We start from the raw sequence: 59,590 nt of genomic DNA, 5'->3' as shown, positions 1-59,590 counted from the left end.
CAGGTCTTTGCTGGTTGAGAGAATGGATAAAATTAGAGAATAGTCAGCTATTAGATTTAGAAGGTTTTGACAACAGATTCGGGTGGCACGCGTACTTATGGTGTGAAAAGAGGAAAATTCATAAAGGTTTTGGGAATCATATATTTAGGGGTTCATTATTGGAAATATGGGACAGGTACAAAAATCTCTTAGAGCCAAAAGTTCCACATCGGTTGTCACCACTAGAGGTAATGACTGTAAAGAAAATAAATATGAGAGGTAATTGGATTACATATGGTGAATTGATAATTAAGGAAGGAGGAAAATGGAAATTAAGGCCATATGAACAAGTTAAGGAACATGTTTATGATTGGTTGCACTATTTTCAAGTTAATGAGATGTTTAAAAAAGATGTCAAAGAAAGGGGCTATGCAGAAAAAGATTCAAGGTTTCATATAGAGGTGATAAATAATGAGTGCAAAATTTTATCGAAAATGTATAAAATTTTGTTAGAATGGAATTTGAAAGATGAAGAAGTCAAATCAGTGATGATACAATGGGCCAGGGATTTTGGGTACAATATACAGTTTGAAGATTGGGAAAAACTGTGGAATCAGAGCTTAAAATTTACCGCATGTACAGTACTAAAAGAAAATGTAATGAAAATGTTTTACAGATGGTACATCACTCCGGTAAAACTTGCAAAAATGTATAAGACGTGCAATAAGTGTTGGAAGTGCAAAGAAAAAGAAGGCACGTTCTATCACATGTGGTGGGAATGTAGGAAAGTGAAGGGTTTTTGGGAGATGATTTACAACGAAATGAAAAAGATGTTAAAATATACATTTGTTAAAAAACCAGAGACCTTCCTTTTAGGAATTACAGAAAATGAAATAAGAAGGAAAGACTGTAAACTTTTTCAATATGCGGTCACAGCAGCAAGAACTCTACTGGCCCAGAAATGGAAACAAGAAGAAATTCCGACGTTAGAAGAATGGAGACTGAAGTTGACAGACTATTCAGAATTGGACAGATTAACTGGAAAAATTAGATACTTTAAAGACCAAAAATTTATCGAGGATTGGGGGAAATTTGTTGAATATCTGAAAAGAATATGTGATGTGCAAACAACGCTGGCGGGGTTTCAAGAAGCACTGTAAAAGTTGAGATATATTGTTAAAAAGCAATAGAGGTGGGAGGGAAGATTAATGGCAATATAAATAGAGAAATGCGTATCTGAGATGTAAATACGGATGATTATCAGAGAAGTTGAAGGAAGTCAAAAAAGGAATCAAATGTATGGAAATTTGTGCAATTTGTATTATTGTTTTGGAAAATGAATAAAAATATATTTAATAAAAAAAAAAAAGAAACCGCTGGGTAGGGTTAGCCGGAGGTTTGGAGTATGTTGTCAGCAATATGCTGATGACACTCAGCTCTATTTCTCCTTTACATCTGCAGGTGAGGCAGTGGAAGTGCTGGACCAGTGTCTTGCCTTGGTAATGGACTGGGTGAGAGCCAACAAACTGAAGCTCAATCCAGATAAGACTGAGGTACTGTTAGTGGGTGGTTCCCTAGACCAGATGGGTGGGAGGTCGCCTGCTCTTGATGGGGTTACACTTCCTCTGAAGGAGCAGGTTTGTCACTCAAGGCTCAGGTGGCCCCAGTGGCACAGAGTGCCTTCAGTCATCTTTGGCTGGTGGCCCAGCTATGCCCCTATCTGGACAGGGATAGCCTAACTACTGTTGTCTACGCTCTGGTAACCAATAGGTTAGATTACTGCAACGTGTTATACATAGGGCTGCCTCTGAAAACTGTTCAGAAGCTTCAGCTGGTGTAGAATTCAGTGGCCAGGTTGCTCACTGGGACAATATGGTTTGAGCATATTACACTGATCCTGGCCTGACTGTACTGGCTGCCAATTAACTTCCGAGCCCAATTCAAAGTGATGTATCTGACCTAGAAAGCCTTAAATGGCTCAGGAGCACAATACCTCAAGGACCACCTCTGGCCATATAAACTGACCCAGACTTTGCATGTATCAGGTAAAGCTCTTCTTCATGTGCCTCCTCCATGTGAGGTGGGGTGGTGGGAGTGACAACACAAGGATGGGCCTTTTCTGCAGTGGCTCCGTTTGTGCAATGCTCTCCCCAGAGAGGTTCATCTGGCACTTTCATTATATATATCTTAAGGCGCTAAGCAAAACTGTTCTTCTTCAGTCTTTGACTGATCAGGCCTTTGGGAAGGGGGGGTGTTATTGTTTCACTGTTTTGTTTTGATTATTTACTTGTGTTTTTATCTTGTATTTTATTCTGTGAATTCAATCTTATGTTGAAGGGTGGTATACAAATTAAATTACCGTATTTTTTGCACCATAACACTCACTTTTTTCCTCCTAAAAAGTAAGGGGAAATGTCTGTGTGTGTTATGGAGGGAATGCCTACGGGTGGCATGCCTACAGATTTTCCTCCTTTAAAAACTACGTGCGTGTTATGGTCGGGTGCGTGTTATGGAGCGAAAAATACGGTAAATTAAAAACATACTCTTGTGTACTGGAATTTGGACACTGGAGGGCGACTGGGATGATCAGAGGTCTGTTAACCCAATGTATGTACAAGCCATACATTTAACACCTGGAGACGAATGACATTGGATTATTTGATTTTTGTAACTTGAATTTCCCCCCCCAAAAGAACATGAAACCATAATCTGTTTCTAACAAATATTTCCGTCTCCACCCAGCTCCTCCAGAGTACAGATATGTTGTAAGCCGCCAAGAGTGGCTGGGGTATAAATAAAATAACAACAGCAGCAACAATAATTGCAGTCTTATGGCGAAATGTCGTTCCAAAGTTGCACAAGCGAGCTCTGTGGGTGCCACTGTAGCTGATGTTCCCTTGCACATGAAGGGATGCCGTGTCTCTATAGAATCACTTTCCAGCTATAGCTTTGACTCCCTTCATTGGTCAGTTTTTCTGAAAGTGCTAGAGTCCAATTTGGGGCAGCAATAAGTCAGGCTTCCTCAAACTCGACCCTCCAGGGTTGCTTTTGGCCTACAACTCCCATGACCCCTTCTATAAGGATGGTCTTGGTCCGACTGGTCCCTCCTGCTCTGGGTCAGGGGCGCTATGGGGTGGGAGGTGGGGCCAGGTAAAAGGCACACGACACGGGCAGCTTGGGGAACTGTGGTTTTAATGTAAGTTTGTTTGCCTTTTTAAACATAATTGTCTGTTAGGGTATTTTTAAATGCTGGTTTTAATACATAATTGCGAACCGGAAGTCTCCGCAGTAACCTCTTTAGCCCGCATCCCCTTGGACTGCCTATAGCCGCCGCCACGTAATTCCGGTCAATCTCCCTCTTTGCCGCATTCCTCCTCCACCATGAAGTCGCGCGGGTAGAGCGGCCCGCGCTCCTCAGACTCGTCGCGTCAAGGAAAGGAGGAAAAAGAAGCGTCGGCCGCTCTAGCCCGCGCGGCGGCGGCTCCCTTCTGCGCATAGGACGGCAGAGTGCGCATGCGCAGGGTGCCGTTTGCGTCGCCGCCGCCTCCGCTCTGTCGCTGCAGCCGCCGCCGCTGCTAAGGGGAGACCGAGCGGGACCAGGAGAGTCGGAGGAGCCGCGGGACAGCGGTGAGGGACGGAGGGGCGGGTGGTGGTGGTGAAAGGAGCCCCAGAAGCGACGGGAGAGGAAGGCCTCAGGCCCCGCTGCGTCGGGCCTTGTCGGGTCGGGCCGAGCCTTTGCGGTCTGTGCGGAGGGGGGGGGGGCTTCCAGTAAGCCGCGCCCCTCGGGCCTCGCCATTATTCTCCCCTCATCCCGACCACCCCTGGGCGTTGGGCAAGCGGCTATCTTGGCTCTAGGCCGCGCGGTCTCGCGGTGCCAGGGGGAAGTCTCGCGGGACTTGGGCGTGGCTCTGCGGCTCCGCTTCGGGAAGCGGCTGGAACGCAGGAAGACCAGGCCGCTGCCTTGCCCCGAGTTCCCTGGAAGGAAGACTCCGGCCCCGTGGCCCTGCGCTGACTGGCTGGCGGCTGACCAGGGTTTGGGGCAGGGAGATGGCCAGCTCTACCTGGAGATGCTGCCAGGGATCGAACCCGGGACCTTCTGCTTGCGAAGTAGATGTTCGGCTGCTGAGCTGCGGCCCTTCCCAAGTAGGAACAGGGACAGCTTCTTTTGCGAGGGCCCTTCCCTTAAAAATAAGGCTCCAGTCCCCAAGGATCTGAGGAAGGGGCCGATTTAAACGAGAGTGCAGGAAGCGGCTTTATTCCGAGTCAGACTGTTGGATCTATCTGGCTCAGTATTGTCATAGCTGTCAACTTTCAGATTTGAAAATAAGGGATCAGCAGCCTCGAAAATAGGGATCAGCAGCCTCACCTGTCCCGGGGACAGTCTATGCGATATCTAATAATCCGGGATAGCAGCGGGGAAACGGCACTGGAATAAGGGGGTTTCCCGCAAAAAAGGGAAGGTTGACAGCTATGAGTATTGTCTGCACCGACTGGTATCAGCAGCTCTCCAGCGTTTCAGGCAAGGAACTCCCCCAGACCCACCAGGGGTTTGAATTTGGGGCCTTGTGTAGGCAAAGCAGATGCTCTATCACTGCCTGTTACATAGCCTTCCTCTCCTTCCTCCGGGGTTTATTCCCATCTCCCTTCATTCCTTAGCTAGCATGGTCAGAGGAGGAGGAGGAGGATGACTGTGATGGGCGTTGTAGACCAGGAATATCTGGAGGACAGCCAGGTGCCTTACCCTGCTCCTACCTGCCTCTCAGAAACTTGATCTACTTGTCACTGTGGGATGGGGTGTATTAAATCTGGTGTGCTTTTAGTAATAACCCAGTAATCAAAATTGTGAGAGCGGCGAAGGTCTGGCTGTCACTGGAGCCCTCCCCCAGCCCTTAATTTGAGCATCAGCTTAGCACAAAAAATTCTTAGGTTTCAATACAACTGCTCAAAAACAAGGAGTGGGATTTTTTATAAAAATACAACCCTTCAAATATAGTCCTTTAAAAAGGTGGTGATAAAATAGTCTGGGAGTTGTGGTCATCGGGGTCATTCCTGGTAGGGCATATCCATTGCCCTTTGATAAAGAAATGCAATTTTAGGGATGTTTTAAAATTATATTACAGTCATACTTCGGGCTGAAATAACTTCAGGTTGAGAGTTTTCGTGTTGCGCTGCATGCGCAGACGCTCAAAATGACGTCATGCGCAGAAGCAGCGAATCGCGGCACGCGCAGACGCGGATTGTGTTCGCTTCAGGATGCGAACGGGGCTCCAGAACGGATCCCATTCGCATTCAGAGGTACCACTGTACTTTTGCTAGATTTTTATCCCACCTCAGACAACTATTGCCTTCTATGGTGACTCACGTCAATTAAGAGAGAGGCTGAGAAAGAAGTAGGCCATTCTTCCCATCAGACTTAAAACTAGAAAGACTGGCCGTGCAAGAGAAAGGGAGTAGAGGGAGGGGGATCAGTTCTTCAAGGCCAGCATATTAATGTGAACTACAGTCAGTAACTTTTTAGTCAACGGCAACCAGGAAAATAGTTTATAATTTTTAAAATATTTTATCAAGTACATATAGATAAAGAGGGAGAATTCATTTATAAGTGCTAGAAATTGCAAGTATCTAATGAAGTTGATGGTAGAGTTTGGGGAAAGAATGGAAGTATTTTTGTGTGTGTGGATGTAGTGCTGTTGTTTTTTTCTTGTGAATCATTGCCACCAGCTCTGGTGACATTTAAAAGACAAGTTCATGGGAGAGAGGTTGACTGTTTCTTGTCCTGGCTAAAAACCAACCTGTGTGTTTAGATACAGCATACCTGATGACTAGATGCAGGAGCCGAGCAGTGAATGGCCATCCTCATGCCCTCCTGATGAACTTTTTGGGGGCTGCTGCAGCTGATAGAATGTTGATATGTCAATCTTACCTGGCAAGGCAGTTTTCCTTTAAAAGATAAAAAAGAGTTGGCTCACAGAACTGTCTGTTATTGGGGCACTCCATCCACTGAGGTGTTCTGTGAAATTCAAGCACATGCATACTTTGGTATGAAGGGATACATATACTTGGGTTTCACATTGCACTTCTGTAAATGGAATGGAAAATGATCACCTCTGAACTATGTAGAGAACAGTGTTATTGCCATTGCAAATATTGCTAGTCACTTTAGAAATGCATGTAGGAGATAAGTTTTAATTTGTGAATACCCCTCCCACCCCAAATGCTTCAATTTTGAACCCATCTCACCCAAATAAAAGTTTATTCCTGCACATGAAAACATGTGAAACTGGAATGCTTGAGGCTGCTAGAGAAGAAAGGAAAGGCTAGAAAGACACCAAGAACTAGACCAGAATAGTTTTATTGTATATTTCAAGATAGAAGAATATTTATTCTACTTACACTCCTCCCTTCATACTAAACATGCCAACAGATAAGCACAATCAAACTTCAGAATGGGCAGGTACACAGGAAGGAACCCCTCCTGCAAAAATGCTCCTTTTTGTCATAATTTCCTCCCCATCCTCATGCTCAACCTGCATTCCTAGGGGGGAAAAATGCAGCAGAATCCAAAAAAGGGGGCAAGCCACAAAAATATTATTATGAGAAGAAATGAAAGGCAAAGCAAGAAAAGAAGCATTGCTATACCGTACTGCTAGACCCATTTCACTTTTGAGAAGCAAGATCACCAAGAAAGGGAAATAGGAAGGTGTTTTTTCCAGTCCTTATTTAATAAAAAGTTTAAATCATAGGTGATAGAAGTAAAAGATCACAAAGGAAATATTCTAGATCGCCTAAAAGCGCAGCAAGCTTTCTTAAATACCTCTTGCATCCATTTTCTTAATTTTGAGCTAGATTCATCAGAATGCTGTGGCCTGACTGCTGATGGAGAGCCTCTGGCCGAGAACATGAGACACAATTGTTTAAACAGCTGCACTAGCTGACAATTTACTACTGAGCCAGGTTCAAGGTTCTTGTATTAATTTACAAAGCCCTGAACAGCTTAGGTCCAGGGTACCTCAGGTCTGATTATAGCCCAGCTCAATTTGCAGGATCATCTTTCCTTGGTCTTTCCCCAAGTTGGCAAAGCTTGTTTGACAACAGTGAGAAACCAAGCTTTTAGTGTCACCTGCCCCATCTTGTGGAACACCCTACCAATAGAGATTTAGTGGGTGTCTTCTATGCCAACTTTTAAATGTCTGCTGAAAACTTTATTATTCCGCCAGACCTATGCAGGCAATTAACAGTACATCTCCCACAATGGTTTATTGATACTTGCTTTTAACCTTTTTTGCTTTTAACTTGTTTTTATTTTTTGTGCTTTTATTGTATGGCTTTTATTGTTTAATGTTGTAAACTGCTTTGATATGTTTTGTAAATTAGTATATAATTTTTTTATAAATAATATTACTGAGAAACATTTTATTTTTTGAATGTAGAAACCTCTGTAAAATAGCCATGGCAATCATTTAAATTAAAGCAGATTGATTTTCCACTCATTATTAAAGATTCACCTTTATTTTAAAAAAATAGCCAGTACAGGGAAAGGACACAAGTTGATAGGAAGGCTCAAAGCATTAAGTGAAGTTGCCCAAGGAAACATTCAAAATTTACTAAATTCTATAGCCAACATTCTGTTCTCTTGGGCTGCTAATGCACATACATAGGAACTCCAGTTGTATGTACTTGGGCAGACATTAGATTTCTAAGTTATATTGATAACTAAAGAACCCCCCTTTGTGACCAGCATATCCTCGTTGAGTGGGAAATGAACTTTTTTTGCCATGTGTTCCAATTCAGGCATCTATTTAATATTTGCTCAAGCGTTTATTTTCTGGTAACTTCGTAGGGATGACAATCCACACTATCTAGCATTATGTCATCCCTACGAAGTTACCAGAAAATAAATTGACAAGTGCTGTGCTTAAAAGAGACAACTTATTTCACACCCTTTAATAAGTAGAATCTATCTACAATTTACACTTGCATTTCATCTTGTTTAGCAAAACACAAAATTGCAGGTTAGGAAGAATTTGAAACTCAATAATGTTCAGATGTCAAACATAGAGATGAGAAGGCCTAGAAAAAAAACAGAAAAATTGGGGGGGGGGTGAATAGTCAAACTATATCAAACTTTTTCCCCCAATTTTTCTGGAGGAAAACGGCTTTGGGGGGAAATGGGAAAAAAACCCAGATTCCCCTCCCCTCCAATTTTTCTGTTTTTCCCCCAGGTCTTCACTTCTCTAGCAACGTATACCATTATGGTGTAACCTCCCATGTTGAGAAATGTGCATGGACTGCAGGGCTGTAAATGAACAATCATTTTGTACCTCTTGAACTGTTGGGAAAGGTGGGGTATACATTTGTTCAGTCTGTCAATATGCTGTAAATAATACTGAGAAAATAGCTGGGATAAAAATACTTTAAATCCAGTTTATTTTATTTCATGAGGCTTGGCAGTATCAGTCTGTAATTGCAGAGTTCGTAAGAAATGCTCTCAGAAGCTGGTAGAGGCAGTAACGAAACTGATCTAACCTGCAGTCCTAAAAGCTCTTTGCATAAGCATAACTTCTAAAATAGGATTGCTAGTGAGAAATGAATTCCAAAGTGGCAGCCCCTTTGCACTGCTCAGCTTACGACAATCAGATTGAAAGTATGCCTCTCTTACTGACCTTTCCCATGTATACTTTGTTTATGACTTTTCTAAATGGATTGGGGGTAAATAGGTAGTGTTCCTTTAACTAGATAGCTCTTGGTGAAGCTGTTGATTATGTCACAAAGGCCCTTTTAGTGCCACTGAAGTGACCGTTCCTGTGTTTCATAGCACACTGGCCTGGTTCTCTTATAGGTATTTTTAAAACATGATGTTTAAGATACAGCAAGATTTGGGAGGCTTGTAAAAGGTGGTGAAATGTTGTGGGCCAAGATTGCTGAAGATTGCCGGGATGAGCTTGTTTTGCTGGAGAGGTTGTTCTGGTGTTCATACAGGTGCCTTCCTTGTATGTCTAGATGCATCACTGTAAGCGCTACCGCTCCCCAGAGCAGGAGCCCTACATGAGCCACAGGTGGAAGAGGAGGCGGTCTTGCAGCAGGGAGCAACATGATGGAAGAACACGATACCCAGTTCGCCGGGATCTGTCAAGGAGGTCACGGTCTAGAAGGTGAGGAAGAGATTATCTTGGAACAAGCAGTCATACCCACATGGTGAATGCTTGCTTTGGTACTAAATGGTCCTTCTAAATTGGAATTGTAGGTGTCCAGATCCCTTCTAGTCCTCTGTAGCTACCCCTGCAGCTACCACAAGACTCTCTTTGTGCCCTGCAGTGAAATGACAGGAAGCAGTGTCTAGTGCAGGTTAATAATAATAATAAAAAATTTTTTATACCCCGCCCTTCCCGGTTCAAAAAACCAGGCTCAGGGTGGCTAACAACAAATTTAAAACACTTAATTGATGCAACAAAAAACAGCATAAAACATGAATAACAATAAATTCAGTATTCAAAAATCAGTTTAGGGGGAAAATCTATCCACACAGGTTACACACAGCACTGCACTGGGGTTGCTGCACAGATTTCTGTCCCCCCCCCCACTCCCATTTCCTAATCACAGGTTTTTATTTTGTCACACAGCCATGACAGAATGCCCTACCAGAGAAGATACAGAGACAGAGATGACAGTGATGTCTACAGGTTTGAAGAGCGGAGCTCATCTTTTGGAGAAGACTATTACGCTGCACGCCATTCACGGCACCACCGGAGATCTCGAGACAGAGAGCGCCACCGGACAAGGAAGCACCAGCACCGCTGCCGGAAACGCAGGACCAGGTCTTGTAGCAGTACCTCCTCGGTGAGTATCATCCAAAATGAGATCAGGATTGGTCAGGGCCTAACTAACTTGTAGCTTTTTTCCAGCTTTGAATCATACTGGGTGAGTACTTCTAATCCCCTGTCTTTCTCCTTAATGCAGAGTTAAGTTTTTCTTCTGCTTGTGTGATAACTGGTTATATTAGCTGTTCTTAGTCTTGACAATACAGCTGTGAATAATTTTAGTGTCTGAGGCTCGTGTGTGTTTCTCAGGATGCATTGGGAGGGGGAGAAGCCAAATATGGCATCAGTGACAATGGGGCGCGAGGGGGGACGTTTGTGCACATGGCTCATAATGGCTGTGCCACACCCTTCGTTTTGCACACATGACCCTCCACTCTCAACTTTCACATCCTGTGTTGCTCAGCGGTCGTGTTCAGGGGCACAGAGCAGTCTTGCCTTTGCAGCTGCAGCAGGGCATTTCTGCCAGCACCCTCTCCTTCCTAGGGCCAGGTCAAGCTGTGTCAGACTAATTTCTCAGGACTTTTAAGCTCACAGACCTTCCTCTCCTCTCTAAGACCCTTCATGGGTGAACAGTTCTGGTATAAGATGGTGCCTTCCTCACACGGTAGCGAGTCTGCACAACTTGTTTCGCTGCAGCCCACAAGTTGTATATGGCAGCCCAAGAGAGGCTGAATGCACCCCCAAGAGAGGGGACATGAAGAGTACCAGGCAGGTCTCCATATATGGCTGGTGGGTTGCATCTGACTTGTTGGATGGCAGATTGTACTGACTTCAGGTGGGGGGGGGATTTTTGGATTGCAGCACATACGTATATCATCTTCCTTTGTTAATATAATTTTTTTGTTAGAATTTCCAAGCAGCTCACAGACCTTGCCCATTCACTCACCCCAACCACAAAGAAAAAAGTGGAAGGAAACCCAAGAGGAATGAGTCTTGAAGCACACACCCAGTTTTGCTTCACTGAGTCACAGACCTGTCAGTGCTCTAATCAATGTGCAATTTTATGCACATTGATGTAATATGAGTTCTGTTGTTGGTCTGGAGCGCACTACAATCTCTTCTGTTCCTCTGTTTTTCAGTTAAGCTTGCTTATGTTGTAAAGCTGAGGTTAATCTCATTTAACCCCACTCTTTCCCCCTCATTCCTGTTCTTGGAATTTATCCCAAAGTTACGTTTGTACAGTGCTAAGGGTATGGATTTTGGTTGGCGTGGCTTAAACTGTTTCAATATCGTACACCTTCTTTTAGGGTCTTGTCTCAACTTCTCTCCATTTCAGACAGTCTCTTTTAGGATTTGTATGTGGTTTGTTCTACAGTGGAAGGGAATGGGAGATGAAAGGAAGTGCAGGCCTGGAGTCTGTAACCTATTTTTGCAACTCAGCCTAGGGAGACTGCAATTCATTGCATTTTGAAAGGTTAATGGTGGAGTTGGGGGGGGATCAGGGATTGGAATAATTCTTCACGGTAGTGGAACCCTTCAGGTTACTTGACTGTTCTCCCCCACTTTCCCCACTTCAGTAGAAGTGAGTAGCAATGCCAGGTTGATTTTGCATCCCCTCCTTCTCTTTGAGAAAGCGAGATGTTTTCCTGGGGGGGTCGGGGGTCTAGTTGGATTTTGATGCTTCGCACAATGCTTGTCAGCAGCACAAGACATACTTGATTCTGAATCAGGACACAGCCACTGCTTCTAGAGTTCTTCTAGGCTTGATCCCATCTCAGAAGTGAAACCAATCTGGCACTGGTCAGACTTGCAAGCACATAGAAGGGTCAGATCTGTAGTGGTTTCTTTCAGGCAGCGACATCCAAATCCGATCATGCTGGAATCAGGGGGGCTTTACAGAAACTGGCAGGCAGGGAGAGAGGCTTCATGGGAGGAAGAGGCCTGGGGTGGGGAAGGGAGCTGCTTAGACTTCTGCTGACCCAACTGCCTTTGGGCTGCCCGTCGTCCCAGATGCTGGTGGAGAAGCTACTGTCCTTGAGTCCTCCTCTCTGCGCTGCTTGCTGTGTCTTTCCCTGGTGGTTAAGAAGGGATGGTAATTCTCTGTGGGAGGAGGGTGCCCAGGGCCTGGAGCATCCCAGCCGCTGCTCCCCACACGAGGACCGCGTGGTTCTGCTGCTGCTGCGAGGCTCCTGCGCCTGCCTGCCTGCCTTCCATAGCTAATCAGAGTTTCTTTACATACCTGTAGCTGTTTTTTAAACTTTTGTTTTGAAGTCGGTTTGTGTCTTGACGTGTCCCTTGCAATATCCCTATCGTTATATATGCTGTGTGCCTTATGAAATGCTGGGATCTGGAAAATCCAACCACCGACGCATCGTCGTCTCTCCGCCTCTGAATGACAACTCAATCTGCCAATCGGAACTGCCCGCTGTGTGCGATTGGTCGGATGGCGTTTCGGGGGGCGGTGTGTGCAGAGAAGCCAACAGAGCAATAAGCGCAGCAGGAGCGTGGAAGATGACAAAGAAGGTCACCTGGTGTGCAGGATCGGCGATTGGCTCCATGAGCGATGTACAGCCACCTTTCGTAAAACTTTACCTCTCTACTTTCTATCCCCATGTTAGACGAGATCGCTCTCAGTGTACGGGAGGGGTCTCTAGTGTTTATTGCTTATAAATGGACTGAACAGTAAATACTTGAAACAGGAAGTAGACAATTGTGTGTTAAAGAGTGTAGCAGTGAGAGCCTTTCTTGAGACTTGAATGCTTTGAAATTGCAGGACCTCACACACTCATTAAGTCTCCAGGGCTCACATCTGCTTTTGTTTTCTCTCCTAGATGAAATTGTGGGGAGCCTGGGCGAAGGCACATTTGGCAAAGTTGTGGAGTGTGTGGACCACGCCAGGTAAGCTGTCCTGATGATCTTATGCCAAGGAATATTGGGATTTATTGGTTTGGCTTGAGGCTAAAAGAGGATTGTGGCCCCGGGCTCCAGAACTTGAGAGAAGTTGGTGTGGGGTAGATAGTAGTTAAGGAGCCCTTTCCAGGTAAGAATTGTGGGTAGTGAACCTATTTAAATTAATGAACATGACAAAATGAGGTTTATAAATTTCAGTGACTCTACTGTGAATAAAACTTAGTTGAATGGTGGGGGTAGAGAATATCTGGGTTGGTGCCCACTCCCCTTGTGCACTGTGTCTGCACTGCTTTTAATTCCTGCCTAATGATTATCCTTATTAAAACAACAAATAGAACCAAAGAGCAACATTAAAACAGCGGATCAGCTGTATATGTTATAACCAAGTTAAACCCTAGACAACCAAGACAATAACACAAACTGTGTGTAACAGTTCTGAGCAAGAAAGTCTTGTGGCAGGTCAGTGGTTGCAAATGGCATGAGGACCTGGACAATAATCCGTTCTCATTCTATCTGCAAGTGCTTCCCTGCCATGAAAAGAGTGTGCCTAGGCTGGTATGAAATATGTTCCCTGGCTCACTTAAGGTCTATAGGCCTGGCTGTACCAGATGTGACCCTATTGGATTGAATCCAGACTGAGTTAATTGAACTGAATGCCCAATTAAATCAGTAGGACTGATGGCTAACTTCTTTCATTGATTTTAGTGGGAACTGAGTTCAGCTCACTTAGTCTGGATCCAACCCATGAGTAATGAGCAGGAGAGAAAGTTAAAGCCTGGGTCCTCCTTTCAAACTGTAGTCACATCCAGGACCTTTACTAAAGAATATAATGATGAATGCTTTACTTCTTTTTTCTTTCTTTAATCTTTGGCTCCATGGGGAGCAATTGCAGAGAAGGGGTTGGAGTTGATTCCTCTCCCTTCAGGATTTTATTGTGTGACCAAGAGTTAGGCTTGAATTCCGTTGCAGAGATCTCTGCTGTTGTTCCTTATATCTCATTACTCAATTTTTTCCCCTGCCTGCCTCCCCTTCTGTAGAGGCAAGTCTCTGGTAGCTCTGAAAATTATTCGAAATGTTGGCAAATACCGTGAAGCAGCCAGACTAGAAATTAACGTCCTAAAGAAAATTAAAGAAAAAGACAAAGAAAATAAACAGTAAGTCTTGCCATTGGGATTGGGTTGAGGTTGGCTACTCCTTTCCTAAAGGAAGGGTCCAGGGGTGAACTCTGGTCAGTCTGCTCAGTGTGGTAGAACATGAAAGCAACCAGCTCTGCCCACTGCAGTGGAAGCAGAGGATCACCACCTTCCCTCTCCCCTCAGGAATAGTTGGCAACTAGAACTGGTTAGTGCAGTTCTGTTAATTACTTTGCAACATAGATATTTAACTGTCTGGGTTAGGGCTTGGTGCTTATGCATCCGGGGGGGGGGGGAGCGGGAAGTCACAGGATGAAAATTCAGTTTTGGAGAACTCCTGCTCAGTGCAAGATCTGTAGTACAGGATGCAACTAGCTCATGCCTGACACATGCCCACCCAAGCGTCTGATTAGCATCTCCCTCAAAGGAGAGCCCTCCACCTCTCAGGGCAGCCTGTTCCACCGTCTATGAGCTGTCGCTCTTAAGTGGTTTCTTCTCATGTTCAGCCAAACCTCCTTCCCTGCAGTTTCCACCCACTAGTTCTAGTTTCGTCCCCTTGCTTGCTCTATCTTCTGCATGGCAGCCCTTTATATATTTGAAAATAGCTATCCTGTCTCCCCTTAAACGTCCCCAGCTTCTTCCACCATTCTTCGTAGGACAGGGCTGGGGAAGCCTTCAGTCCTCCCCATGTTGTTCAGTCCCATTAGCGCCCCGCCCCCTGCATGGCCAGTGGTCAGGGATGGTAAGGGTTGTACTTCAATGTTAGCCAGGGGGCCACAGCTTCTCCCCACACTCTCATAGGGCTTGGATTCAAGACCCGCTCAACATCCTGACTGCCCTCCTCCGGACAGGCTCTAATTTCTCATTAAAATATGCCTGGAACTGGAGACAGTATTCCAGGTGTGTAGTCTGACCAGTGCAGAATATATTGGAACTGTAGCCACGTGCAGGCATTCATCTGAACACATGTTAAGTGAAACTTGAGGACTGACCTCAGATTTCATCTTACTGGTTTCAGCCCAGTGTTCCAGCCTGGCAAGATATCTTTGAATCTCAAGCCTGTTTGCTGGTGATGATAGCTGACCCTACCAGCTTCATGCCATTGCAAATTTAATCATCATTCCCTCTACATCTTCAAGTCATATTTAAATTTTTGTGAACAGAATGGATCCCATGCTGGCTTGTCGCAATCAATGCATATTTTTTTAGACACTCACAGACCAGCTTTTGGAATTTTGCCTAGTTTCAGCATTAGGCTGGCCACCTCTTTTGAAGATGGCAACAACATTTGCCCATTTCCAGTCTTCAGAAACTGGCCTGTTCTTTAAGAATTCTCAAAAGAATTATCGGCAAGCACCTTCAGGATGTGACCCTGGAGACTTGAATTCATTTGAAGTAGCTAAATGTTCTCTTATCTCCTTACTTATCCTGAGCTGCTTGTGCCTCCTCGTATCATTTGTTCTAACATTCCCATGGCAGGAGAAGACTAAGGCGGAACAGAAGCTGAGTAGTTCTACCTTAACTCTGTCACCTATTAACATCTCACTGTCTGCTCTCAAGCAGCAAATTTTCTTTTTCTTCTTGCTCTGAATGTAGCCAAAAAGCCCTTTTAAAAATGTTATTAGCATCCATTGTAGATCTCAGGCAATGCTGGGCTTTTAGCCATTCTGACACCATGCTACTACATGCTACTGTATCACTTTCGTCATTGCTTATATTTCCAATTCTCAAGCGAAGCGTGTCCTTTTAAAATCTCAGATCATGAGAAAGCTCCTTGTGCAGCCGCACTGGCTTCTTTAGATGTCTCCCATTTTTCTTTCTCATTGGAATCATTTGCTGGTGTACCTTCAGTATTTCAGTTTTTTAAACGCCCCATGCCTCTTGGAGCTCCTCCCTCCTTTAGAATTTCTAGCCATGGATTCCCACCCAATTTCTTTGATTTTTGAAATCCGCTACGCTCAATTTTTACATCCTTTGCCATCACAAATTCCAAGATGCTATGGTCACCTTCTCCTCAAGGTTCCTGCTGCTTTCCCTCCATCAACCAGTTCTCCCTTGTGGGTTACGATAAAGTCCAGAATTATAATACCTGTGTTCCTTTCCTTGCCTTCTGAAAGATGCTATTGTTGGCAGGGCATGGCAAGGATATATTGGACATTCCATTCTTAGCAGAGTTAGACTTCCAAGGGCTGCCAGAATAGTTGGAATCCCCCATTATTGCTATTGTTCTCTTATGTGACCATTTTGTAATGTGTTTAAAGAAACCATCACCCATATCTTCTGCTCAGCTGAGAGGTCTGTAGTTTACTGCCACAACAATGTCATTTTTGTTTCTCTCTCTATCCTTACCCAGATGCTTTCAACAGGGCTTCCACTCTCAGACTCATGGATTTTCAAGCAGGTGCAAACATTAACATTCTCTGTTATACATCTGTTATGTACATCTTTATCCTCCTTTAAGAGAAGGAAGAATCCCCCGATACCTGTGTTCCCTGCACCCCCATTTCCCCCAGGCCTGCCACTCACACTGATGGGGCCGCTGGCTGTGCTGTTGTGTGTTGGGCCCTGCTGGGTGAGGGGTGGCCTGAGGATGGAATTTTAAAGGCAACTCCAAATGATTCTAGAACAGGATGAGACCGGCAATCATCTATGTGGCCCCCAAGTCTAGCCTCAGCGAGGGAAGGGAATGGGCAGTGTGACCTCAAGAGCCACAATTACAGCTACTGTGTGTTTTTTCTCTCCACTGGCCCAGCCTGTGTGTCCTGATGTCGGATTGGTTCAACTTCCATGGTCACATGTGCATTGCTTTTGAACTCCTGGGCAAGAACACATTTGAATTCTTGAAGGAGAACAACTTCCAGCCATACCCTCTCTCCCACATCCGACACATGGCCTACCAGCTGTGCCATGCCTTGAAGTGTAAGTATGGCATGTGCTCTGCTTGCTTGGGGAAAGAGGAAGGGGGGGAGCCTGTTTGAAAGTTTCTTCGCTTCCATCTTAATGCTGTTTCAATATCTTGAAGTTGGAAAGGCAATATAAACTTGAAGGCAAAGTTTATATTGCCTTCCCACAACCTTTTATGAGCATTTATTTAAATCATTTATATACCCATGTAAATCACTGGAACATTCGGGTCTGCAGAATCTTGATCCTGTACTTCTATTTAGTCCTATTTAACATCTGTTGAGATAGGCTTTGCTTGAGAGCCAAAGTGTATAGCAGGAAGGCCTCTTAAAACCTCTTTTTTTCTCTCCCATTTTTCTGTAGTTCTTCATGACAACCAGCTAACTCACACTGACCTCAAACCTGAAAACATACTGTTTGTAAACTCAGAATTTGATACCTTGTACAACGAGAAAAAGGTGGGTTACACCTAAGAGCATAGAAGTTGCAGAATAGCCTGTCCTTTTTGAATGAAAGATAGGGGAGGGGTATTGGGAAGTGGGCTGAGGGACTGATGGCAAGGATCACATTCAGCATCTCAGATCACCCAGAAATTGGAGAATGGGACGGGTTACACCCTCCAACTTCTGAAATCTGGGCTCCTTGGCACGTGGTGCGTTGGCTTTTTTGAATGTGCACCACCAAGTCTGTAGACTTACAAGTTCCTTCGTTTTTGAAAGGAAAGGCCCACTGAAGGCTGCAGGGCCTTCTGTCTGGAACTCTCCACCTTTTCGAAGGCAGCTCAGTAACCATGGCTGTGTCTTCTGCATTACAGAGCTGTGAGGAAAAGTCTGTCAGAAACACGTGCATCCGTGTAGCGGACTTTGGGAGTGCCACGTTTGATCATGAGCATCACACCACTATTGTGGCCACTCGGCATTATCGCCCACCAGAAGTGATCTTGGGTGAGTTGGCATTAACTACTATGGCACTTGGGAGTCGAGTGTAGCAGTTCAAAAAACGGTGGGTAGGTGCTCAGTTTGCAAAATGGGTTGCTTTGCATAAGCAAGAGGTGGAACCTACATGTCAGATGGGCTTGTGGGGAGGAGTATGCCTGAAATGAAAAGGAGTGAAGCAACTGGGCATCAAGGTTCAAAAGGGGGCAACATATTTCAGAGCAAATAGTTGCGTTTTAGCTTGCTTGGGTGAGCTAGCCTTGTAAGCGGGGGTATCTGTACCTTCACTACAGCAGTTTGCACACTCTTTGTGGCCTGCAGATTAACTGGAGATTCTAGTCTGCTGCCTCTGCTTAAGGAACCCAGTCTCTACTTATTCCCCCAAATGAGGGTCTCTCCGTGTGACCCATTCAAGAGGGCAAGTGATAACTTCATCACATTTAGATAATCTTGATGAGTGGGGAGTAAACTTGAAGGGGTTAAGAGGCAAGTGCTAATTTAGATGTTGCTGATCCCCACTTCAGTATCACTATAAATTAACCCGTGGCCCCTAAGTGATTTTGCACAAAAGCAGTCCCTTTATCAACTCTACAGAAATGGGAGGGCACTTGACAACAAAAATGGTAACTTTAAGATCATTTTGATTTAACTATGTTGATATTTGATGGGTGGAGGGAACGTAGTCCTCCTCAGTCATTTTTAAACCCACTGACATTCTCACAAAGTGGCCAAAGAATATATTTTCGGGGGGGGGGGGTTCTTCCCCCCCCCTACAATTGCATTCACCCTTTAGTCACACTTGCTGTTACTGAACAGTAGGGGGCACAGTCCCCAAGATGTGCAGAGGGCATAGTAGCCAGAGCATATCTACACAGTCTGCATACAATGCAGGAGTATGGCTGTGCCCTGCAGCCTTGCGCAGAGACCGCCTGCCACCTCCTGAACATGCAGGCTGACCCACATTGCCCTCTTCCGCTGCACATGCACATCAGCATGTGAATTCCAACCCACTGTCAGTTTGCAGTTCTTTCCAAACTCTGTTGTGACCCACCTTGTGTAAGACAGGAGAGCAGCAGCTCCTTTCTTTTATGGAGCTGAAGGCATCATTACTCGTCCAACCTTTTTCTGCTAATGGGCAGGGAGGGGGAGATTGCATAAAGAGGAATGTACTACCATCTACTTTCACTGAGCTCAGCAGACATCCCAGTTGCAGTTTCTCCTGGTGGTTTTTTCCTTTGGTAGATTCCCTCAGCCCCTTTTTAAAGGGCAAACCACTGAAAGGTTTTCCTTGGCTGCTGAGCACAAAAGCCCAACATAACTGAAGAACAAAATGGCGGCATTTGGGTACAGAGTAGAACGGCAGTCTTCATTCTGTATTCTCCTTTGCAGAGCTGGGTTGGTCACAGCCGTGTGACGTCTGGAGCATCGGCTGCATCCTCTTCGAGTACTACCGTGGATTCACACTCTTTCAGGTACAGGAATTGCTGTACTCCTTTTTGGACCAATTCAGCATAGTGGTTTGCTTTCTGCTGAATAACCTGCTGCGTACTTCTCAGTACAATATAGTTTATTGGTTTTTGCTCAGTGGAAAGAGCTTTGCGGAGAGCAGAATAAAATTATTGAATCTTCCCCAAAAGCTGGCCTGGCTACACCAAGGGATAGAGATGGCACCACAGTGTCCAGTATTTGCTGAAAGGGAGAACCCTACCAGGATGCAGGCCCTATGGTGTTTTTTATAACAGCCAAGAGGTTTTACTTGAATGGCTACAGTTCCTTGCTCTGCCTGCCAGGTTTTTCTGCAGTTCGGCTCCTGCTCTGCAACCTAGAGATCTAGTTGTGCTCTTGAAGGCATTAACCGGCATGTTTTCCCTTCCTGTTTAAGGAGTCTTTGCTTGTTCTTTTCCTTGTAAAGTGCTGGAGAAATCACTATCACAAATAGGCAGTTTAGGCATTAGCATGCTACTTACTTCAAAACCCCAAGACTGGGATGGTTGGAGAGACCAGTGGGCCCGGTCACCTCTCCCAGTTTCCTGGAAATGCTGTCATACATTTCACTCCTTATGGAGTGACCATTTCCCAAGAGGTATATAAGATGAGCCCTGCTGAACCAGATCGAAGGCATGCCTAGTCCAGTATCCTGTCTCCCACGCCAGCCAGCCAGGTGCCTGGAAGGGCTGTAGCTCATGATTTGCATGTGAAAAGTCCAGGTTCCATCCCCAGCACCTCCAGGTAGGGATTGAAAAGATTCCTGCATGAAGCCCCATACCTGCCCTGCTAAGTTCAGCATATATTTCTCTCTCTACAGACTCATGAGAATAGAGAGCATCTTGTGATGATGGAGAAGATCCTTGGCCCAATCCCACAGCATATGATCCGCAAAACACGGTAGGAATGCTTGGTTTTGACTGGTAAATAGGTCGTCCCCAAATTAGAGGGAGGCACTTTAGGCAAATAAACCAGGTCAGTGAGATTTGTTGGCAATTTAATATTGACTCTCCTGTGATTTATGCTCTCAAAAAAATTATACGAGGCAGCAAGGCCTGTAGATGACATGTTTAGATGTGCAACTCAAGTACTCTGTACATTTTTAGAGACAGTCTATGGATTTATTCAACTGCTTGGGGGGAAGATGCCGTTTCTTTTGCCTAACTCAGCCCAGTACATGTGTTCAATTTGAGCTCTCTCTCCTCACCCAGGAAACAAAAGTATTTTCACAAGGGAAGTCTGGTATGGGATGAGAACACCTCTGATGGGAGGTACGTCCAGGAAAACTGCAAACCATTGCAGGTAAGAACCACTTAATCTGCTCTGGTCAGAATGCATTAAGCAGTTCTTTATGCAAATACTTGTTTGTAACTGAGCACCTGAAAGCTAAATTACTCTCATCTGTGTTCATCCGCATTGCTTGCTTCTCAGCAAAGCCTTTGAAACAGGAAGCCAAGCCCATTAGAAACACCATCTTCTGAATATACTGGACTAACTTTTATCTGCTTCCATCTTTTCTGCTCGTGGGGATGCCGAGTGGAATAATTACGTTCCACTCTCCCCATCCCATTTTTTCTGCACCACACCTTTCCACATACCAGGTAGGAGCTTTTCATGAGGACGACAATTCACTTTTGTGGCTGCAAGTGGACTCTGTCAACTGAGCTCCTGGTCTCATATTTTGTGGAAAGAGCTTTGTTTACTCTTAAGCCTTATCACTTTTTGATGCAGTTATAACCTGTGTAATTCTGCTTGTATTGATAAGTGAAGCAAAAAAACATGCAAGCCAGCCCGTGCTGTCCGTAAGCAGTTGTCCCACGCTAAAGAAGAGTTTTGTCTTCTGGGGGGTTGCAGGATAGCTCTTCACAAGTCTACCACAGCACCCTGTTGGCTTGATAATGCTGGGCAGATTTTGTGAATGTGTGCTTGCATGGAGAAATTAGTCAACCCATCCCTAAAAGGAGCTACTAGTGGTGACCGATGATATACTGTTTGTCCCTTTTTTGAGAAACCCCAAATGCTTTGACTTTCCTAAATTGTGTGTATTGATCAATTGGCAGGTGCTTCTTTGCACACCTGTTTCTCTTAGCCAAGATGGAGAGCCAAGGTATGTCTCCATAGCCAGAAGCCCTTGGAACTGCATTAACAATGGAAGCTGAGCTCCTCTGGCATTGTGTGCTTCAGACAGCCATGATGCAGGTGCAGCCCTGCTGGTACAGGACTACACTGGGTAGTCTTAGGACTACTTGGGACACTTCTGTGTTGCCTGCTACTCTGCCACTACTAGCTTTACAGTAAAAGTCCTGGGAGAGCGACTTATTAAACTCCCTACTATTTAGACCTTACACCAAAATAATAGAGCTTGGCACTATTGTAATCACATATCTTGATTTCCTTTAATCAGGGCAATACTAAACGGTTCTCTCCATTTGTTGTTTTTTAGTTGTGTCCGACTCTTCATGACCCTATGCTCTGGTTCTCTCCATATGAGGTCTAATTCCTCCCCTGCTTATTCCTTTTTCTAGACATACATGCTGCACGATTCTGCTGAGCACATGCAGCTGTTCAGTCTGATGAGGCAAATGTTAGCGTTTGATCCTGCCCAGCGGATCACGTTTGGCGAAGCTCTGCTCCACCCGTTCTTCGCTGGCTTATCTGCAGAGGAAAGGCGGCTTAGTTGCCGAGATTCAAACCGGGACCTGAGCAGATGACAGATGGGGATCATGGAGATTCCTGCAGGATGTGTACATACTCCAAGACTGGCCTGACATTTATTGTGGAGACTCCAGAGACCCTTCTGTAGCAGCGTTCCAAGGGGTTGGTGCAATGTCAGGTGGACCCTGGGCCTGGGCGGGGGGGAGACAGCAACCCAAAAGCACAGATTTGTCTCATATATTTATATGTTGTAAAGTTCAAATAAAGTGTTTCATATTGTTTGATAATTTACTTGTATGACTGTGTCCAGCTATTTTTGCTCCCTGCCCTACTGAATTTTTCTGTTAACAATAAAATAGTGGTTTTATAGCTTGCCACCAATCTCTGCTGGGCATTTACAAAGTAGTTTCTTCCTTGCTGTGTTATCAGCCATCTTTCCTTTACAAGAAACCTGCATGAAGGAGGGAAAAAGGATGGAGGTTTGTTCCCCCCGCCCCCAATTGCTTCCTTCATATTGTGTAGGTAATGCAATCTTAGCTATTGCCTGCATTTTGTCACAGGTATGTGCTTTTTCAGTTCACTTCAAAGTTTTGGAGGAGCTTAAATCGGGCAATTGTTTGGAAGGCTTTATGGCCTGAATTATGCCTGCAAAAAGGCACCTCAGGCCACCTAGCAGGCTGTCCTGCCATTTTGGTAAATCAGAGATGGATATAGGGCAGATAAGTGGCTTGATCAATTCTAATAGTAAAGCTTTGCTCAGTGTAGGTTCTCAGTGGTTGTAATAAACATCTGTTTTTCTCCTAGAGGTACAGGGTTCTCTTTTAAAATGTTTTGGCATGAATGGAAGGTTCTTGGAAGAGTGAATCTGCATTTTCCAGTATAACTGTAGTTGGGAGTTTTTAGGAAATAAAATTAGCGAAATCATTTAAATACTGAAGTGAATTCTATTTTTTCTCAAATACATTGAGATAATAATTATGCCTTTAAGTCAAAGTGATTAAGTCTTCTTGTGATTGTCTCTTTTGGACCCAAGATGGCTGCAGGAAAGTGTGAACGAACTATGGTCACTTGCAAACCAAGAAAACCAGTTTCTGCACTCTAGAAATGAAAACACAGAAGAACAACTGCTTTACTGCACATTTTAATCATTGTGATTTGTGAGAGAGTTCTGTATGGCACCTTTAGAGACAAGAAGGTCAAGCATGGCTGATTTCTCAGAGCTAACAGGTATTCAGCTACTTAACAGTGCGTTGCACCCCTGAACTCCAGAAAAAGCCTGGCTACATACCAAAATGTTCTGCTGGCAGCATTCGGAATAAGAACAAGCCAGTGACAGCAATGAGTTGGTCCCCAGAGAGCAACACAACGTTGTGCCCTTCCCACTGAAGAACGGCACATCGGGAGAGGGAGGCAGTAGCTGAGATGCACAATTCACCAGTGGGTCATTATACAAGCTCATGCCTGAAGCACAAGAGGACCAGACATCGGTGCAAAAGCAACATGCAGGAAGAGGCGGCTTTGCTTGGCCGTTTGTCTCACTCCACAGGCCTTTAAATCTTAAGCCGCTTCTGTTCCAATGCCACTTTGCAACTGTTCTGCACCGCTAGACAAAGCCCCATCACATTTCATTGCTTCACTTAAAAGTGTAGCCATGTGCTTGTTCTGGACGTATCGAGAGGGAACAGGACAGTGCCACCATCAAGAACATGAATTTTTCTATGGGTTTCAAATCCAGTGGCAGCTAGACAGTCTCAATATTCTCATACACTCTCTCATACACACACACACACACGCCCTGGGAAGTAGGTATTTTTTTTAAAAAGGAGCAGACGCCAGCAACGTGAATTCTACAGTAAGATGGCAGGACACGACTTGTGGAGAAGCACAAGTAACAGCACCAATGAGTCTGCTTCCTCAGTCTTCTTTTAAGCCACAAGTATTGCAACCACATTATCATTCACTCAAATAAGCAAAAAGGAAACAAGTGTGTGCTGGCAGTGGCTCAGAGACACAATTGCTGCTCTACAAACTCTCAAGCTGCCAGCAGGAGAAGCAGGTGTCTCCCACCACCTGCCTAGGCTGAGGAAGCCAAGGTACCATATAGCTTGAGAGACGGGGCTGTAGCTGCACAAGAGAGGGGTGCCCTGGTGGCAGCAGGACAGCCCTCATTCCCACTTGATCAGCAAGGGGGACACATGTCCCCTGCCAGTCCTGGGGGGGGGGGGGGAATGAAACCATACTGTCAGCTGCATATCTGAACGGGCAGGGGCACCTGCATGTGTAAGCAAGCACGCACTCTGCCCTCCCACCACCAACTTGCCGAGCTGGTTGAAGACACCAGCTGCCTCTGCGTTCCTTCATGGCATCAGGAGGGCATCAAAGGCTTAGAGGAGCATGGGCCCTCTTGGTTCTCCTCAATACTGGTATTTCTCTTGAAAGAAACACAGCTGAGAACTGCCAACATCCTTAAGGCTTCAAAGAGTTTTAATATGGTCAGGATCAGTCGTGCGGTTCGAGGCGGTTCTGCCCCACTTTCCTCCACTTTAGGTAGAGTGCAAAGGGATGACAAACTTGCAGCCGAAAGGCGAGTGGTAGTTTATCCCCACCTCCTGGAAGACTTTCTGTGGAATGCCGATGTCACACAGGTACACGCGCCCAGCCCTCTCACCTAGGGGCAGTGGCAGCCCCAGGGACAGAGACCACTTGGCGTCAATCCCTTGCTCCATGTCATTCACCGGGGGGTCCAGGCTGAGGACGGGGGCTCTGTTTTGGTTGGCCCAGTCCACAGCAGCCTTGTACCAAGGCTGGTCCCTCAGGAAGGCATTTTCATGGCAATCCAAGCAGTTTATCACCAAGTCAACTGGTGAGTCTGGAAGATCTGGGGAGCAGGAGGAACAAGAGAGCACTTTACATGTTTGTCAAGTCGAAACCTATAAGGGACTTTAGGAAAGCCTCCCCAAGACTCTTCTAGCAGGCTGCCCAGCTGTCAACAGAGCCCTGCAGGATACTTCTAGGAGGCTCACAGAAGACGACATGCAGGCAATGCTCCTCTCCTGCTTTATAGCAACTGGACTGCAAAGGCAGGCTGCCTATAAACAGGAATGTCCCTTACAGACAGCAGGACTAACACCCACCCACAGATCTGTCCTCTACAACTTTTTCAAAGCTCCTTTTGAATAAAGTCTAAAATAGGCATGTATTTCAAAGCCCCAGGATTTGGTTAGCAGCTCGTGCCAACTCACCTCTTTCCAACTAAAGTGTTCCCTGCAAGTCCAGTGGGTATAAAAATAGCATTAGTTCCTTGCCAGTAGATGGCGCTGCTGCATTAGAGGTTGCCTCCACAGTCCCACAAAGATCACATTAGCATCTACTCCCTGTCCCACTTCATCACTTGACCCCCAGAACCTATACAAAGCCAGGATGCAGTGGCAAAAGTGCACCACTTCAGTCTGTGGGGAGGGGAGATGGCAGTACTAGATTCTTCTGCTAACAGAAAAGCAACTGCTGTTTCCTTTCTGGGAAGCTGTGTGCTTGCGCTAAGCAGCCATGATTTAGCCTGGCAGGACGCATGGACTGGGCCAGTGCACACTTTTATCTTTCTTTATTCAGCTAACTTGAGGCTTTGGTAATATAGCAAATAATTGTTATTTCTATATATTTAGAAAAACTATCCATGGCTGTACCCGGCTCACCTTTGACACTGGACACCTGTTGGCCTTGGGTCTTGCTAAAAAGTGTCAGCTCGTTGGTGATCGATTCCAGCATCTTGACAAAGTTGGGAAGGAATAGAATGACATGCACATCATGATTGGAAAGATGCCGGCCACAACTGATTCCCTGGGCCCCCTTCACGTGAGGGCCACACAGCAAGGCAACCGTGGGTCGCTGGTGAATGTTTTTTGGGTTCAACCTGAAAGTTAGATGTACAAAGGGTCTTAAACATCACAAACAGTTTCCTCGAACAAAAACTTGCCTTCTTAATGGGAGAGGAGATACTTTCAAAATATTTAAGATGCATGCAACCAAGGCTCAGAAGTTAAGACATACAAGAGTCACAATAATAACTCTTCAATCACTCCATAATTTCCCAAACAATTCTCTCTTTATTCAGAAAGAAACACCACTGAATTCAAATGCAGCTTTCTTCCAACTAAGCATGCAAAGGTTTGCAGTGTCACAAGGGCACGTGTTAGCAAAACGCAGCATTGCTGATTAGGAAGCTAGGTTTTAAAATAATGAAACTGCTTAGTGGTTTTTAAAATACTGGAATAACAATGTTTTCTTGACGATCAAGGGAGATAAAAATCTAATGTTTAAATCTCACAATCCCTGTGTAACTTCCAGTTTTCTCTTCTGCTTTGCAATCAGCCAGGCTGCATCACTGCCAAACAAGTTCCTGGGTCAGGTCGCTCTGAGGTAATCTTGCATGGAGGGACTGGAACAACTGCTCTCCAGACGAAGTAGACCAAGAGTCAGTTCTTAGGCACAAAGCCCTAACTTGGCTAGTTTCTTTCAGAGCCAAACGCCCAGCACAGAATGTCAGAGATGTAAGGACCCCAAGGACTATGTAAGTTCAAGCCCTTGTAGAAATTCATCCACAAAACCAAGGCCTGCCATGAGCCGGAGCTAACAAGGCAGATGACACTGGATGAGTTAACAAATCAGCTCCAGGTGCCTCACAAAGAAAACCATCCCAGGCACTACAAGGAATTACACCCTGAACACCGTTCCCATGTCTGATTGGCAGGGAACCAAGAACAGCTGAAAGCCAAGACCCAGGCTTCCAATCCACAATAACAGCCATATGGCTAGACTGGCTTGCAGCATGGCAGGTCATGTCATTTAGAATTCTGTGATTTTCACAGGAAGCCTGCAAAATCCACTGAGGCTTGCTACTTTCTAGGAAAGGTGTTTTACCTGTTGGGCCCTCCGAGCAGACTCAGGGCCATCTGGCTGGCACACACCCCCGTCATTTCCAGTCTCCGTTCAAGGGTGAGCCCATATTTCTCTGCCACCGAAAGAAGTTTTTTGTGAAGCTCATAGGAGATACTTGGAACGACCAGCCCAGAGTCTGAAATGCAGAAGGGAGGGAGCCATTTGTTAGGAGATGCTTGGCAAAAACAGCATTGCTCTTCAGGTCCAGAGCCTGAGCCTGAGCCAGCACTCACATGCTCAGTTTCTGCATTAAGAACTGGACCATTCTAGACATGGTCACCCAACTGCCCAGAGGCTTCGGGACAAATAGACACAACCAACAGCTGTATAACTCACATAAATTTCAGTTAACCTGTCAGCGATCCCATTTCTATACACCAGCATGGAAACAAGTCTACAGGAGAGAGGTTTGCATCGTAAGTGTGCATGTCACGTCTTGGGATTATAGGATACCAAAGGCTAGTGCAGCAAACTGAGGAAGACAGAAGGGTAACATCTAGTAACATTCAAAATGCAAAGTTTCTGGTGAGATCTCTCTCTCTCTCACACACACACACACCCCTTGAAGTGTGCCTAGAATTATCTTTTTAAAAAATGCTGATGAAACCTTCAAGATCCAAAATTCTCTAAAAATGAAATGAAGCATGATATGCTTTATGGTAATCTGTGCTCATCAGTCCTTTGTAACTTCATGCAGATGTAAACGGAAGCTTCTGAAGTACGAAGAAGCTGCTTTATATAAAGCCCAGCTGTTGACCCACCTTGATCAATACTGCCTGTTCAAGCTGGCAGGTCTCAGACAGTGAACCATCCCCAGGGCAGGATGCATGAGCTGCAAGGAATAAACCTTTGCTGTGCCACTGAGTAGTGATCCTTCCCTGCCATATATCCAAACCTATCTAAGCCCACTATCTACTCTAGAAAGGCACTGGGCACTCCAATGTCTCAGGCAGCCTTTCCCAGCTTGGCTATCTGTGTTCCAAGGGCTCTGGGTCTGAAGGCACCGGAGGCCACCACCTCACTGGAAGAAAGCATGTCTAGGTCTGATCAAGTGCCTGAACGGGGGATCTGATCAGGCGCCACAGGCACACTGCCTTGGGTTTAATGATGGAAAAAAGGCAGGATGTAATAGAGTGCAATACAAGAAAGCAAATATATTCTATACATCTTCCTTCACTGGAGATGCCTGGGACTTAACCTGGGACCTTCAGCCCATAAAGCAAGCCCTCTACCACTAACGCTAGAACGTGTAGGCATCCAATGAAGCTGAGTGTTGGAAGGTTCAGAAGGGATACAAGAAAGTCATCCTTCGTGCACTGCAGAGTTAAAGCGATGGAACTTGCTCCCACAGGAGGCAGTGATGGCCACCGAACTCATACGACTTAAAAAAATTAGACAAGATCACAGGGGATAAGGCTATTGATGGCTACTAGCCATGACGGCTATGCTCAGCCTCCAGTTTGCTGCAGCAATGCTTCTGAATACTAATTGCTGGGAACCATAAGGGGAAAGGAGCCCCTGCACTCGAATCCTGCTTGCAGGCTTCCCACAGGCAACTTTTCAGCCATTGCGAGAAGAGGGTGCTGGACTAGAAGGGCCATTGGCCTGATCCAGTAGGCTCTTAAGTTCTTACCACCGAGACATGGCTCTCCATAAGTATGTGTTTTGTTGTGCTTTCCTCTAGCTCTTCTCACCATAAAGATTCAGTATAGCTGTGCTTAGCGCAACAGATATTCAGCAATGACACACGCATGCACATGTTTTTAGAAACACTCACCTGGAAGTACAATCAGGAGTCCCAAATCTATGTAGACAGGAGTGTGTTTTCTCACAGCCACGTGAATGACCCAGTGTATGCAGTTATTATAGGGAAAAGAGTACTGATGCATCTAGCTCAGAGCTGTCTGCTCAGACAGGCAGTGGCCACACGGCACACATCCTCTTTATCTACCCTTCTTTGGCTATGCATTCTACTGAAATCAGTGGAACATTCTTCCAGTCAAGGATGGTTAGGTCATCATAGCAACACAGAATCCTTAAATGCGGCTGTATCAGTCCTGCGAGAAAAGCGGCTAGTCACTCAAAAACAGGGTTCCTTCCAGGTGTTCTTGGACTGCAAATCCCATCATCCTTTACCATTGTTCAAGTTGGCTGGGGCTGATGGGATTGGCAGTCCACCCACGGTGGCTACACCTGCTCTACATAAACAAAGAGCTCTGCGGAGTCCCACTCCACGGAGGGCCAACTGAAGTTCAAATGTCAAGGTTTTGGTTTGTTTTTTTAACAGCCCCTGTGACCGTGATGGGAGAGGCAAACTGATTTACACAACTTGACCTTGCATGTTAAGAACCAATTAAGATAATTGTGTTGCCTTAATCAGTTTTATTGCATGCAGCACCCATGTTAATGCTAGTGTGTTATTTTAACTAGCTTCAGGGTGGTCCATAGTCTGGAGAAAAAACCCAGAACATTCAAAGTCAATCTAGTCTCACAGCATCCACCAGCCTCCTTCCTTTTCAAACAAGGTTCAGCATTAGTGTTTTGCTTGTAAGCAAAGACTCTCATAGCAATAGCTTAAGGGACAGCTATGTCTTGGGGGTGGGCAACATATTCCCAGGTTTGAACTCACACTACCTGATCTGCGATGCACAGAGGTGATTTTCAAGTTTTGCAACACAGTTTTCTAACCAGGCCTTGGCTAACTCCTGTCAGATCCTTTCAACTTCTGTGTCTTGTACCATGTGGAATATTCCTTCCTTCCTAGTAACAGCAATCAACCCACCCCCCGGCTCAGTTACTTTGCAACAAAGCTGATAAAGAAGCTGCGTTCTGAACATTTTAGAAACGGTGATGGCATATAAGTATTTTTAGAAATAAAACAATGAGTAGCCCTGCCCTGCTTGATCTGAACAGAACATCTAGACCAGTGTTGTTTCCTCCAGTGATCAGCCAGATGTCTCCAGGAAGCCCCACAAGCAAGGCAAGAATGCAACAGCCCTGCCCAGCAACTGGCATTCAGTGCTGCCTCCAAACATGGAAGTTTCATGGCCCCATCACAGCCAGTAGCTGCTCAGATCTATCCTAAATTTTGCCCAATTCCCTTTCAAAGCTTTCTGTAAGCTAGTAGCTATCACATCTTGTGGTAGCAAGTTCCATAAAGGCAGGCATGAAAACAAATAAGAGAGAAGGTTTTCAAGAGAGAGTTTCAAATAGTTCTAAGAAATCTGCAGATCAGTTCTATGCACTATTGGATCAACTTATTTCAAGGAAACATCCGAACAGGGATGACAGAAGTGCCATCACATTGAGATGTTCTCCTGAGCAAGATCTGCTGAAATAAATAGGAGCTGCATAAGGGCACTGTTCTGTGTGTAGAACTTCTTTGCAGGATTGTGCACCTTTAAAGGATGCATTTTGTTTTCGCTGGGTGGGCACCCCAACCTGCAAGAGAAGAGGGCCCGCATGGGTGTCACCACGTGCCCACTCTGCTAGTGTCTGTTTGCCTTTGGGAACTCTCCATGCTCCGCTCTCCCCCATTCAAGGGGATGTTGTTTGAAGTGGAGGGAGAGATAAGGTGTGAGATTACACAGCATTGTTGCATGCAGTCCCAGCAAAACAAGAGCTCTGTTACACTTTGCCCTAATTGATCTTTGGCATGAGCGTGCAAGTACCAAGAGGACTTCCTTTCTCCTCACTCACGCAAAGGACAACTTGTCAGACCGGCTTATCAAAACCAGACCAGACCGTGCTAAATAAACTCAGGGTGGAAGGCAATCTAAGAGGTAGCGTGTAACTCTGGAAAACAACAATAGTGCCGCAAATGAGGGCTGGATCAAAGCCAGACTCAAATTACACTTGTGTTAGAAGGTGGATTGTATTATTCCATAATTAAGGTAATAAAAGCAGATCGAGCTCACACAGCCTGGTGTAGAACACTGGAAGGGGCATTGCCCACTCCTTCCTTGTTCTGCTCCTTCCCTGCCTCCCACCCTCATGGCTGCTCATTTCCTTTTCCTCTTGTGAAGTGCTGTGCTGTTTGGGGTTTGCCTTGTCCCCATCAATGCCACATTGCAACAGTAACAAAGCAGAAGCATCATTCTTCCTTTATAGGAAACACTTTCTTGCCCTGTTCAACCTGGACACTGAGGTTCAGCTCCAAGGGTCTTCTGGCAGTTCCCTCACTGCAAGAAGTGAGGTTAAAGGGAACCAAGCAGAGGGCCTGGTCAGTAGTGGCACCTGCCCTGTGGAATGTCCTCCCATCAGATGTCAAGGAAATAAACAATTATCTGACTTTTAGAAGACATCTGAAGGCAACCATGTTCAGGGAAGTTTTTAATGTTTGATATTTTATTGTGCTTTTAATATTCTGTTGGGAGCTGCCCTGAGTGGCTGGGGAAACCCAGCCAGATGGCCGGGGTATAAATATTATTATTATTATTATTATTATTATTATTATTATTATTATTATTGGCTGCAACAATCCTTCCATTAGCTTGGCTGCAATAATCCTTCCAGTAGCTTGCAAAGGAGGTCAGTGTCACCATTGTCTAACTGTTTGGGGGGTCACCAAGGTTCAGGGTTTGGGGATGCGTCTGGGTCCAGCACTGACAGCCAGCATGGTGTAGCAATTGCACCCTGCCCTCACACTGCATACCTGGTGCCCTCCAGAAGTTGCTGGAGTACATTTTCCATCCCTTCTGGCCACTGGCCATGCTGGCTGGGGATGATAGGAGTTGGAGTCCAACAACATATGCAAAGTGTGAGCTAAAGTTGTCAGGCTAGAACCAGGGAGACCTGGATTCAAACCTCGCTCAGAGAAGGTGGCAAAAACAGCTGAATCCAATCCAAATATGAGCAGCAACTATGGCAGTAAAGTTGCAATGAATGCAAGTATTTTAAGGACAGACGCCCAGAAAAGGAAAAGCTAGGGCAGCACAGTGGCTAAAGGCATGACCTGTGAACCAAGAGGCCAGTCCTTCAAGTCTCACCTCAGCCATGAAAGTCACGGCATGGCCTGATCCAAACCCACTATCCCTCTTCATCAGCCAACGCCCCTTCAGCCCCTGCAATGTGGGGTGCTACTGGCCTGCTCTGTAGAGCTGCTGTAAAGATGACGTGAATATATGTGAAGCCCTGAAAGTTCTATATTAAAGCCAAACACTCATAAACAGTCACATCTTTGCATGCTTACCTACCTATGTGGGAGACGGAGTGTTTTTGATCCAATCCATGAAAGAAAAAGGGCCGTGCAGCACAGAGCAAGTGGCCCAGCACAGATAAAAACCAGAACAGCCACATTTGTATTAAACAGACATTCCCTTTCAAATCATCCCTCAAAGAAGCCGCTGTGTTCAATTTTAAAAAGCCAGCATACCAGTGCAGAATTCTTTGCTTGCCTGGGGCACAGTGATTCTGCGATACACGATAGGCTCAGATTCCAAGATATTCTCATCATGGCGATAGCGTGCAGATCTCTCGTTTGGAGTGCCTCTTGAGCGAGTCCCACTCTTCCTCTCGTAAGTGTCAATCTCCTCAAACACAGCTGCCTTGTCAAAGAGGGCCAGGTTCCCTTCAAAATCAAAATCTGTATCTGGGATTTCTTCAATGTCGTCCCCAAAACACTCATCGTCTTTGTTCTTCATCTGCCCATTCTTCACACCACTCTTCTTTGGAGTCACCTGGTTTGGATGGCGGCTACTGGAGGACCCTGAAGTAAAGGACACGGCAAGTCAAGGATTAGTCAACAAGGAAAGCAGATATTTATGAAAACAAAGAACACAAACTGTTGACTGCACAAGATGGATTCTAGACTATTTTGCCAAGTGATGCAAAGCCACCCACCACATTGTGTTTCAAACTGCCCATAAGGCCAGTGTTTGAAATTTCCCAAGCGTCAGGTGCATTTTTCTACTGGTGTGGGTCCAACTGTAACCAGGTGTAGATTTCTGAGCACCAGGTTGGCAACTGACATCTTCAACAAGCCAGCTGATTCATGTGCAGCAAAAGATGCACGTATTGTTCTTCTGTACTCCCACAAGAATTAACTGGCTCGCACGGTAGCAAACTTTGCTTCTGTGCTACTGCACAAGCTGCAATCCTAGGCACACTTTCGTGAGGGTAAGAAAGCTCTTCTGGACATGGAGGGGATTACTTCCAAGCAAACATGCCTAGGAGGAAAGAGGGCAAAGCGTGTTTGTCCCTGGGCCTACATTGCCGAGCTTGATCAGCCCTGCGCACCCATCTCTCATGAGGCAATTGGTGCCTCAAAACAGCCACACTGGGCCACCCAGGCCGCCCTGAGAAGCGCGTCTCCATTGCAGGGCCAGGCTGGGCTCTGGCAGTAGACCAGGGCAGCGGTGGCACATTCTTTCGAGGTGCACTGGAGGACAGACACCTCTGCCACAGGTTTGGCTCGGCTTCCCCAGGTCCATTTAACTGTAGTTTGAGGGTGGCCCCACCCACTTTTCATGTGGGTGCCACCCTGCATCCCCCTCCCCTTCTTCCTTGAAGAAGAGCTCCCCCTTCCCATTTTTTTCTATCATGATCAAAACCAGCACTGCATTATGAGGCCTGGGCTAGAGCCTTGTTAAGCTTTTGACAATTCAGTCCTCTATCATCACATCGAGGAAAGTAAGTGCAGGGCTGAGTGCAGAGATATTTGACTGTTCTGCAACCTTTCCAAAGGACACCCAAATGGAACTCAGACAACATTTTAAAAACCTCTGCCTTAGTCTATAGCTTACACCATTTCCATTTCCACTGTGTGTGTTTCTCCTTGCATACAATGGACATGTGAATTGCTGTAAGAGCAAACTACAGTCAGGCAATGTAGTTGGCATCAGAAAATCATAGAATTGTAGCGTTGGAAGGGCCTTGAGGGTCATCTAGTCTAACTTCCTGGGGACCGTAACCTAGGTTTAGGATGCTATTTGACGCCTAGCTTATACATCCGAGTTTCTAACACTGCATGAGACTTGTCTGTCTGACCAGCCTATTCTTGTTTCTTTCAGAACATAGTTCACTATGCCTCATTGACTCAAGCATTATCAATGAAAAACTGTTGATCTTGCCCAGTTGCTCTGTATTGTCTTGCTCTTCCAGTGGCTCTCTGGGAGTCACTGCCAGAGACATTTAGAGCATATGGATGGCACACAGCTAAACCAAGAAGCCCACTGCCACTCTTTCTAGTACCAACTTTCAAATGGGAAAAGAGCAGGCGATTATCACATGGGGGAATGGCACAGGGAAAGATCTTAGCAAACTCAAGTTTTGGCTTGGCTACCAAGGCCAACCAAAAGTTATGGACATCTAGGAAACGGTTTGACACTTGTTTTCCAGGAAGACCTTGCCTGGTCTCTCCAGCCCCTAAATTTCCACCCTTACCTCATCCAACAGCATGAGTTCAGAAAAGCAAAGCACAGTCACCCATGGAGGCACCTGATAGAAAGAGGTCAGCTCAATCATGCAGCCCCCCTGTTTACGTGCATTCAAAATGTGTGCAACTATGTATACGTGCAGGCATAGGCAAACTTGGCCCTCCAGATGTTTTGGGACTACAACTCCTATCATCTCTGACCACTGGTCCTGTTAGCTACGGATGATGGGAGTTGTAGTCCCAAAACATCTGGAGGGCTGAGTTTGCCTAGGCCTGTATACATGCATCGCACTGAACCCAGAAGTGACCCAGAAACATCATAAAGACGACACTGAAACATCACTAAAAGAGCAGGGTGGGATGTTTCCAGGTGTTTTCAATGGGTTTCAATACATTATTTCAGACGCATGTGGTGCCTCGGAACTTAACACCTGTGTAAATGGGGGGCTGCCTGTATACTCTACTGCTGCCAGCTCCAAACTGAGTGTTTAGATATTTCCAGACTCATCTGCAAATAAACTTTGTTCTACTTCACAGCTCCGTCACTCCCTCAAAAAACAAGGACATAAAAACACCCACAGTGGCTAATTCCAAAGGGGATGGGTGGACAGCCTGCCAGGAGTCTAAATGCTGACAGAACAAAACAAGCCACAAAAGCAGGAAAAACAATAGTCAGAACACTCTCTATGGGCTCCCATGAGACATCCTGAATGAAGGCCAAGCTCCAGCTCCATCAGAGTTAAATACACAGTGATTGTGGAGGTCAGCCATGTAATCCACCCTCCTGACAGCCAGTTCTGAAAACTTGCTGACAGCTGCAACCAAAAGTGACATCACTTGCATAACGGCCACCATAAATATGTTGTTACGTCCCTGAAGGACCAGTCAAGCTCTGAAAGGGCTTATATTTTTGACACAGGTGGACAGGGATGGTGGTTGCATGAAGCTTTTGGGTCTACATGAGGAAAAGCAATTGGAATGAGTAATCTAACAAACAGGATGTATGCTCTTTTCACAACTGGAAGCTATGCCACAAAACCAAGGGATCCATTGTGAGTAGCTACCAATTAACTGCCCTACCAATACTATTATATCCAGTGGGCAGAAAAAGGAATGGCTGCTCTGAGCAAGCACTTACAACCTTCCTACACCACTCAGGACTTCAAGAGGTGTGTGATGTGGTGTTCCAACCAAGGCTATGTTACACTACTCCAAGTGTAGCCTGCACATGCTCAGCAGGCCTACCACTAAGAGTGGAGAAAGCTGTGCCTCTTCCACACAGCACAATGCAATCAGCCAAAATGCTGGGACAACAAAAAACCTCTAAGCCAAGCTAAACACAGTCAAAACAGTAGATGGGCTGATAAGCAGACTTCACAGGGGCTTGGCCTTCAGTGGGCCATTTGCATTTCCTCTATGGACTAGCTTACCTCTAGAACAGTTGGTTGTAATGTCAGATGCTGCACAGCTGAGAATTCAGTTTGGCCACCTGCCAGCAGCCAAGGAGTCCCTCCCTTGGAAAAGGTAAACAAGGGCTCCCAGACAGATTCAGTCATTACAGCCAACAAGCCAAGCACATGAAGCCTCTGGCAAGCCGTCTGCCTTCCTGCAAAACCCTTTCCAAGGCTGCCCTGCCAACCCCAGTCTGAAGCAGGGAGTACCAGCCCTGCACGCAACTCATTGTTGTGTAACCCCAATGCTATTATTTATTGATTCCTTTTGCACAAGCATTATAAAGAGGTAACTTTGCCCCTGCCTTCAGCATGCACGCTACAGGGCATCTAAAGGTCAACAGCTGCTCACTCAGTGCAGGGCACCACCTCCAACAATAATAACACTCAGCCACACTGCACCACCACCTTCCTTGGGTTTTCACAGCCAGCATCTTCTAGTCTATTTAACCTCATGCCCAAGATTCTAACCTAGAACAAGGATGCACAGTGCAGGTACAGGTGGCAAATAAAACAGCTGAACCAGTCTTTGGATATTTGCATAGCTTGTGCTCTCCCCAACCTGTTAAATGTTTTTCTCCCTTGAAAGCTAGGCAACCCTGACTGGGCAATATAGTCGGGAAACTAGACAGGATCCATCCATCCAACACTGACTGATTCGAAAAGGAGATGATCTAGAAACACTGCTTATTTTCACCACAGGACCAAAGAGAAGTGAATAAGTATAAGAAGCTGTCATAGATTAGCCAGGTCACTGTTCCACCTAGCGCAGCATCTGCTGTTCTAACTGGCAACAGCTTTATGGGGTCTTAGATAGCTGTCTATTACCAAAGATCCTTTTATCTAAAGATGCCAAGGAATAAATCTGTTTATTCTTTGCGGTTAAGGGACACATTCTCCCTGTGAATTATGTCCCTTCCTGCATTGTCCTAACTGCCCCTCACCTGTCCTTAGAGCAATGTAATTTACAAGGTTATAGTTTAGGCTTAATGTTTGCGCCATCTCAAGGCAGTCATGTTACAGCCCCCACATGAATAAACACATTTCTTTGGTGCTCAATATAAGAGTCATTCCTGAGTTATCTTTGATCAAAAGGTTTTTTTACCACAAGTGGTTAAGTTGCAGCAATGGCAGAACATAGGGAAATTGTCAGTGAAGCATTTGCACTCCCACTCACTAGGTAATCTTGCTAAACTAAACTTAATGTTAAGTTAAACTTTCCTTTCTGATTTGGCTGACAATAACTATGGATGAGAGGTTTTTAGAGAACATATAAAGGGATCCAGATTTTCTTCCCTTCAAACTCAGTTTTATAGAACTTATTAGGAAACTAGAGTAAGCAAATGATTCAAGTTAGAAAGACTGGGACAAACAAGTTTAAACTAAAGAAGCGAGATCTGGTTTTCACAGCTTGGCGCATTTGCAGAGGTAGGTACAGACACACATTGGTGGTTATAATCTGCAGTGGCTGGCTGCAGTTAAGGAACATTCAAGCATTGACTAGAAGTAAGATTCAAGTTAAAGGGAAGAGCAGTTTCAAAGTGAAGGATTAACAAAAAGACAGTTACTAAAGTAATGAAAGCCATTGCTCTGAAGGCATTACGGTCACCTATTACACGGCCGTTTATACAGGAGCATGAAACATGAATAGCTGATACCTGGCATTTCTCACTTAAACCACTGCAGACCAAACACTCCTGCAAGCAGGAATACTATGAGCATGACTATTTGCCCACAAGGCAAATGTTAATGAGCCTTTATGGTCAAGTTGATGACATCATAAAAGCCTCATCAAGTATGTCAGGACGAGTCCTAGGACATCTGCAAAGAAAAAAGGCCTAGCTTCACAAATGGCATTTCATTACAGCTAGAAAGGGCAAACCTATCACAGAACTGCCTTCTCTTATTCCATCCCACAGCTGTTAAATCCTTCTCTCTGCACTTGAAACAGGGTGGGGGGTTTTATGTTGGGGGGGTGGGGCATGACACAAAAGAGAATGACAGACATTATGTTTTAAATGAGTCTTGGTACAGCTGCTCAGTCACCTTTGGAAGACAGGTGGGCAGACTGACCGCTGGAGTGCACTAGCAAAGGGAAGGCTCCCTTTTCTTATCTGAGTGCTGCAATCCCAAGTCTTCTCCTGATGGAAGGCTAGACAAAAAAGAGGGACTGGTGGGCATGGGCATGATGAGGTCCTGTTTCCTTGCTAACATGCCCAGCTTCAGGACAGCTGCACACATCTTTGGAATCTGGCAGGTTAAGTCAAAACATGTCTTGCCAGCAAGGGGCTCCCTTCCCTTGCTGGCGTGCTCCATTATATCAAACTCATGCCATTCCAGGAAGAGGAAATGGGAGCACAAGAGTTACCACTGATTTTGGAAGCTGTCAGCACGCTACTCTGAAAGGAAGCTCTGTAACCCTCCCCAAACATTGGCAGGTAAAAGTAGATTACCCGTAAGCCAATGCTAGAGCCCACTTTTTGAGCATCTGTATATATTTCTATACTGTTTTAAATTTAGTATATGCTCTTCAGAAGCCCCCCAGGCAGATTACAACACATTTTAAATGTGCTTGGGGGGGTCATTGTTTTGTTGCTTCTGGTTTAAATATTTGTGCTTTTATCTTGCATTTTTATCTTGCGAATCGCCCTGAGAACTTTTGATGAAGGGCGGTATATAAACCTAACCAATTAAAATAAAATAAAACAATTTAAGGTTCAGAATTAAAAATAGTTTAAGCAACAAAACTTCATACCCTGATTTCTAAATGTACTTCCAGCTTACAGGCCCCATTTCAGCTCCCAGATAGGGAAATGGGTACAAGAATGGCAGTAACAATGCATGCTCAGGACAAAGAGAAAGAAGAGTATTATGTGACCAATGTACTCACATGAGTTGTGCCTCCGGCGAAAGCCTTTGGATTGGTTCAAGGACTCCATGTGCCGGTCCATATAGCTCTTGGAGCATTGCTGCTGCTGGGGAGAAATGGCAACCTCCTGGTTTTTAATGTCTGTTCGCCTGGGGATATTCTGTGGGGCACTACTAGAAGCACCAGGTTTCTTCAGCAATTTGCCGGGGCCATTCTGGCTGGTACCCCCTGGACATCCAATGCCAGGAATACAAAGGTCAGTGTGCTGAAAGTCTCCACATTGCCCATTATCACCAGGGCCTGGAATCTCCAGGATCTTCAGTTCAGTAATGTCACCTGCCCTAAACGAAAGGAAGAGGCCCAAACAAGGTGTGATTTTGCAATAGTGCTTACCTCTACATCAGGCATAGGGAAGCTGTGATCCTCCAGATACCAGGATACTCCAATTCCCATCATTCCAGACCTACGGCCATGTTAACCAACACTGATGGGAGATAAGGGTCCAACAACATCTTGGACAGCTTCTCCAGCCCTGATCTATTGCACCACAAAACCAGCTAGCTGACAAGTTTAGCAGGTGTAAAAATGTGTTAGAAGCGGTGCCAGTAACAACAGATACTTCAGTTACACAAGGGGCAATAACCGCAAAAAACTAAGTACCATCAAATTTTCAGGAATTGGCATATGCTAAGCAGATATGAGAAAAGAGCCAGTTTTTCAAATTGATCACATCATGAAACATAAGCAGGCTTCATCAAGCCACCAGTTATATTATAAATGCTGAAAAATTATTAGCAATTTTTTATGCACATCAATACATCATATCATACAGTCAATACCCCCTGGTAGAACTACTCTAATATTTGGGGACAAGAAGGAAGGGAAGGAGAAAGAGGATACAAGAGCCCTGCTAGCCAAAGGCCCATCCAGCCTTGCACCCATTTCTCACAGAGATGAACAGGAGGCTCATGAGAAGCTCAGAAACAAGGTGTGAAGACAATAACTGAGCTGGCTGTTTCCTCCCAGTGACTGGCATTCAGTGGGATATTGCCTATCATCATAGAAGTTTCATAGCTGAAATTTTAGACACATTCATTAGATTTGAAGTAAAAAATGAAACATTAGGAAGAAATCCAAGTGGGTAGAGGAAAACAACAAAAAGTATAACAACTTCTTCCATTTCAGTCTAAAAATGCAGCTTTCAGGCTATCACACTGGTATATTCAGCTTGGTATTATCGATGGTGGAGCATTACAAGGGTTGTGTGAATTTCATGCTGGCACTCAGCACAGGTACTTGGTACTGGGAAACCAATTCATCATTCACAGTATATTAGCTTTCTTTTTTCGTTTTCTCTAATATTACTAAGTTTGCAGTCCTTAGGAGTGCAAAGATAGGGGTAAAAAAAAATCAAGATGCAGGCAATACAGACATAACTGTCTAAAGGCTAAGCAAGTTGTAGCATTCTAATGACAATAGTTTAGAAACCTTGCCACAGAATTTTGCTTCTTGGTACAAAAATTTCATTTCGCCACGGAACACTTGTTATTGTGGCCTTTTGTAAATTTAACATGTATTAGATGTGCCGCCATTGTGCGATTTCTGTTCTCGACCTAAAGCAAAGTCATTAACCCGAGATACTATTTCTGAGTTGGCGGAGTCTATAACCTGAAGCGTCTGTAACCTGAAGCATCTGTAACCCAAGGTACCACTGTATACAAATACAAATTCTGTTCTGGGCCCAATGTTGTTGAATGTCTTTATAAATAACTTAGATGAAGGAAGGAGGAGGATGCTCAACCAATTTGCAGATGACACCAAACTGGAAGGGGTTGCTAATGCCGGAGAAGACAGGATCCGGATTCAATATGACCTTAAAAGATGGGAGAACTGGGCCAAAACTAACAAAATGAATTTCAATAGGGACAAATGTCAGTCTCTACACTTAAGAAGAACCTGCTGCACAAATATAAGATAGGGGGACACTTGGCTTGCTGGTAGTGCATGTGAAAAACATCTAGGGGTCTTAGTAGATCAGAAGCTAAACATGAGTCAACAGTGTGATGCAGCAGCAAAAAAGGGAAGTAACAGTCCCCTCCGTTCTGCGTTGGCCAGACCACACCTGGAGTCCTGTGTCCAGCTCTGGATGCCACAATTTAAGAACAGACTTATAGAATTGTAGAGTTGGAATCTTCCAACATTCAGCCGCATTGGGTGACATTCATAGTGTTACGAAAGAGAGAGAAAATTCACTTAAGACCTCTAGCAAGCACAGGGGGCTGCCAGGAAGAACTGTAGATACCAGTATCCAAGGAATCAGCCACAAGCATCTGGCTCATTGAACATTTTTGCACCCCCAACCATCACACTTGTTAGTGCGAAGGAAATTCAGTATGTTTGGGGTGGATTTTTTTAAAGAGTTTGCTAAAAAGGGGAAAAACAACTACCATGAACAAGAAGGGATGCGAGTATCATCACAAAGATTTGTTTTTAACTGTCTAGCCAGTTACCAGCCAGTATATCAAGATCTTTTAAGAGATGGCTCCAGTTTTTCAAATGTGATATGTACCCACTTCAGAAAAAAAAGTTCCAATAAAAAGAAATGTTTTTTACATTGGAGTAGGAGCACGGGTGCCGCTGTGGGTTAAACCACAGAGCCTAGGGCTTGCTGATCAGAAGGTCGGCAGTTCGAATCCCCGCAATGGAGTGAGCTCCCGTTGCTCGGTCCCAGCTCCTGCCAACCTAGCAGTTCGAAAGCACCTCAAAGTGCAAGTAGATAAATAGGTACCGCTTTAGCGGGAAGGTAAACGGCATTTCCATGTGCTGCTCTGGTTCACCAGAAGCGGCTTAGTCATGCTGGCCACATGACCCGGAAGCTGTACGCCGGCTCCCTCGGCCAATAAAGCGAGATGAGCGCCGCAACCCCAGAGTCGGTCACGACTGGACCTAATGGTCTGGGGTCCCTTTACCTTTACCTTTACTTTAGGAGCAAAGCTCCTTGGGGATTATCTTTTGGGGGCTGCATGACAGTGGTGGGAAGGGCTGAAGCCAAAGTGGGCAGCATCTCAGCCAATCCTTCCCTGTTACTTACTTCACCCATCTGCTGCTACATAATCCATTCATTCTTTCTTACATCCATTCATATGAAAGGGGCTGGTAACAATCCTCCTGGTACCATATCATTCCCTATAATCCCTGCAAGTCTTCACTGTTTATAGGGGCATCAGAAGTTGTTGTTTCTTCTCCCACCCAACTTACAATCCAGTTGTTGCAAAGAGAATGAGAGAGACTGACAGCCAGGCAGGAAACATATGGACTTGGGGCCAGAGCATGGACAACAGCACTTAAAAGGGTTTTTCCAAGGATACTGTGCTCCATGATTGGGTTTCTGACCTACATGCATGTGCATCTGCCAGGCTCCAGGTCTCTCTCCCTCTCAATTTCTTCTTGTGACAGCTGGATTGCAATGTGGAGAATATGAAAGGCAGGCAGACAGACAGAAAAGACAGCAAGGCAGAGGTATTGCAGATGCAGTGGAGAAACTGCACCATGGCAGTGATGAGCCTAATGTGGCCTGGAGGTTGAGAGCACCTCAGCTCCTGGTTTATGTACTGATTTGGCATCATCAGCCAGAATCCTGGGAATAAGAAAATGTGGTTGTGAACAACATATCAGCATTGCCCCCCTCCCCCACCAGCTCGTGGCAGTTTTTCATGGTTGGTCTCAAACACTTAAATGGTCAGAGTCTAGAAAAAGCAGACAGGTGGGGTCATTTACCTGAAGGTGACCTCTGGTACCAAACATTTAACACCATTATGGAAAGGCCGCTTTAAGGAGATGGTCTGGCTGACCTGATCCACAGCAGACACTCTTCCCTGATAGACTCCCAGGCTCTCTCCACAGTTGATTGAGACAATGCTTCCAAGCCAATCTGCAGCCATATTTTCCCTGATCACTGCAAAATGAAAGTGAAAAAGATGGGATAAAGTTTGCTGTTGTAGTCTGATTTTTTTTTAATTGCATCATAACACTGACCACCACTCCAAGGCTTGGCTTTCACTCCTCTGTACTTTCTCAGTACTTTAGAACATTAAATATCACTACAATGAATGAATACAATATATGTAAACTGAGCAACCAGAATGGATACAATACCAACTAGTCAAGTTAAAAATAAAAGTTAACTTTTTTCCCCTCCTTCACATTTTATTCAGTTCTTCAGGCATCTTATGTGATCTCTGCTGGTTTCCAATTAGTTTCCAGACTCTAGTGACTATAAAGTTGTAAGTGGTCTTATAAGTAGGTTATTAGCAGGATCATCTTCTCCCACGAGTTTGCCGGCCATTAATGATCAGAGGTCTTGCTCATTGTCCTGTTACCTTCAGAAGTGTGGCTGGCTGGGACAGAGGACAAGGGTTTTTCAGTTGCAGAGGCCAGGCTTGTGGCTGAAAACTCAAGGGGCTCCTTTTTTTTAGCCTTCAGGGCCAAAAGGTCAAGCCATTCCTGCTCTGAAACACTTTTAAGCCCTGTATCAGGATTTTTTTTATGTCTGATGTTTTAGAATTTTTTTATGTGCTGTAAGCTGCCCAGAGTGGCTGGGGAAACCCAGCCAGATGGGCAGGGTATAAATAATAAAATTATTATTATTAAGTTGTTTTAACATCATACCCTGCTATCAATAATTAATTATTACTATTATTATTATTAATCCTTTGACCTGAATGAACTTAAGAGCCTTGCTGGATCAGTCCAAAGTATTTTCCAGTATTATGTGTTTACAGTGGCCAACCAGATGTCACAATGGGAGGCCCACAGGCGAGACCTGAGCATAAGGGCACCTTCCCCTCCCAGTTTCTATAAGAACATAAGTAGAGCCCTGCTGGATCAGGCCAATTGGGGGGGGGGGCGCACACATCTAGTTCAGCAACCTGTTCTCAGAGTGGCCAACCAGATCCTTCTTGTGGGAAACCCACAAGCCGCATTCATGCACAAGAGCCCTCCCCCCAACTGGGATTCAGAAGCATTACTGCCTCTGAACGTGCAGGTAGAGCAGGGCCACTGTGGCGATAGCCCTCTCCCCCAGGAGCAGCCAAAGGACCAACCACTTTTTGTTTCAAAGTTAGCTCCTTTGGGCAGAGCTCCATAGCAGCACGAGCTTACCTGTACGCTTCGCCTGCATCACTCTCCCTCTGAAACACCATGAACATGGTCAACAACGACAACAAAAAACAGCTAAGCCTCAACCTGGAGAAAGGGAACGTCACCGAGTTCGCTCGTTTTGTAAGCTCCTCGGGGCAGGGAACTCCCTCCCTCCGCTTTCTCGCGCGCCTCCCTAACTGCTGCCAGGCTTCAGGGACACCCACGGCGCCCACGTTAGATTTGAGGGCAAACAAGGAAATGAAAGAACTGACAGGATGAACCCCTCCAGGGGCTGAGGGGGGAGGGGAAGTGACGTCACCTACTCCCTTTAACCCCCTGCGCTGGCTTGCAGGGGCCGCTCGCGCGGGGGGGAGGGAGGGGGCAGGGGACGGCGGCCCCTCCCCTTCACGCGCCCCCCGTCAGTTGCTCCCGAAGGGCCCCGAAAGAGGCCCCGGCGCTTCTCTCCCCCCAGCCGCAGACCCCGAGCCACGCCCCCCCGGCTTCCCTCCCTCGGCCTTTCCCGGCAACGAGGCGAGAGGCTAGAAGCGAGAAGGTAGGGAGGCCACTCGGCGGGTCGGCCGGCCACTCACTCACTCGCTTCTGCCCCCTCAGAGCTTCTTCTTCTTCTTCACACCGGAAGCGCCAGGCGTCCCGACGTCACTTCCGTCCGCTGCTGCACTTCTGAGGCAGCGTCCGTGGGGAATGCGCCTGCGCCGCTGCGCGCACGCGGGGCTTTTCATCCAGGCATGCGCAGAGCGTGTCGCGGGGGAGCAGCTGCTGGCTCTTCTCTCGCTCGTTCATTTCTCCCTCCCCGCCGAGGAGCCCTCGCTGCGAGGCAGGCTAGGCTGAGCGAGGCGGCCACTGGCTCCGAGGGCACCGCCGAGTGAGCCTCGTCCAGCGCGGGATCCGAACCCCGGGCTCTCGGGTCGCCGTCGGGCGCTCTAAGCGCGGCGCCACGGTCCCTGCGAGCGCGGGAGGCGGGCTTCCTTCGCTTCATCACGTGAAAGTTCTCGCGCGGAACTAGAAGCGGAATTAGAAATCCATCCGGACAATTCTAAGTAAAATGCCAGCGTTGTACACCGAGGTAATTCTAATCTGTTTTAGGTATTTTTAACTTTTGTTTGTTTTAAAGTAGGGTTGTGACTTTTTCTTGATTTTACTGTTTAGTAAACTGCTTTCATGCTTTTTACACTCAATTATTCCATAATATTCATACACTGCTTAATTAATTAATTAATTTAAAGCTGCTTTGTGTAAACATAACTCATATTAATGCAGGTGATAATGTTCTTAAGGGACGCGGGTGGCACTGTGGGTTAAACCACAGAGCCTAGGGCTTGCTGATCAGAAGGTCGGCTTTTCGAATCCCCGCGACAGGGTGAGCTCCCGTTGTTCGATCCCTGCTCCTGCCCACCTAGCAGTTTGAAAGCACATCAAAGTGCAAGTAGATAAATAGGTACCACTCCGGCGGGAAAGTAAACAGCGTTTCCGTGCGCTGCTCTGGTTCGCCAGAAGCCCCTTAGTCATGCTGGCCACATGACCCAGAAGCTGTACACCGGCTCCCTCGGCCAATAAAGCGAGATGAGCTCTGCAGCCCCAGAGTCGGTCACGACTGGACCTAATGGTCAGGGGTCCCTTTACCTTTACCTTAATGATCTTAAAGTGGCCTAAACCCTGAAAAAGCAGAGTTTTACTTGGGCTGGATTCTAAATCCGTTCAACCTAGTCTTGTAACCTGGCAGAAGTTCTGCCTGCAGAAAGGATGGTGTAACTCAAACACTATTTTAAAAGCTTGTTTTCCTCTGCCAGGCTTTGGCCGGCTGAGCCAGCAGTAGCCCTGCTGCTGAACAGAATTTGGATCTGGTGTAAATTTATGCCAGCCTGTTTTACACCAGCTTCTTGTGTATAGAATCATACCTTTAGGATTACAAATAGTTTAGATGAAGGTGGGTCTCAGTCTGTGCAATACCTTGTTAGCACGTTTAAGAGGACTGCTCACCAGATGAGGCATGTCTTCAATCTATATAGAGGGTTTGTGCCATTGATCCCTGAATTTCAGTGTTGAGCAAAACATTCATTTATGGATTAAATGTCTTCTATCGGCGTGTTTTTTTTATATATGTTTGTAAAACAGTTTTAGATAAACTGGAAGATTTCTTGGTGTGAGATATACATTTAATAAAATATTTTTGAGAGTTTTCTAGTTGCTTTTTAATTCCTTTAAAATTATTTAAGCAGATTTTCCTTTAAGCTGATCAAGCAAATATAACTGCAAGCCTGAAATTATTGTAGAAAGCTATTTTTATTTATACATCATCATCAGTATGCACAGCACTGTACACATATAGTCCCTGCCTAGAGTTTGGCAGCCACACATAGTTAGTCCTCACCCCCAACCGAAGGGAAGTCAGATCAGACTACTGTTTTCACATCAAAAGTGCCTGCAGAGGAAAAGGGATTTCAAGGAAGACAAGAGATGTAGAGTTGTTCTGGGACCTAGTCCCCTTTCTCTCCCTTATTTCTCTATAGATAGCCCCATAAACAGATTTCCTGTATATACCACCATCACATTTAATTTCTTTACTATTGAGTTTCTCAGTGTACAGCAGCATAATACTTAACTATATGAGAATGATTCATGAAGCGCAACTTGCATTTAGTAAACTGCAACAAAATGTTGCGGTTTAAAGTACTCCTGAAATTTTCAAGGATATTCCCTTTGTTTCTCCTTCCTAGCTTTTCAACGTGCTGTCAAAGTTCTGTGACTACTGATCAGACACTGTTCTCGTTTGTCTGTCTGTGGATTCATCAGGGATTTTCCTAAAGTTTGTGTTATTTTTGCAAACTCTTGATCCCAAGCCCAAGCTTGCTAGTTCTTCTCATCTTAGGCATGGCTGGTGCCATTTTGCTATGCAAGGACCCACAGTATGAAGCTGAGTTTGCTATTAGTATGTATATATAAGTGTGATTATCTGGTTACAATATTCTGTTAGTAGTAAAGGTTTATAAAAGTGTGAGTCCACTGCCCCTTTTTAACCAGGCCTTCAGGAAGCAACATTTGATGGGTACATACATGCCTAGCCACTTCCTCTTAAATGTATGTTTGTACAACAAGCATGATAACCTCTCAGTTACTTGTCTGCATCCTAGAAAGGCTCTTCCACTGAAGTCTTAGTGTATGACCAAAGCCACCACAGTATTATGGTCAAATCGGAGAAGTTATTCCATGCCATACAAGCCCACCTAGGGCATACTTTGTTTCAAGTCACTTAAATGAAAATGATTACAGTTCCTCATGCCATTACCCAACCTATATAATTTGCCCACTTTTGTTATTTTGATACAGCCTCAATCCACAGTTCAGCCTGGGTGACCAACCCACTCCTAAGTCAAGCTACAGATACGGCAGGGTAAGAATCCCTCCTCCCCGGTCGTCCCAATCTTTCTTTGCTCCCAGATGCCACCACTGGTTCTTAGAAACGCTGCCTAATCTGGAAATGCTCACACTCCTTGTGTTTCATTGTGAGTCCATACTGAGGGGTTAAGTCCACTGTCTTCCCGCTGCACACACTCAGCTCCAGCTTCTGAACGATGGTCGTCAAGAAAAGGAAGACTTCGCCCTTGCCAACGTTTTCTCCAATGCACCTCCTCTTGCCCAGACCAAATGTCAGAACCTTTTCGCTCTCTGCTCGGTTTACTCCTGTCCCGTCAGCTGTGAGAAACCGTTCTGGGTTGAAGGCAGAAGGATCTCGCCAAAGCTTCCTGAAGAGGCAAAGAGCAGGTGTTTTAGACCAGCGGTTTCCAAACTTTTTGTGGGGCCCCACCCCCTTGGTTCCAGAAACACTTCCCCAGTGGCCCCTGCCCTACCCTCCAAAAAGCATTATTCAGAATAGTGGTTTGCACAAGCCACACAATAAAATTCAGAACAGTAACAATTAACTGCACATTTATTCAAAATACAATTAAAACTGTTCAGTTTCATTAATTCAACAAAAATGAACTTGATCCAGTGACGCCAGTTTTTCCAATTCTGTCATTTACACCTCCAGTGCCCCCTTTTGCCTCTTGGTGCCCCCCAGGTAATTCCCCAAGGAACCACTGGGTTAGAGTCCCACTGCCCCCATTTTGGGAACCATTGGTGTCCAAACTTTTTTCAAAGAGGGCCAGAATTGATGAAGTGATGGGCTGTAAGGGCCAACCAAAGTTGTTGAGTTTTTTTTTTTTTTAGGATTGAAATTGTTGAGGTTTTTTTAGGAGTTTACCCCAAGAAATAAACTGCCACAGGGGCCGGATTAAACTGACCAGCAGGCTGGATTAGGCTCCCAAAACAGACTTTGGGTTAGACTCTCATTTCATATGAGGTTTGTGTCTCCAGTAATAAATCCAGCTGCTTAAAACTGGGAAGAGTTAGAGCAGGGGAATGGAAGCCACTCCTTTTGGCCTGTGGGCTGTATTTCTTCCTGGACAGCCTTCTAAGGGCTTCATGCCACTGATGGCCGGGACAAAAGTAGGAAGAATAATTAATGTAACATTTATAAGTAGGCTAGTTTCTGCACACAATGACACGATCCAGCCTGGGAGAACTCGGGTGGGGGGTGCAGAGGGCCAGGCTGGGAGGGCTGGGGTTTGACACCATTGGGTTACAGCCTCAGCCTTTCCATCCAGAGGCAAGTATCTTAGGGATGCAGGGTTTTGCACGTGAGAATCAAAACCGTTTATTTGGGGGCAAACTGGAATAAGGTAGCTCTACTCGATGCATTACAAAGCGGGTACCAGAGATGCTTACGGATCATGGTTGACTTGCCACTGGTTGACGAAGACGCAGAGATCCTTCGGGATGTAGAAGCCATTCAGTGCTGTGTCCCTGGTTGTGCTACAAGGAGAGAAACCAGAACACAATTTATACATGCGCAAGAAGCTGCAGGTGATTAGTTCTTATGTGATAAAGGTGGCATGGGCTGAATGTAAAAATTGCTGCAATCCTAAAGCGTGTATCTCTGGAATTAATTAAACTTAATTCAAAGTAAGATGATTTAGGAAAGCTGACTTCAGACAAACATGGAGGAAGTCAAGCAGTAAGTTAAGAGACAGGGCAGATTTACAAGCTGACACTATTGATGGATCATCTTTTCAGCTGCTAATGGTACAATCCTATACATGCCTGTCTGGAAGTATATCCTATCAACTTCATTCCCAGTCCCAGGTAAGTGGGTACAGGATTGCAAGGATAAAATGGAGCAGGGAGTACTATGTACACCACCTTGATCTCCTTGGAGGAAAGATGGGAAATAGTAATAATAATAATAATAATAAAATATATCAGGCCAGAACTGTTCCCTTGCCAATCCTGCCTTGTGTGAGCCTTACCAGTGAGGGATGGTGAAAGGCAGGAAGGAGGAATGCCTAAACATTTCCAGGATGAAAGCTTCTGTGTAGGGCAACGTGGAACGATCTGACAGCCTGGGCTTCCTTTCTCTGCCAATGGTTTGGTCTGCAGTTGCCGGAAAGAGGCAGAAAGTAAGATGGATTCAAATTTAGCCTTGGGCAAACACAGTTTTGAAACGCTTGAATTAGGAGGGCCTGGGTTTACCTATTTCTTCCTGCATTTTCTTCTGGATTTCTGGATATGTCACCAAATACATGAGGGACCAGGAGAGAGCAGTGGTGACTGTGTCAAAACCTAGACAGGGATCAAGTGGAGAAATATTCAGCATCAGGTGCAAAACTATTGAACATTAATGCAACACGTTGTTTGGAGCCCAATTCCAAGATTCCATTCTCTGTACTGAAGTATCAAAACCATGCAGACTCTGAATTAGTTGTTAAGATACAGAGACAGGAGAGCCAATGCATTACTTCACAAAATGGATCGGAGATCTGAAGCTACGGTTTAAAAAAAAGGTAAAGGGACCCCTGACCATTAGGTCCAGTCGTGACCGGCTCTGGGCTTGCGGCGCTCATCTTGCTTTATTGGCTGAGGGAGCCGGCGTACAGCTTCCCGGTCATGTGGCCAGCATGACTTAAGCCGCTTCTGGCGAACCAGAGCAGCGCACGGAAACGCCGTTTACCTTCCCACCAGAGCGGTACCTATTTATCTACTTGCACTTTGACGTGCTTTTGAACTGCTAGGTTGGCAGGAGCAGGGACCGAGCAATGGGAGCTCACCCTGTCGTGGGGATTCGAACCGCCAACCTTCCGATCGGCAAATCCTAGGCTCTGTGGTTTAACCCACAGGGCCACCCGGTTTACTGTTCTTGTATTTGGTGAATTGGTGTGAACATCGTATCAAATGATAATGACCAATGGTTGTAACTAGATAGGCTTTTGGCCTGATCCAGCAAATCTCTTATGCTAAGCAGCGTGCACGATAACTTCAATGGCAGGTGGAGGAGGGAGAAGACCGTTGAAAGGTTCTCTCTAGATAAGCAGATTCTTACCAGCTCCAAAAAGATCGCTGACGATATTGACAATCTTCTGATCCGAAAGCAGGATGTTTGCATTCTCATCCAGTTTTTTATCTTCGCAGTGGTTGATCAGGGAGTCAGTAATGTCTCGGATGTTCTCCTGAAATACAAATCCAGAAGATAACTGCCGTGCCAGTCCTCACATCTCTTCCTGCAGAGCCAATCCCAGTCAGTTAGAAGACAGACATATAAAACTCCCTTATATCAGGTCAGGCTACCTGTCTATTGAGACTCACCTGGTATCTTCCCTACATACCTTCAGGCACTAGGCAAAAACATTCCTCTTCTCACAGGCCTTTAGCTAATTAAACAATCTGTGGTCTTTTAAACTATGGGGGATGTTGTTTTGATTGTTGTGTATTTTTGTTTTGTTTTTTTTTACTGTAAAGTGCCCTGTGGTCCTTGGATGAAGGCTGGTATATAAATTTAATAAATAAAATAAACAAATAGCCCACTATTGCCTGCTCTGTCAGCACTTTTCCAGGGTGTCTGGCAGATGTCTCTCCCATCACCTGCTTCCTGATCCTCTTGCTAGGATCGCCAGGGATTGACCCTTCTGCAAGCAAAGCGTATGATCTACCATGAGCTGTTACAGAATAAGCTACAAGTACAAGAGCTCATTGTAGCTCTCCTGGCTGCAGGTTGCTTCAAAGCATACCAATCTTCCTAAAGCTAAGCAGGTCGAGGTCTAGACACTGCCTGCATGGGAGACCATCTGCAACCCTGTAGACACCACCCTGTTCCATAGCTGATACATGGGATGTAATTCAGATGTGAGAATATGGGTTAAATTTCATGTTGTGGTTCCTATTCTGCATGGGCCAGTTACCCAGGCACTACATAGCTTCCTTTGCAAGTGTTAAACCACACAGTGACATGCAATCTGGTGTATCTACTGTGTGGAGAGCTACTGCTCCATCAAGAAATACAATCTTTTAAAGTCTGGGTGGGCAGCATGGTACTTGTTCAAATGTTGTTGGACCATGGCAAGTGAAGGGCACCCTCTCGCCTATCCCTGCAGCAGGTTATGGGCAAGCAAGTCATTGCAATGCCCTGGTCGGTCTTCTACCATGTTGGTGACGGTCAAGGAATACATGCCAGAAATCAAGGATGACACTTTCCAAACTGAATGGTTCACACACACAAACAAACCTTGTCAAAGCTCGTGTAATGGTCCTTAACTATCTTCAGCACAAATGCAGTGAAGCGCTGGTTGAGGTCCTTGAAGGCCTTCATGGCACGGCTGGGAAGATACTGGAGGACAGGGATGAAGTCTGCCGGGTTCCCGGAAGCAGCAGCCGCCCCAAACTCATTGTTCAGGTTCACCAGACTGAGCAGTTCCTGGTCTTCATGGTTATAACGCTTTCCAAAGCACATGGCACAGATTACGTTGGCCACAGAGACCACCAGGTACCGGTAGGGGTCAAAGCTCTTTTTCTCATCCATCAGTTCCTGGAACTTCATGACAAGGTAGTCTGCCTCTTTGGAGACATGCTCCTCCAACAGACAAGTGGAGGAGGTTGGGTTGGCAGAAGCCGAGAAGGCCTTCAGGGCATTCTGGGCCAGCTTCCTGCGTGCTCGCCACATTTCCCCTGAATCCCTGCCGAAGGTCAAGCTCTGGCCATCCCCAATGTACTGGAAGCTGTAGAGGTCAGGGCGCCCCGAGAAGTCTTCTCCTTGCTTCACCAGGGCTTGCTTGATAGTTTCAAGCCCACTCAGGACCAGCACTGGCCTTGTGCCGATATGAATCTGCATCACATCCCCGTATCTCTGGCTCATCTGAGTCAAGGCCAGGTGAGGGTTCTTCTGAAGCTCCAGGACGTTGCCAATCAGCGGGTATGCCCTCGGCCCCGGGAGCTTCTTCAGCCCCTGAGGGATCTGCTGCCGGAAGGATTTGATGACAACCAGGAGCAGGCAGAAAAGCGCAATGGCCAGGAGGATTTCTGAAGGAGACATAATGCTTTGACTACCCAGCAACACTGCCTTCATCTTCCTAGATTTAAGTGTCCTAATAAAAGCAAAGAGAAAGAGAAGAGCGGGAGAGAAACAGCATTGTGAGTAAGTGCAGGGACCAAATATCCAATGGTTATAGCACCATCTTAACACTGCAGAAGTTGAACTTGCTTTTCGACAACAGGAGTGTTTTCAGGACTGAAATTCCTCCAAACTCAACTTTCAAGCTGAATAACAGATGGCCATCTGTCATGGATGCTTCAGTTGTGATGCCTGCACTGCAGGGGCTGGACTAGATGGCCCTCAGGGTACCTTCCGATGCTGCAATTCTCTAAGCACCTGGAGGGCCAGAGGATAATTCCTCTCCTGGGGCATCATTAGGACTGCAGCCCTGGGCTCTTTTGCAGGGTAGGGAACCTGCGTCCCTCCAGACATTGCTGAAAGATGGCTGCCATTACCCTTGACCATTGGCCAAGCTGGCTGGGGCCAAAGCCAGCTGGAGTCCTAACAACTTCTCAAGGGCACCATATTCCCCACTGGTGTGAAACCAACCTCAGGAAGTTTTGCAGGGTACCCTCACCCTGCCCCTCCTTAGACTGCCCACACCCATTGCCAGAGCCAAGCTCAAGCTAAACTTGTGCTCTGAGAGCCAGGATGGTACAGGGGTTAGCACTGGACTAGGACCTGAGAAATCTGGGTTCAAATCCTCACTTGGCCCTGAAGCTCACTGAACATGACCTTGGGGATCAGTCACTGTTCCTCAGCCTAACCTACCTCGCAGGGGGGTTGTAGGGATTAAATGGGGGGGAACATGTGTGCCACCTTGAGGTCCTTGGAGAAAAGGGTGGGCTAGAAACGCAATGAAATAAAGTAAACTCAGAGGAGGCACGCATGATCTGCTTCTGTTCTACATATATCTGATGGGAAGGTGGAGAAGCTCATTCTCAGCTGCCCCAGAGGGTAGGACCTGAACTGACAGATCTAAATTACAAGGAAGGAGATTGAAGCTAAACCTTAGGAAGAACCTGCTGAAGGCAAGAGCTGTTGGACGTCAGAACAAACTGGAAGGTAGTGGACTCTCCTTCCTTGGAGGTTTCTAAAGGGAGGTCAGATGGCCATCTGTCATGGCTTATTTAGCTGTGATTCCTGCATTGCAAGGGATTGGAGGAGATGACTTTTGGGGCCTCTTCCAACCCTACAGTTCTATGATTCTGTATTTAAAACGGGAACAGCCTGTGATGGCTTTTCTATATGTCTCTATATGTTTAATCTCTTTTTATTGCAGCACAAGAGTACTATAAGCCCTGATCCACATTTTTTATATCCCCACATCTCTCCTTGCCTTACGGTGGTGAGAAATAATATTGTGCGTGTACAAGCAAGGTTATTTATTTCAGCACTGACAAGTACTAGGAAACCATAAGGCACTGGGAGGAGGCACACACAGAATAACAAAATGTCCCAGGATTCAAAATGACCCAGGGAGGGGGAAGGAGGACTTCGGTGCTCACCTGAAGACTGTGTTGTGTCACCATCCAACATGTGCCCGTGACACACACACAAAAAGAGCACAAAATTTCATAACTTCAACAGCCACATCTTCCCACCAGCAATTCATTTTGTGCTGGGGAAATGTGATTTCCCCCAAGACCAGGCTTGCAGGCTGTAGCAAGGACAGAACATCCAGATCATGCATACGTGGAAAGCCATTCACACATTCCCTGAAGAGAGGCACCATCTAAAAAAAAAATCTCTCATAAAAAATGATTACATAGCATGTCTTTTTTAAAATAGGGGTGCAGCACAGACAGGCTCACACTGCAACCTACCCTTTCCCTGTATTTCTCAGCTGATCTGAAGCATCCACCAGGCTTGTTCTGAGTGGCATCTAGAAGGCATTCTGTGCATGCTCAGGGGCATTTTTTGTCAAACCACCTCTAAATCAATAAGGCCTTACACACGCACACAGCCAGGGCGTTAGACTACATGACCCTTTGAGATCCCTTCCAACTCTACAATGCTATGATTCTATGATTTCAGTTCTGCAGCCAAAAAAAAGGTGAGTGCAACATATAATCATTGAGGGTTAGGAATAACCAGCTCCCTCTTAAACAAAAAGTTCTAATAGCAATTGTTTTGCCTAGAAAGACGACTCGGAGAAAAGGTAAATTGGCCACAGGCGAAAAAAGGTCCTTCCCATCAGCAGGCAAGCGTGCATGCACACATTCAGACGTGCAAGGAAGATCTGGCCCTTTTGCCGGGTCAAGCACTGGGGCTGGAAGAGGAGGAGAAGCCCCCTTGGAGTGCTCAGCTCACCGATCAGAAGTTTCAGCCTGTCTTCACCGCTCCGTCCAGACCAGCTTTGCCCCCGATGCCTCCTTTGGCTCCGGATGGGACGCCTTCACTCGCCTCCTCCTCTCCGAACACGCTCCCCGGAGCACCGCTTTCGGCTCGCTTTATAAGCGCCTCCTCGGGCTCTGATTGGCCGGCAGCCCTCGGGTCACGTGGACGCAGCGAAAAACTTTGCTTTGCCCGGTTCCTCGGAACCCTTTGCGAAGCGGGTCGCTGCGCTCCGACACTCGCTGCGCAGGAGCTGCGCTCCGACACTCGCTGCGCAGGAGCTGCGCCCCGACGGCGGGGGCTTAAGTCCTGAGCCCCCTGGCCTCGGCTGCAGATAATGTGAACAAACTAAAAGGAACCATTGATTGATTGATTTTATTGCTTTTCAACATATTGGGAACACGGCAAAGAAATTCCCCCATTCGCCTCCCAGTTTATCAAATCCTGCCGTAGCCTTGTTCGCGCGCTCAGCGCATGCCGGTCGTCGGAATGTCCCTTAGAGCATTCCTCGCGCTCAGTTTCATGATTTCATTATTAAATGTATATTTAAAAAAAAGACTAACCAAGTATTCCAGCCAAAGGAAGGAAGCAATTGAGGAGATATGGTCAAGTGGAAAGTAAGGAGACGAAAGGGATAAAGGGAAATATTAAAAGAAACTTGTGCAAAAGAGGCAATAAGGCAGGATTCCAAGATCTTTTTATACGCTTATTGTGGGGAAAGAAAGGAGCAGGGAGGGGGCGCTGCTGGCTGACTAGAAGATGCCCAACTAAGTATTCTATGCCTCCCCTCTAAAGGAGTCCCCCACACTCCCCAAACTGGACTCCCCATCTGTGGAGCAGCTCCGGTTTCTCCTGGATGGAGGCCAGAATGCAGAGTTCCAGCTGGAACGGGCCTTGCTGTAGATGTGTTTCCGAGCATACAGTGGGTGAAAAGCTCCCTTTTCATGCGGATTGGGCTGCTCTAGAATGCTGGAGACAGAGACCCCGCTGCAGAAATAGTAATGGGTCTTTGACATCCTATGCAGTCATTTTATCTGTGGACAAGACTTTTTATGTGCGTGATTGAGCTCCTGTCGCTGATATGAAGGCATGGGCAGAACTTCCATATTGTCTTAACAAAATAAAATAAATAAAATAAAAATTTACTTCCAGTAGCACCTTAGAGACCAACTAAGTTAGTTATTGGTATGAGCTTTCACGAAGAAGTGTGCATGCACATGAAATCTCATACCAATTACTAACTTAGTTGGTCTCTAAAGTGCTACTGGAATGAATTTTTGTTTGTTTGTTTCGACTACAGCAGACCAACACGGCTACCTACCTGTATCCATATTGTCTTGTTTGTTTGTTTGTGGTGTCAAGAAAGTTCACGCATTCAGCTGCCCCGCCTCTAGTGGACAATGGTCTAGAGCTGACAAATCACTTGGATGTCCCAAGGATCCTTCAAGAGCTGCACTGGTGGCCACTTTGCTTCCAGGCAGAATTCAAAGCATAGGTGATTAGCTACTAAAGACCTACCTGGCTTAGGGCCCAGGACACCTCAGGGACTGCTGCTTCCCGTATCATCTTCTCTACTCTTTAATCATCAGAAGGCCCTTCTCTGCATTCTTCTTCTTCTTCTTTGGCAATCACTTGTAGCCAAGTAAGATGGTCTTCCATGAAAACGGTCTTAACAGTGAGTCCGTAAGTGACTGTGGAGGCCAATTCTGGATCCACATGTCCTTCCGCAGTGGGGACATAGGTTTACGGGCAGGAGTTGATCACGGTGAGGGTTTGCCAAACGTGCCTTCCTCTTAGCATGTTTTCCCCTTTCATCCTGAGTTCGAGCGTCTTCAAAGTCCATGACACCTTTGGTAAAGGCTGTTCTCCAATTGGAGCGCTCACAGGCCAGTGTTTCCCAGTTGTCATTATTTATACTACATTTTTTTTAGATTTTCCTTGAGAGTCTTCAAACCTCTTTTGTTGATTACCAGCATTACGCTGGTTTATGTTCAGAATTTTTATGTTCAGAATAGAGTAGTTGCTTTGGAAGACGATAATCAGGCATCCAAACAACATGATCAATCCAATCAAGTTGATGTTGAAGAATTATTGCTTCGACACTGGTGATCTTTGCCTCTTCCAGTACACTGGCATTAGTTCGCCTCTCTTCCCAAGTGATGTGTAAATTTTTTCGGAGACACCATTGATGGAATCTTTCGAGGAGTTGGAGATGGTGTTTATAAGTGGTCCGTGTTTCACAAGCACACAGCAAGGTTGGTAGTACGAAGGTGGGGGCATGGCTGGGGGGCCATGGCTGAGTGGGACAAGAGACAGAGCCTTCTTGGTGACTACACCCAGGCTGTGGAACAGTTTGGCCTTCCAAACAGAGTTGGCCATTTCCAGGGCTGGCCCTGCCTTAGGCAAGCAGATGCTGGGAGCAGCAGTGGCAAGCCTGCCCTCCTCCCAAGTCACCTCACCACCCTGGTCACTTCCTGCTGTTGGAGAGCAGAGCTATGCCTGCCACAAGCCTGCAATGGGAACCTAAGCTGTGGGAAAGGCAGTGTGGTACAGTGGTTAGAGCGTAGGGCTAAGACCTGGGAGAGACCTGGGTTCAAATCTCTGATGGCTTGCTGCCTGTGGCCTCGGACCAGCCACTGAGCCTAACTCAGGGGTCTTCAACTGGTGGGTTGGGACCCACTCGTGGACGGCGGCCCGATCCAAGACGGGACGCAGCAGGGCCACACCGCCATGCGAAAGCACAGGGAGATCTTGAGAAAGGGTCAAGTGGGTCCTGGGTCTGAAAAGGTTGCCGGGAACCTGGCCTCGACTACTTCGCGGGGTTGTTGTTGCGAGGGTGAAAGGGGGAGGAGAAGAACCACGGCCCCCCCCTTGAGCTCCTTGGAGAAGATCGCGGGCTGGCGGTGCGGCAGAGAGCCACGTGCGCGCTAAGCGAGCCTGGCGGATCGGGGACGCGGCGGCGAGCGCGGAAGTGCCCCGGGAGCGCCCCCGGCCTCGCGTGAGAAGGCGGCGCGGCAGGCGGGCGCGCCTCGGCCTCGCTCCCTTTCCTTGGAAACAAACTCGGGAAGCGATCCGGGAAAGGGGCGGCTCCGACCCCTTCCGAGAAGGCGGCGGGCCCGGCTGGCGTGACAAGGGGCGCGCAAGTGGCACGGCAGGCAGATCGCGCGCGGAGATAAGCAACCCCAGGGAAGAGGCAGAGGCGCCCGGAGCGAAGCGCCGAAGCGCAACTTTTTTCGGGGGGGGGACCCCTTAGTCCCCATAAATCCAGCCCCCGCCCACATAAGAAGCATTCAGCATAGCGGCTTGAACGAAGGTGATAGCTCGATGAAATTCAAGAGGGTGGCAATTAATTGCACATTTATTCCAAGCCCAATTAAAACTATTCACGTGAATTAATTCAACCACAGTGATGAACTTGACCCAGGGTAATCAGCTGCGCAACGCCCGGCAGTCCTGTCCGCCTCCAGCGCCCCTATCCGCCCCCCGCCTCTTGCACAGCTGTCAACTTTTCCCTTGCGAGGAATCCTATTCGGAATAAGGAAATGTCCCTTTAGAAAAGGGAAACGTTGACAGCTATGGCCTCTTGGCGCCCACCCTGGAGTAACCCTGTCCCAGCGGGTGCTACCTCCCACTTTGGGAACCCCTGGTTTGAAATAGTAAAAAAATTAGTTTCAAATCAGCAGTAAAGCGAATGGCCAGATTAAAAACGCCTGTCAACGCCCTACATGTCTGAATTGGCTTCCCTAAACACAAATGTTTCAGGCAGGTACCAAAAAGAGGACAGTAATGGTGCCTGTCTGCCTGGTGTCAAGTGGCAGGGAGTTCCAAAGAACCTCTCTGCTCATAGATTTTAATCCTGCCTTTACTAAGAACCGAAGGCATAAATTTCTGAAAGCATCACATTACGTTCCCCTCCCACTTCCCAAAAGCAGCTTCCATCACTTAGGTGATTTTTGTCTTAATTTCAGGGTTGTGGGTTCAAACCCCATCTTGGGTGAAAGATTTCTACATCGCAGGGGGTTTGACACTAGGAGTTCCTTCCAACAGTTTTATGGCTTTTTATTATTTTAGCACCCCCCCTTCAAATAATTACTTAGATTAGATGCATTTTGTTTTAGTAGTTCAAAATGTGGAACATTATTTTAAAAACCCACAACACCATGCCACCGTTTGCATACCTCTAGCAATAATGAAAAATGGAAATAATAATATTGCCTTTTGGAGATTGTCCTTCCAAAATGAAAGAAAAAGAAGCGTGAGAAAAATAAAAGCATTTTTTGGGCGGGGTCACCAAATCAAACATTTTTTGAGTAATCCTGCCCATCTTAAAAGCACACGTCTTCCCAGGGGTGCCCTGAGTTCAGAGGCATTTGCTGGCATGGAAGACTACACAGGATTGCTGCCCTAAACCTGCTTACTTGTTGGTAAGCACCAGTAAACTTAATGGAACTTGCTTCTGTGTGAGAGCACCTGTAATTGCTCGATATTAATCTCAACAGGGGTCAAACATATGTTGGAAATGTAAAGAAAAGGAAGGGACATTTTACCATATGTGGTGGGAATGCAGAGAAATTAAAAAATTCTGGGAAATGATATATAATGAGTTGAAGAAGATGTTCAAAATAACATTTATTAAAAAAACCAGAGGCATTTTTGTTAGGGATTATAGGACAAGACCTGCCAAGGAAAAGAAAGAATTTATTTATGTATGCCACAACAGCAGCAAGAGTCTTGATTGCACAAGGATGGAAGAATGAGGAAACCCCGACAAAAGAACAGTGGCAAGAGAAATTGATGAACTATGCAGAACTGGTGAAACTGACATGCAAATTATGAGACAAGGACAACTGTAACTTCAAAGAAGAATGGGAACCCTTCACATATTATTTAAAAAGACAACAAAATGAATTGGACTCCTTGGCAGGTTTTGAATAAACATACACAAATTCATTGAGGGATAACATAGAAGATAGATAATATAAGGATGTACAGTGGTACCTCGGGTTAAGTACTTAATTCGTTCCAGAGGTCCGTTCTTAACCTGAAACTGTTCTTAACCTGAAGCACCACTTTAGCTAATGGGGCCTCCTGCTGCTGCTGCGCCGCCGGGACACAATTTCTGTTCTCATCCTGAAGCAAATTTCTTAACCTGAGGTACTATTTCTGGGTTAGCGGAGTCTGTAACCTGAAGCATATGTAACCTGAAGCGTATGTAACCCGAGGTACCACTGTATACAGTTTTATAATATGCAGAAGTTAACATTGGATGAGAAATCAGAGAGAGGGAGGGGGAAATGGGGGGGGGA

General features: G+C 45.9%; 3 protein-coding genes across 9 annotated transcripts; 1 reads left to right on the top strand and 2 right to left on the bottom strand.

Annotated features, from left to right (window-relative positions):
* Nucleotides 1–3,470: 3,470 nt before the first annotated feature.
* CLK3 (CDC like kinase 3) lies at nt 3,471–22,144 on the top strand. Of its 3 annotated transcripts, none has more exons than XM_053403760.1 (14): nt 3,471–3,606; nt 8,980–9,131; nt 9,600–9,816; nt 12,209–12,302; nt 12,569–12,635; nt 13,685–13,801; nt 16,134–16,181; nt 16,533–16,699; nt 17,048–17,142; nt 17,499–17,628; nt 19,009–19,091; nt 19,925–20,004; nt 20,316–20,406; nt 21,630–22,144. In XM_053403760.1, the coding sequence occupies exons 2-14, from the start codon at nt 8,980–8,982 to the stop codon at nt 21,813–21,815; spliced, it is 1,527 nt and encodes a 508-aa protein (XP_053259735.1). In that variant the 5' UTR covers nt 3,471–3,606; the 3' UTR covers nt 21,816–22,144. The 3 variants fall into 3 exon arrangements, with proteins under 3 accessions (XP_053259735.1, XP_053259734.1, XP_053259733.1); XM_053403758.1 differs by lacking the exon at nt 3,471–3,606 and adding an exon at nt 3,932–4,122; XM_053403759.1 differs by lacking the exons at nt 3,471–3,606; nt 16,134–16,181 and adding an exon at nt 3,930–4,122.
* A 2,146-nt stretch (nt 22,145–24,290) lies between these two features.
* On the bottom strand, nt 24,291–44,212 carry EDC3 (enhancer of mRNA decapping 3). 5 transcript variants are annotated; one of them, XM_053403762.1, is made up of 7 exons: nt 44,123–44,212; nt 42,167–42,344; nt 38,411–38,730; nt 32,069–32,401; nt 26,677–26,830; nt 25,452–25,669; nt 24,291–24,637 (listed from the first exon to the last, which is right to left on the bottom strand). In XM_053403762.1, coding segments are annotated over exons 1-7 (1,539 nt in total). In that variant the 5' UTR covers nt 44,124–44,212; the 3' UTR covers nt 24,291–24,302. The 5 variants fall into 5 exon arrangements, with proteins under 5 accessions (XP_053259737.1, XP_053259739.1, XP_053259738.1 ...); XM_053403764.1 differs by having other exon boundaries at nt 44,119–44,209; XM_053403763.1 differs by having other exon boundaries at nt 44,115–44,202.
* Nucleotides 44,213–47,000: 2,788 nt separating this feature from the next.
* Nucleotides 47,001–54,397, bottom strand: LOC128421237 (cytochrome P450 1A5). Its single transcript, XM_053403768.1, has 7 exons — nt 54,261–54,397; nt 51,144–51,999; nt 49,965–50,091; nt 49,118–49,207; nt 48,895–49,018; nt 48,314–48,400; nt 47,001–47,289 (listed from the first exon to the last, which is right to left on the bottom strand). The coding sequence occupies exons 2-7, from the start codon at nt 51,978–51,980 to the stop codon at nt 47,001–47,003; spliced, it is 1,554 nt and encodes a 517-aa protein (XP_053259743.1). The 5' UTR covers nt 51,981–51,999; nt 54,261–54,397.
* Nucleotides 54,398–59,590: the final 5,193 nt, after the last annotated feature.

The sequence above is a fragment of the Podarcis raffonei genome, chromosome 9, assembly GCF_027172205.1.
Source record: "Podarcis raffonei isolate rPodRaf1 chromosome 9, rPodRaf1.pri, whole genome shotgun sequence".
NCBI classification, from domain to species: Eukaryota; Metazoa; Chordata; class Lepidosauria; order Squamata; family Lacertidae; genus Podarcis; species Podarcis raffonei.
Note: the sequence above shows the minus strand (reverse complement) of the source record. Positions and strands in the feature narration are given on the sequence as shown.

Coding starts and splice junctions, on each gene's coding strand:
- EDC3 (XM_053403761.1), bottom strand. Junction 32,402..38,410: donor TCGCCGGAGGCACAACTCAT/GTGAGTACATTG, acceptor CCTTTACTTCAG/GGTCCTCCAGTAGCCGCCAT. Junction 26,831..32,068: donor AAGCAAAGAATTCTGCACTG/GTATGCTGGCTT, acceptor TCTGCATTTCAG/ACTCTGGGCTGGTCGTTCCA.
- LOC128421237 (XM_053403768.1), bottom strand. CDS start 51,980: ATGAAGGCAGTGTTGCTGGGTAGTCAAAGCATTATGTCTCCTTCAGAA. Junction 49,019..49,117: donor GAAAATGCAGGAAGAAATAG/GTAAACCCAGGC, acceptor CGGCAACTGCAG/ACCAAACCATTGGCAGAGAA. Junction 47,290..48,313: donor TGGCAAGTCAACCATGATCC/GTAAGCATCTCT, acceptor TTGCCTCTTCAG/GAAGCTTTGGCGAGATCCTT.
- CLK3 (XM_053403758.1), top strand. CDS start 4,027: ATGGCCAGCTCTACCTGGAGATGCTGCCAGGGATCGAACCCGGGACCT. Junction 16,700..17,047: donor GCTGTGCCATGCCTTGAAGT/GTAAGTATGGCA, acceptor ATTTTTCTGTAG/TTCTTCATGACAACCAGCTA. Junction 19,092..19,924: donor GTGGATTCACACTCTTTCAG/GTACAGGAATTG, acceptor CTCTCTCTACAG/ACTCATGAGAATAGAGAGCA.